This window comes from Cetorhinus maximus, chromosome 5, assembly GCF_964194155.1.
Source record: "Cetorhinus maximus chromosome 5, sCetMax3.hap1.1, whole genome shotgun sequence".
NCBI lineage: Eukaryota > Metazoa > Chordata > Chondrichthyes > Lamniformes > Cetorhinidae > Cetorhinus > Cetorhinus maximus.
The window spans coordinates 113,500,967-113,561,914 of NC_135883.1; the positions used below are offsets into that span (position 1 = coordinate 113,500,967).

The 60,948-nt window shown below is 44.7% G+C and overlaps 1 long non-coding RNA gene across 1 annotated transcript; it reads right to left on the reverse strand.

Moving 5' to 3' along the window:
* Positions 1 to 31,199: 31,199 nt before the first annotated feature.
* On the reverse strand, positions 31,200 to 58,205 carry LOC144680347 (uncharacterized). The gene is made up of 3 exons (XR_013576543.1): positions 58,096 to 58,205; positions 57,914 to 58,006; positions 31,200 to 31,306 (listed from the first exon to the last, which is right to left on the reverse strand). It is a non-coding gene; the product is annotated as an uncharacterized LOC144680347 (long non-coding RNA).
* Positions 58,206 to 60,948: the final 2,743 nt, after the last annotated feature.

Here is a 60,948-nt window from a genome sequence, read left to right on the forward strand (position 1 = left end):
ACAATTGCTTTGCAGTTCTAGCTGTTTATTCCCCTGTTAAAAACAATCCAAGGCATTACACCAGCTGATGAAACTAACACTTAATATTCCACAGAGATAAAAACAAAAAACTACTACGGATGCTGGAAATCCAAAACAAAAACAGAATTACCTGGAAAAACTCAGCAGGTCTGGCAGCATCGGTGGAGAAGAAAAGAGTTGACGTTTCGGGTCCACATGACCCTTCAACAGAACTGAAGTATAGTTAGGAGAGGGGTGAAATATAAGCTGGTTTAAGGTGGGGGGCGAGGGGAGAGAAGTTGAGGGTGGGGTGGTTGTAGGGACAAGCAAGCAGTGATAGGAGCAGATAATCAAAAGATGTCACAGACAAAAGGATCAAAGAGGTGTTGAAGGTGGTGATATTATCTAAGAAAAGTGCTAATTAAGAATGGATGGCAGGACACTCAAGGTACAGCTCTAGTGGGGGGTGGGGTGGAAAGACTGACAAGGTATTAGTTGTAGATTTAAAAATAATGGAAATAGGTGGGAAAAGAAAAATCTGTATAAATTATTGAAAAAAAAAACAAAAGGGAGGGGGAGGAAACGGGGTGGGGATGGGGGGAGGGGGAGTTTAAGATCTAAAGTTGTTGAATTCAATATTCAGCCCAGAAGGCTGTAAAGTGCCTAGTCGGAAGATGAGGTGCTGTTCCTCCAGTTTGCGTTGGGCTTCACTGGAACAATGCAGCAAGCCAAGGACAGACATGTGGGCAAGAGAGCAGGGTGGTGTGTTAAAATGGCAAGCGACAGGGAGGTTTGGGTCTTTCTTGTGGACAGACCGAAGGTGTTCTGCAAAGCGGTCGCCCAGTTTGCGTTTGGTCTCTCCAATGTAGAGGAGACCGCATTGGGAGCAACGAATGCAGTAGACTAAGTTAGGGGAAATGCAAGTGAAATGCTGCTTCATATTCCACTTTGCACATGACACATTGTTATGACATGCCATTTGTAACCATGTTTCATGGTGTCCATCATTTTGGCAATGTTACATCATTCATATCTAGTACAACAAGCTGAATATTTTATCACAAATTGGAATACAGCAAATGAGTATGTTGGCTGGGTGACCAAGCCTTTCTCTGGAGCTACTGGAGCATGTGTCCCATTTATCCTTCTGGTGTCCTTTCCTCACTCTTTTGTTTATCTAAGTGGCGTGCAATTTGGTGCCATTCTCATCCTCTCACAGGTATCATCCTTCATAGCCTTTTCTGTTGTGATCCACGCTGTTTTCTACTCATCTCTGCTTTCGATAAGCAGCCATTTTGTGCTTTCCTTCCTTCAGTGTGTGCATTGAAGAAACAGGGATATCTATTTCAGACTTTCAAAATTTTCAATTTCTGTTTCTCCCCCTTCAGCTTCCATTGTCGTATTTATGCTTGGTAACTCTCTGCTCACCAGGATGAATTGCCCACTGACCATCATTATTATTGTCATTGTTCTGACAGCCCATTGCCTCCATACCCTTTCATTTGTCATTATGGCTTTTCCTAAAATCAAGAGAATACAGCTACCTATCAGTTGTGTCTCTGGTACTGTGCACTGTCTCAAACCAATCAATATGATGCTACTTTTTAACTTTTCTGTTACTCTCTCCTGAATGCTTGACTAGGTATACTGTACATTTGCTTCACCCACGATGGAAAATGATCCTTTCCATAATCCAATACCTTTATCTTCTCTCCAGTTTGATATTTAAATTGTCTGACCTTTTTTGTTAAAATATTTCTTAATCTGAATATTTCATTCTTTTGCATTAAATTCTTTCAAATTTCTTTCACGTTAAATTATTTTTGTCAATCACACTTTTCCAGCTATTCCCCGTGTGATGGCTGTCCTCAATGCTTGTGGCAAGAATCTATGGCAGAGGGGAGAACAGAGAAGGCACATTTAGAAGGAATTGTATGTCTAATACAGTTGAAAGGACAGGGTGAGAGCTGGGATTGTGCATTGGGCCATTCTACAGCTATATTTTAGATTTGCCAGAGCCAACCAGACTGTTTGACAAGGTTTATTAAAGAAATCAGTTAAAGGAGTCTCTGGAGAATCTGTGCCATCAAGACTGTGTCTGGCCAATCTCTGGCACAACTGCCCTCACACATTTTTCTCCCTCCCAGAACCATAATAGGGTCCCCCTTGTCCTCACTTATCACCCCACCAGCCTCCGCATTCAAAGGATCATCCTCCGCCATTTCCACCAACTCCATCATGATGCCACCACCAAACACATCTTTCCTTCACCACCCTGCCCCCCCCCCCCCGGTGGCATTCCGCAGGGATCGTTCCCTCCGGGTCACCCTGGTCCACTCCTCCATCATCCCCAATACCTCAACCCCCTCCCACAGCACCTTCCCATGCAACCGCAGAAGGTGCAATACCTGCCCCTTTACTTCCCCCCTTCTCCCCCCTTCTCACTGTCCAAGAGCCCAAACACTCCTTTCAAGTGAAGCGGCATTTCGCTTGCACTTTCCTCAATTTAGTCTACTGCATTCGCTGCTCCCAATGCGGTTTCCTCTACATTGGAGCGACCAAACGCAGACTGGGTGACCGCTTTGCAGAACACTTTTGGTCTGTCCGCAAACATGACCCAGACCTCCCTGTCGCTTGCCATTTCAACACTCCACCCTGCTCTCATGCCCACATGTCCGTCCTTGGCCCGCTGCAATATTTCAGTGAAACCCAACGCAAACTGGAGGAACAGCACCTCATCTTCCGACTAGGCACTTTACAGCCTTCCGGACTAAATATTGAGTTCAACAATTTCAGATCATGAACTCTCTCCTCCATCCCCACCCCCTTTCCAATCCCCCTTTTTCCAATAATTTATATAGATTTTTCTTTTCCCGCCTATTTCCATTATTTTTAAATGTATTTCCATCGATTGTTTCATCTCTACCTTTTAGCCTATTTCGATCCCCCCCTCACCCCACCCCCACTAGGGTTATCTGTACCTTGCTCATCCTGCTTTCTACCCTTAATGTCCCCATTAGCACATTTCTTAGCTAATATCACCACCCATCAACACCTCTTTGTCCTTTTGTCTATGACATCTTTTGGCTATCTCCACCTATCGCTGGCCCTCTATCCAGCTCTAACTGTCCCACCCCTGTTTAAACCAGCTTATATTTCACCTCTTTTCTATTTTTCCTTAGTTCTGATGAAGAGTCGAAACATTAACTGTGTTCCTCTCCGCAGATGCTATCAGACCTGCAGAGTTTTTCCAGGTAAGACTGTCATGAACCTAGCTAAGGAGGTTCTGCAGGAGTGTGTCATTCAGATGACAATTGTTTCCGGGCATTTCAGAGAATGAAGAAGCCAACAGCTGGTTGGGCCAACTGTGTACAGGGCAAAGTCCCTCCAGCAGATTGGTTTAGGTCACGGCTGTGGCCTTTCATCCTGGCAGCTCCTTCACTGATGGATGGGGTGTCTGGCTATGATGGGTCTCCCAGCCTGCCACCAGGAGAGCTGGACTCTGTAATCAGTAGGAGGCTGCTGCGATGGGGAGAAATTGCCCTGACCTTTATAAAATGGCCCCTAAGTAGGGGCTTGATAATCTTGATTGGCTGCCAGCCTCCATGGTGCACACTGCCCACCTTGTTCCCAACCTGCCCTTGGAAATTGATCTGGAGTTGGAGAAGCATCGGGAAGCCATCCCACTAGTCCCCTGCCGCCCCGAAACCTGTCTCCACGGGGCTGGGAAAATTCAGCCGGATAACTCTGTTACTCTCTCCACAGTTGTTCCATGACCTGCTGAGTATTTCCAGCATTTTATGTTGTAATTTCAGATTTCCAGCATTTACAGTATTTTGCTTTAGTTTTCAGATAAAACTAACTGATCTGATTCTCTTTGGTAGACAGCACCATCGTGAAAAGAATATCCAAGTTAAATTTCCATAGGAATAAGATTTTGCTTTTTCTGGAAAAATGATAAAATGCAATAGTAACGCTACATTCCCACAGCCTCATCCCTCAGGTTCAATACATTCTTACAATCTGGATGTTGACTTGAGAGTATTATTGATGCATTTGTATCTGCAGATAGAGATCATTTGATAGCAAGGATTAGTCCATGGCACATCAGAATAGCTGAAAGTTCCATAATTCTGCTTGTTAGACAGGGCCACAAATTTCTTGGTAATACCTCCCTCAGTCCTGAGAGATTTTGCTTTTCCCATTAGTGGTGGTGGATCTTACCAGAATCTTTAAGGATGAGAAGAATCAAGTGTGCAGTACAGAGCTGCACTGTCTAATCACATTACAAAGAGTTGAATTTCTATACATTTTGTGTATTCATGCACATATACAGAGATAAAGATAATGCATGAAACACTGAAAATCCCCAAGCAGTGACCCTGGCACTGAGGCTGAGATTGCGGACTTCAGTGATCTCAAGCACTGACCCCTGATGTGGTATGTAGAGTCAGTGGGAGTTGACCTAATTTAAGAGCTCCTGGCAGACACCTGATTCTGAGGCTCCTGCTTCCCTCGTGAGGCCTCAAACTGGTGAAAGGTGCTGGTTTAGAGGAGGGTTGCCATGTTGAAGTATGTACCCATAAAGCACCCTTTATCGCAGGAACGTATTACCAATCTTATGGCGGGAATTCAGAACAATTCTTCTTTCAGTGTTATGCTGCTGCCAAAGATATAAATGGAAATTTTATGATTCAACCCTCCTTTCACAGTAGTGTGAGTTCATAACAAGAATTCAAGTGCAAATGTCATTCCTAAAAGGTACATAAGTCTACAAAATTAGCATTGCACAACAACGTAGATTGACAGGCCGGGTGCCCTTCCCACTGCCCTCCCACCTGCCCCTAAAATGTTTGCAATTTTGTGGGAACAAGTAAGGCTGAGGGCAGCTCATCCTCCCTCGCCCCATTTGAGCCCCTTAAGTGGCCAGGGCCACTGCCTGCCCAGTCATCGTTTTGAGTCCGGTGAGAGGAGTACAGGGGCTTAAGGAAAGTCCGGCAGATCACCCTGCTCAGTTCGCGAGCAGGGGGGGGGTGGGAGCGCCTCCCTTAAGGGACCCCTTTCCACATTGGGTGGCCCCAACGATCTACTCCCCTTGAGTGCTCCCTGACCATCAAGACACCCAAACCCCTCCCCACCTCCTTTGGGCCTCTCTTCCCTTCTCCATCATGAGACCCTTGGTGCTTATGCGGTCTTGGACTCAGGGGATTTAGAATCTGAGGACTGCTTGTAGCCCCAGTCCTGGCTACTGCTGCCACTGGTGCTGCAGGGACTACATGGCTACTGACCAATCAGATTGGCTGCAAGCTCTCTGAGGAGGTACTTGTGACCAGGTGAGGGGCACAAGTCCCGTCTTGAGCCAATTAACATTCCATGGAGCGTTAAATGGTTGCGGGGCTACTGTATTCGGTGGGGTGCATTCCCTGCTGATTCTTCGGGTGGCAGTGAGTGAAACCCCACCATCTGAAAAATCCTGCCTTAAGCCCTGGAGCACTGACCAGATAAGTGCAAGGGATTTCATGGCGGGAAGGGGAGCTAAGGCCCAAGGTGTATGGAGAAGGGATGGGGTCATGATGGTGAGGCCAAGGGAGAGGGATCACCCTTGGGGACGGACCTCAGGGAGTGCACCTGATGTAGAAAAGGGGCCCTTGAGGGAAGTGCCCCACACCCCTTCCCACCCGAGGTCCAACAGGGTGACCTGTTAAGCTTCCCCCTGCCTCTCAACACTTCCCACCAGCCTTGAGGCTGGGTGCGACGCAGCTCTGAATTGGCCACTTCCAGTCTGTGTTCCTTCTGTGATCTACATTCTCCATATTTCTATCACTAAAAAAAACAGATCACCTGGTCATTTTAATATCGCTGTTTACTTGCTGTGTGAAAATTGGTTGCTGAGTTCACTACATTACAACAGTAACTGCACTTCAGAGATACATAGACGACTGTAAAACTGAGGTCAAGAAGGGTGCTATATAAATGCAAGTCTTTTTGCTGTAAGACAATGCAACATGAAGTATTTTTGTATCAGCAGAACCATAATTATCTACCACAAAGGAGACATTGTCACTAATTGACAATGGAAATTGGTCAGTGTAAAACCACAACCAATCCAGGTCCCGCCCACTACTACATCCCCCACCCCCTCTCCCCCTCCTCCCACCCAGACCACACCAACTCCAACACCAACCCTGCATAACAGAGCATCACAGAGTTAGGTTTCAGTTTTCAATCTATTTTGATTAACTAATCATTTCCCAGCAAGTGCAGATAAGGCCATCATTTTCCCATGTTAGAAATGGAATATTCTTGAGAACAAATGATTCTTATTGCTCTCCTGAATTCAAAGCTCTGATTCCTGTGGTCTCCTAATGCAAGGCTAAATGCCAGGGGTGCATGGATTTAATGCAGCTTGTCGTGGCGGGAAACATGGTGGCCGGGCCCACTTAATCATGGGGGTAGCCCCGTGTCAGCCTCCTGGCAGCAGCAAAACCTTCCCTGATTAAAGTGAAGGGCAGAAGGGGCTGGCACGGGATTCCAGTCACTGGCAGCTGGCTAGCAATTGACACCCATTATCCCTGAGCCCACCGCAATTTAGTGGTGGCCCAGGGATTAACTGGAGGCAGCATAGCTTCCCCATGCCCTCAGAAGGCTACCCAGCAAAACCTTATCACGTTTGCCATGGCCTCCCGTAGGGGTCCTTGGTTATCAAGCACTCTGTGCCCAATCAAGGGACGTGGCTTCAAGCAGGGTGGTGGCTGCTGAAAGCCTCCCCCCTGCCCTTGTCTCTGACCATCCCCCCATGCCCTTCCCCTCTCTTGATCGCCAACTCCCCAATTCCCAGCCGGCCAGCACTCACCATTGGTCCAGGATCCCACGATAATCTTGTGCCTCCGGTGAGTGCACTGCTGTCAGCAGGCACAAAATTAAAATTTTAAAATCTGCAAGGAAGATGGTTTGAATGAATTGTTTTGACGTGATCAAAATATTTCAACATTTGATCTTTATAGCTAAATATCGATAATTTGCATACTATTTAAATACCTCACCCAAGAGGAACTAAAATTCTGCTTATATTTTAACAAAGTGCTTTGATATATTTCATATCTTAAGGCATATTTTGGGGTGTTTAAGCCATAAATTTGATCTAAAAGAACAAGTAGGACAAGATATGGTACTGCTTTTAGATGCAAATGGGTATTTAAGGCCTGAATTTTTTGCTCGATGGATGCGCACGATGGGCGGGCCCGGGAGCACATGGGAAACGGGCCCCCAACCGCAATCAGCCCCTGACCGCGATTTCACGCTGGTTGGCCAATTGACGGCCAGGCAGCATGAAACACGCCCTGAGAAAGGCTCAGCACTGCCGGTGGGGGTGAGAAGAAGGCGGGCGCCAACCTTACCGCGGGTGCTGGTCAGCGCTTCCAGTGAGCTCCCTGAGGTAGCTGCCTCATGGAACTGCAGACCCCAACAGAATAAACAAAACAACAAAAATGCTGCAAAACATGTCCAAGCAGCACAATCAAGTACCTGAAAGCATACCTCATAAAAAACACAGCCCCCAGATATCTCTTTTTATCTTATTTCCCCACAGAGGTTTCATCCCGCCCTGGATCGAGGTTTGAGCAAATAGGTGAAGGCCGCCTGGCCGATTGACCCATCCACCAACCATAAAAGTTGGTCAACCATAAAAACAGGCCACGAGAAATCACTTTCAATTGCCTCCTTAATGGGCTTAATTGCCCACTTAATCGTCGGCGGGCACGTGCGGTAGTCAGGAGCGTGCCCGCCGAGCGAGATATCACGCAAGTGTGCAATGACATTGGGACGCTCGCCCGACATCTTCTCATGGCATTTCGTGGCTGGACGGGTTGGGCTTGCACCTACCTGTGGGACGTAAAATTCGGGCCTGAGACTCCAATTTGGCAGAGGAGGTTTGCACACCCACCATGCACTGGAAATGCACCACCCAGCCAAAAGGCAGAAGACAAGGCATCCAGGGCCTGCACCTGAAAAAGTCAGTAGACCCTTTATGTTTATGCAAGGAGATGAATTTGAGGCCTGTTTGAGTTGCCCTCATAAATTTGGGCTGACTTGAATGCAGCTGGAAAGGATGTGCATCAGACATGTGGCCTCACCAGTTGTGGCACAAAACTTACCTGAGACCATTTCAGAGAACAGTAAGAGTCAATTGGATTAGTTGTTGGACTGGTATCACATGTAGATCAGACTGGGTCCAAGCTCTGGATTACTAGCCCTGTATTATAACCAAGGCATTATCATTTCCAGTATGAGCCTGAATTTTGTATTCCGAGATTGGGTGCGCGTCTGACCTGAACACATGTAAAATTGCATGCAAAGACACTGGGCATGTGTCCCAACGTCATTGCGCACGCGTGTAATATTGAGGTTGGCGGGCTTGTGCAGGAGTTGGAGCAGCGCCTGCCGACAATTAAAGGGCCAATTAAGGTCATTAAAAAGCCTATTGACCACAAGTTTACGCTGGCTGTGCGATATTTAGCCTATCGCATGGGCAAAACGGGTGGTGGAATTCACGCTTTTATCATTTCCTCATCCACGGGCAGGATAAAAGGCCCCTGGAGCAGCAGCACTTTCTCTATCATTGTCTGTCCTTTGCTGTGTGTGTGTGTGTGTACAAAGTTGTCCCAGAGTTCCTTTACATCTTATTTGATTGTCAAGTCTGCCTTTCAGCATCTCAGGTCCTCATCTTCCCTGGAAAGTTCCCCTGAGTATTGCAGCCCAGTACTCCTTCATTTTCAAGGCACTGATCCTCTGCAACCCATCTAATGGGGATAGTGTATTCCACTGGTGGAACCTCCTCTGAAGAGGAAGAGAGGGGCAGGAGGGAGAGAAGGCCAGGTGGGCGCGAGCAGCGTCCTTTAAGAGGCAAGGAATGGGCTCAGTTGGTGCAGGGCCAGCAGGAAGGCCAAGGCAAGAGGGCATGCCGAAGACACCATTACCCAGTGTTTAGAGTATTCAGGCAGCGCTCCAACTACCTCCAGATGTCTGAGGTCCAGTGCTGCAGATGATTCCGCCTCTCCAGGGACACAGTGACAGCAATATGTCACATGCTAGGTCCGGAAATCGCCTCCAACTGCGTGGGCAGACACCCCATGCCAGTGGCTTCGAAGATCACAGTGGTCCTCAACCTCTCTGCCTCCAGTTCCTTTCAGGGCTCAGTGTGGGATCTGTGCAGTGTTCCTTAATCAGCTGCACACAGTTGCGTCAAGCTCGTGACTGACACTTTCTTTAAACACATCTGCACGTTCATCCACTTCCAGACAGACGAAGAGAGCCAGGCGGAGAGAGCACAAGGCTTTGCTGCGATGGTGTAATAGATTGCACTCACATGGCCATCAGGGCACCAGCAGGTGAGCCAGGGGCTTTCATAAACAGAAAGGGGCTCCACTCAATGAATGTTCAGATCATCTGTGACCATAGGATGCAGATTCTCCACGATTAATCTGGGAGCTCACACGATCCTTACATCTTGTGGCACTCACAGTTACTAAGGCTGTTTGTGGCTCCTGCACAATTGGATGGATGGCTCCTGGGTGACAAGGGCTATCCCTTGAAGGGGTGGCTGGTGACCCCACTCAGTCACCCAAGAACTGAGGCCAAGGAGAGATACAACAGGAGTCATGCTTCCACGAGGGGAGTGGTAGAGAGGACAATCGGGCTGCTGAAGATGCGCTTTAGATGCCTGGGCCAATCGGGGGGAGCATTGCAGTATCCTCCAGAGCATGTCTCCCTCATAGTTATTGCATGCTGCGCCCTGCACAACCTAGCTCTGGCAAGGGGTTACCCACTGGAGGTTGAGGAAAGCGAGGCAGCTCCACAGGCCATAGAGGATGACTCAAGTGATGGCTCTGAGGAAGAACCTGGGGAAGCGCAGGGTGAGGAGCTCGAGGCAGAGGACAGGAACCTTCATGGAGGCAGGGACACCAGGGATGCTTTGATGCAGTGAACCTTCTGCTAGGCATCCAAGGCATCGATGCATTGTCAAGCCAATGGCACCGTCCCCTTTGCTAACAATCAATAAATGAGAACCCAACCCATTATGCCAGCACCACACAACACCCATACTTTTACAAGCATGTGCTGCATCTGGCACCTATTCAAACCATCCACCCAACTCAGCTCATTTAAATCAAATAAATGTTTATGTTACTTCACATGAGCAAACAAAATATCCATCCCTAACACAGGAGTCAAAATAATTAATGCAAAAAATATCACCCATGACATGCCCCTGCTGTGCTTAAGGAGCCTTCCACTTATGTCTGTGGGTGCTGCGTCTTGGTGCCCCCTCCCCCTCGTTGGCAGTGGTGCTGGAGGCAGTCTGCTGACTTTGCTGTCCTAGTGGCCCTGATAACCTTGGCGGTCATCCTCCGGCTGCCGGACCTGAGCAAGCTCCGCCTGGGAGGGTGCATCCAGCAGCATAGCTGGGCACTCCTCAGTCATCGCAGCATCATCAGATGCAGCGGCCACTGGCAGAGGGGAGGAGGAGACAGTGCCCTTGTCCAGAGAACCCTGAGAGAAGCCCATAGAGATGACAGGCAGTTCGTCTGCCAGTGTGAGGTGCGTTTGTACCACCCTGCTGACTGTTGATGGATGGGGACCTAGCAGGGAGATTTGGTGCCTCATCCATCTCTCACACTGCCAATGACCTCCTGAGGTCATTGCCTGTGTGATGGCTTGTAGGTCTGGCTGCAACCCCAGGCACCCCTGAGTCTGCTCCTGAAGCTGCCTCTCCATGAGAGTCACCACTCACTCCATGGAGGAGGCAGTGCGCTTGGTGTTAAGGGTCAATGCAGAACCCATGCTCCACATGGACTCCTCCATGACAGAGACCATGGTACACAGACCCTCATGGATCTCCGTCAGTTCTCCCCACGCATCCCGCTGGACATCCAGCCTCTGCCGCCTCCAGAGGCTCGTCATCTGCCTCGGATGCAGCATGGTCCTGGTCTCCAGCTGTGCTCCCACTGTCGGCTCCCTGGGGCCTCTCTGCCGTTGCCAGCCCCTCAATGCACCACTGTGCATTACCCATGGAGCAGAATACCTAATGCCCACCAATGTGTGAGTATCTGCATTCAGAGAGATGGTGTGCCACTGGTGCAGGTGTGATGTCTTCCTTGGAGCTCAGTGAGGGTCCTCGGGGTCACCATTGGCTCCTGTGGATGGTGCATTTGTGGGAGGAAGGCAAAAGGTCAGTACATTCAATCATCAAAGTCACTATGCATGCTAGGTGAGCTGAGGAGACAGTGGAAATCTGCTGCATGGTGCCATCTGCATTGGAGCTTCAATGGGCTCTCTGGCTATGACAGTTCAGTTTCTGATGAGTGGAATCTGTTATGTTTTCAGTACCCACCGCACACCTATCTCTCACCTGCACTGTTACCTTCATCCGAGATCCCCGCCTCACCGTGACCCAGTGGAGTGAGCAGGCCGCTGGCATTCCAGCTCCAGCGCGTCGCTCTTGTGCTCCATGAGGATGCACAGATTTGGCACTCCTCCACCCGTTTTGCGGTACTCCACGGCATTATGACTCCTCTTCTCCTGACAGGGAAAAGTAGCCTCATTTTTGCTCTGTCTCCCTGAAAGTCCTTCCCTAGTTCCCAGCTGCCCTCCCACCCGGACATTAGGCAGGCCGTGTCACTGTGGCACATCTCACCCAGTAATGCACTGAGGCCAGTCATGCTGACACCCCACCCTTGGCAGGGCAAGCTTCAGTGCCAGTTGGCATACTGCACTCTCAGACCCCTGAATCTTCCTAGGAAAAAGCACCCGACTGAAGTTCTCTGCACAGGTCCATGCCATTTCTGCACTTACCCTTGCTGACCACAGCAGATCATTGAATCTTTTGCGGTACCAAATCCATGTGCAGCACACCACGTTGTGCCCACTGACCTGGACCTCTGTCCAGGCCTTCTTGGTCAAGTGGGGCAGCCTTCTCTTGCCATCCTTGGGCATCATGATGTGTCGCCTGACACTGAACTCCTCGACCAGCACTCCCAGGCGCTCACCTGAGAAACGGGGGCAGAGTGTCCATCCAACTTGCCCTCGTGCCTTCCATGACCACCCAGTGCTGAGGTTATGAGTACATACCAGGACACTTCTTGACTCGCTTCAAAACAGCTCCCTCAGCGTCCCCCACAATTTCTGGCAGCCTTCAGGGAGCTGCCTCTTCCGTTTTTTAAACACCCCACCGGGTCGCCATTGGACCCGGCACCTGATGCATTCCCACCCCCACACATTGAAAACGTATCCAGTGGTTGTATTTCACGCTGGGCGGGCATTAATTGGACACCCAGCGTAAGATTGTGTTCACAGCGCGAACTTGGCTGGGAGCAGGTTTTACATCCGTTTCTGGCTGCGCCGACTTTGCGGTAAAATTCAGGCCATGGTCTCCAAGAGACACCGACAAACAGAACTTGCACTGTATATCTGGTTGCATATGTATCTATATGGGAGTGAATGACAAAGCATAAGCATTGCAAAGTACTGGCTTTGGCTGCTTTTAATACTTCAAAGAGAGGTGGTGGTGTAGTGGTGTTGTCACTGGCGACCCAGGGTAATCCTCTGGTGGAACCTGGGTTCAAATCCCACCATAGCAGATGGTGAAATTTGAATTCAATAAAAAACCAGGAGTTGAAAGTCTAATGATGATCTGATTCACTAATGTCCTTTAGGGAAGGAAATTTGCTGTCTGGCCTACATGTGACTCCAGACCTGCAGCAATGTGGTTGTTTCTTAAAATGTTCTCTGAACAAAGGTTCCAGTCAGCAATGCCCACATCCCAAAAAAAAATGTATTATATGGTTATCCAGGTGATTGTCACAGTATGAATCAAAGGCTTGTCATTTTTGAGCCCTTCTCCAAGTTAAAAATGTTCCAAACCAGTCTTGACATTTTGCAAGTCATAAAGAGCATGTGCACAGTGGCAGTCAGTTGGTGAAACTGTAGCTCAGTGTAGGTGTTATAGAGTGACCATCCATCATGCAAATAGATTTGGTTACAATGCTTTTACACCTGACTCTCTTTGAGGTGGGAGTATTCTAAGGCTTTCAACTACAATTTACACCTGAGTATACACGACCAAAATTGGAAGAGCTTGAAGATTGAGTGAGAGATTGGCATGCATCAGCAGTAGAGGCATAACCATTTGGCTAGCAACAGTATGTATAGGCTTTACCTGCCAGTCTCCTTAAATGTGTGATCTTATTGAGGGATTGAACATGGTTACCACTCCATGCTTGATATGCTGCCCTGTTCCCTGCAGTGTCAAGCAGATGAACCATACTTACATCCACTACATGCAGCAATATCTTTGCTTTACCAACCATCCAACAGGGAGTTTGAGTGCTCTGCTGTTCCAAACTAGCCCTCACTCTCCAACTGTTACCTTCACCTTCACAAAGATTTTACAATAAATAATCAACCTATTTGCCCCAACAGGTTCATAGCAGTATTTTTGCTCTACATGAGTCTCCTGCCACTTTGCTTAATCTAACCCCATCAACATTTACTTCCATTCCTTTCTCTTTCTTGTATTTAGCTCCCTTTAAATGGATCAATGTTTTTCACCTCAAACATTCCAGGTGGTAATAAATTCCCCTCCAAGCCACTCATCATCCTGACTTGGAAATATATCAACGTTCCTTCACTGTCACTGGGTCAAAATCCTGAAACTCCCTTCCTAACAGCACTGTGGGTGTACTTACACCACATGGACTGTAGCGGTTCAAGAAGGCTGCTCACCACCACCTTCTCAAGGGCAACTAGGGATGGGCAATAAATGCTGGCCCAGCCAGCGAAGCCCACATCCCGTAAATGAATACAAATAAAATTAGGCAACTCACTGTGTCAATCAAGGTATTTCCAAATCTGAAGGAAGTTTAAAGTGTCATCTTATAAGAAAAATCATCAAAATTTGAATAAACTCCAAAACTGAATTGGTTAGCCAAGTGGCATAACTCTAAACTGAGGAGAAGGGAGATTATTAGTTATTGAAATTCAACTGCCCTTAGCCTCTCATCTGAAACACCATACCTTATATTGCCTCAAATATGGTAAATAACAAGAACTTCAAATTAATGGCTTATCTATTCATTTTGACTGAACTCATTAATTCCAAAAATAAAATCTATGTTTGCTAAGTAGGCTAAAAAAAAAATCATGGAAAGCTGGTCACAGCCAAATGCAAATGTCAAAGCCTATTTTGTCTTCAGAGAACCTTGAAACGTTTCACAAACCATCAGCAGGCTAATCTGCGCTTAGTCAGGCTTTTGGGAGTGTTGTTTGGTATTTGCTGGGCCCAAGCTGTGTGCCCTGAAGGTGCGACCTTCTAATCATTATCTGTCTGTGTTATTACCCAACCGAACGGGTTCCACTTTTAAATAAAATATGCAAAGGTTTCTTAAATTATCACCTGAGGCAAAGCAGATTGCCTTTCTTGCTGTTACATGTTGTTAATCTGTGAAATGCAAATTCCTATCATCTTATAGTTTGGCTTTATTAACTTTTCTGAATTTAAAATTCCGGGAACAATGAGTTCTGTCATTTTTGAAATTATATTTTCTTATTTCTCTCTCTCTCTTCCTGTGAAAGTCAGTTTAAAGCATGAAATTGTCAAGGGAAATAAGAGGGGGATTCATCTCCTTTCCATGCAGTTTTAATTGGCTGCCTAGCAATTATTAGCTTCTTTTTTGCCGACCAAAGTCTTTATTATTCAAGCTCTTTTATTTATTTATTTATTGGACTGAAAACACGGCAGAAATCGGGTGGTAGAGAATTTGCATCGATAGTCTCTTGATCGCCTTTCGGACCAACACTGATCCCCACTTCAGCGGCAAACCTTGTGTTCTATTGGTTGTCAACCTGAAGATTGGAGCTCTTTTCGTTTTTGTACCCAGCAACGAAGCCATCATCCTCTGGGAATTTGTGATGTGGATTACATACAACTCAGAACTTTGCACCAACAATTTGTATTTCAACTTTTAAAATGAAAAGCAGCCTCTACAAGTGAAAACAAACTTTGGCTCGACTGTATCTACATTAAAGAAGAACATGCTGCTGGTCGAATTGAGGTACGTCATGCCTTACAATGTGAGCTGAGGAAATGCAGTACTGAATAACAACATCAAGCCAGTAACTGTCACTTAGTTGAAGCTTGTCTGGTGAACTGGACACAAAGGGGGCACCTTCCTCTGTTTATGAAGCTTTACCTAAAATACTAATATGTAAAAAGTGCTGCAATGTGGGGAGAAAGCGGGAATACATTAATCACCTGTGCTCTGGGTGTTCTTTCCCTCTGCAAGCAGTTGCTTGAAAAAATTAGAAGCTGTTTGGGGGGGGTGGGGGGGCTGAGGAGATATGTGCAGGCGGGAAAGGCCAATAAACGTGTTACAGCCTTGTTAAAAGTCATAAATTAGCAACCAGTGAGTGCAGCATTCCACAGATGCAGGGACACACCATGAGCTAAGTACTTTATGGAAGTTCAGACCTGGTGTAAATTTATGAGTACAAAGATTTGTGAGTAGCAGAAGAACAGTGATTTGTTTCGAAGCATGGATGTAGCAGCCATTACTGGTCATTCACAGTGGAAGAAGAGAAGGAATGGAAAGTGTAATAACACAGGATGCATGGGAGGTTCAAATGTCACAGCAGGCACAATCATATATAGAGAACCTATTAAAAATTTCAAATACCCAGCACCAAGAGGGATCTCAACCCCCAACATCCACAGTACAAAGTGGAGTGTCCTGACGTTGCACTAGCTGTAGCATCAGAAAAGATAGTGAGGAAACTTAAGGGGGCAGAAGCCTCAAATATTGGAATGATGCTTCTAACTACAGGCCTCAGCCCACACCATGGCCTTCAGTAGGTAGGTCTTTGGGGCCAGTTGGACAGTGGGGAGGCAATTTGGGAGATGGTGGTGTAGTGGTAACATCCCTGAACTAATAATCCAGTAATGCTCTGGGAGCATGGGCTCAAATCCCACTATGGCAGCTAGTGGAATTTAAATTCAATTAATAAAAAAATGAAGCTAGCCTCAGCAAAATGACCATGAAACTATCACTGATTGTTGAAAAGACCCATCTGGTTCACTAATATCTTTTAGGGAAGATAATCTGCCATCCTTAGCACAGCAACGTGATTGACTCTTAAGTGCTCTCTCAAACATTTAGTTCAAGGGTAATTGGGGATGGGCAAAAAAATCTGGCCTTACCAGTGACACCCACAGAATAAAAAAAATTACAAAGCTCTCTCCTATTATGGGAACTCAGGCCCACTATTACCAGCCTTGGGGCCTACAGCCAGTTCCCACATGCCAGTGCAGAGGAAGTGGCAGTAAATGGGCCAGAAAGAAGGAAGATCCGCCATGAAAGCAGGCTTTGCTTCAGACAGCATTTTTGTGCAGTGGACAGGAAAGGAGTAGCCGCTGCCACTTGGGGTTCAAATGAGGGATGGAAATCCAGTGGAGGCAGTGAGGTGGAAATGGGCCTTATTGGGTGTATTATCTGACATTCTGGGTCATGATCCCACCCACTTTATTTTCTGCACAGTGAAAGGAGAACAAACTGCAAAGCTTAGTAAAATTTAATATGTTTTATAATATTGAGTAATGCACATAATGCAATTATTTAATCTGGTTGGACTGCTCTGTTTGGCCTTTATGTTTGAATTCTCATTTCCCCAGTAAGTGACAATATAAGGGACTCCTTCCTCATTACTACTCAGTACCTTATTCTGTGTTTCTTTCCATCATCTGTATCAATATCATGCTAGTGTCTGCTTCAAGTAGCAAAGTGAGAGTGGTGATGATGAGTCAGAACTGTTGTGTAACTAAAATACATCCGGTATTTAACAAGGCTTTGCTTGAAATATGAAGGCAATAGGTTATTTATTATCAGTTCTTAAGCACAGTTATCTATTTTGGTTCTGCATTGTTATTATGCATGCTATTATCTGCAGTTGACAACTAGTCTATATTGACATAATATCAAAGGCATAGATCAGCACTGCAGCTTTTGAATGTATATGTTAAAGATTAGTGACCTGCAGATGTAAAGGGTCATTTTCTGATTGCACCCTTAGCAGGGAGTCCCACCTGTTGGGAGTACTTATTAGAAATATTAACATATGCTGTGCGTGATTTTTGGCCATAAGTTAACTGGTTGTAAAATCATGCGTGATGCATATCCAAAATTCCAATCTTCACCCTCAGAGACTGAGGTTCCCTATAAAGAGCTCAAAGTCAGAAAATTCCTCCTCTAAGTCATGTCTTATAGTTCATTGCACCACTGTGTTTGAGAGTACCAGTAAAACCAGTGGAAGTACACAAGGAACTGAGTAGTCAAGGTAAAACACACTAAGAGTATTGTTATAGTCAAAACAAAGGAAAAAGTAATGTAAATTTAACTAACACTATTAGAAATTCCATGTATGAAGTGAATTCTCAAGATCCTCTTCTCTGTCATAAGGTGCATTAAATTGTTATTTTTTTAAAAAGCATTGGAGACATATGTGGTAAATTTCTGATCTTCAACTTCTGGTGGAACTGATCACCTACCCGTTGTGGAATCCGCCAAACTTTTATCCATTTATTTCAGTGAAGTTAATAATCTAATCCATAATAGACATTTTGGTCTAACACTGAAAATGTTCAAGAATGAGTTTTTAATGTAAATCTGTGAATATGCTATCAAGATTTTTGAGACCATGCTGAAAGTCCTCAGATAATTTCCCTTAGTTGTAAAAAAAAGGGCAGAATTGTCTGTTTTTATTTGCCATTTTAACTTCTTGATACAGTTATGGGAATGCTTACCCTTACCAAAATGTGCTAGGTTCATTATACTTTTGATTCCTGACAACGTAATTTAATAAGCAGGAATGAAAAGGTAGCTGTCACTAACAGCACAGATGCATGAACAATCTTATGTTGGCTCAGCTATTAACTTAGCACAGTGGCAGCACACGTCTTTCTGAGTTGGAAGGTGCTGGTTCAAAGTTCACTGCAGGATTTGAGCACATAATCCAGGTTGCCACTTGACTATAATTTTAAGGGAGTGCTGCAGTTTGAGTTCTGTCATCTTTCAGATGAGATGTTAAAGCAAGTTGAACCAAGACCTTCTCTGGTGTTCAGGTGCATGCAAAAGATTCCATGGCATCATTCAAAGTTTTCTGTCCAATATCTTTCCCTCAACCAACTGCATTAAAACAGAACAAAGGATCATTTAACTTGATGTTGTATTTGAGACATTGCTGTGTTTATCTACAGAACAGCAGTAACTACACTTCAAAATAGTTAATTGGCTCTAAGTTCTTTGGAATATCTTGAGGATGTGACAAGTGTTTTACACATGTAAGTTCTTTAATGGAATCCATTCAGGTCACAAATGACTTAAGCATAAAAAAATGTCAGAAATGTTTTCATTTCAAAAATAGGATGAGCAATATTTGGTGAGAATGACAAAACAAAATCTGAGAAAAGCCTAGTTTTCAGACAAGGTGCTACTAGCAACTAATAGAGAAGCATAACTAGGGGCAAGATGCAAATGTTCAAGCGTGATAGTAAATGAAACAGTTAAACAGTAAATGCCATGTGATCTGGAAGAATTGGCATGACATAAGAGGAAGGCTTGAACATTACTGTCAAGTAACACAGGACAAAAAATATACATTAAAAACTAGTAGTAGTAGGTGGCACTCAAAAAGTGACGTCTGTATGAATAAACCTGTCTGAGACACGCTAAGTGTTAAGCCAAATGAATGGCACTTGGCAACTCTGATATACAAATAAAGGAAGCATAAAGAAATTTGATGGTTTATTGGAAAGAAAGCCATTAAATAATTTTGGATACATCACACACAAATAGAAGAGGATTATATCAACCCAAGTTAGTCTTAGAACCTCAGAATGCAATTTCCAAGTATTCAAGTGTAATATTTCTATTGTCTTTAACATGGATTCTCTGAATGAGACCATCAAACAGTGTGGAATTGGAGAAAGACTTTGTGAGTTAAGCTCACACACGAAGATGAATTGAGTTAAGAATTTCCTCACTCATATTTTAACATGTTACACCCATTCGACAAAAGAAACCCCTGAACTTAACATCCTTAGCAAGGTTGGTAGTTAAACCCATGGTACAGTGGCAGGCTCTCCAACATCCAAAATGGAGGAATTTAATGATATGCTTGTGATAATCACTTGTACCAAATTCTTTAAAAAGGGATGAAACTATATAGAGAAATTAGAAATGACAAAAGTTCACAGACTAAAGTACTCAAATCCATTAAAAGAAAGAAGGCCAACAGGAGAATATGACATAGAAATTTGTTTGTGCAGGCCTGGTGGTGTGAACTCAACGGAGGGAATGATCTCTGCACTGGAATTAGTAAATCTGAGGCACATCGGATGTTGGGCCTGCAGACACCTGCTGACCATCCCGAGAGAGTGCACCAGTGAAGAGGCTTCAGATCGAGTAGGTTGACAGGAGGAAGGGGGAGTAATCGAGAAGACGAGAACAGCCAGAAAAGGGAGGACAATGGGAGGATATAGAGCTACTAACTGGGGTGGAAGGGCAATCAGGGAACCAAGACTGGGGTTGATTATTACATCGAACTGAAGTGAATTGGTAGGTGGGATTGTGGGGCGAGAGATAAGAGGGTGGTCAGCAGCCGCCTGCTGTTTTAATATGGAGCTCCTGCTCATTCCAGCTCCACATTCAAGAAAATATTTTTAAAAGAATTACTTGTAATGTGGTAGCTTCCAACAATCCTATTAAGGTCCATTACTTAGGCTGCATGTTTATTATTCTTTCTTGGGATGTGAGTATTGCTGGCTAATTGCTCATCCCTAATTGCCTTGAGAAGGTGGTGGCTAGCCACCTTCTTGAACTGCTGCAGTCCATGTGGTGTAAGTTCTCCAACAGTGCTGTTAAGTGGGAGTTCCAGGATTCTGATCCAGTCACAGTGAAGAAAAGGTGATATATTTTCAAGTCAGGATGGTGTGCGACTTGGAGGGGGCCTTGCAGCTGGTGGTGTTCCCTTGCGCCCGCTGCCTTTGGCCCCCTAGGTGGCAGAGGTTGCAGGTTTGGAAGGTGCTGTCTCAGTTAGTTGCTGCAGTGCACCTGTAGACCTGGTTTTGGTGAACCCATTGTTGCACAAGGGGCCTCAAACAGGCATTACACTCCTTGTTTTCATAAACAAAGGGCCTAAAGCCTATTTCAAACAATGGTCCTGAATTACTATTTTTATGCTTACATCAATCAATATGACACACTTTCAACTCACAATATGTGCACTACTTGCCCACCATATTGCTTAGGTGTCCATTTGGCACCCAAAAATCAGGCATTTCACCATCAAATCTTTGGCCTCTCTTTGTGAGAAAGGTCCATTGTTAATGTGGAAGGCAGTGCTTATTAAGCTACGCTGAGCATATGTGTACCAGATATAACAATGGGTAAGGTCAAGAGAATGAAGATAGTCCAAAGGAGTCCTCCAAAGATAATTAAAAGAAAAGTTAGAACAAGGGTGCTAATGTTTTCCAGATTTATAAATTGGATAAAAAACAGATGAATCACCCTGAGCTTTTTTTTATTTTTAGAAATAAATTCAGACCATAAATTTCATTTGGCTTTGGTGAACAATGAGACAAAGCTGCATGGTTTGAGGAACATTGCAATAGTGGCAATGTGTGTGCTTCGATCAAGTGAATTCAGTTTTGCACGATCGGTCTGCCGGAACAGTCCTGTTCCTGCCCCACGGAACTCATTTCTTGCTATCTTGACTCCATTCTCTCTCCCATTGTCCAGTCCCTTCCCACCTACATCCGTGATTCCTCTGACACCCTACATCATATCAACAATTTCTAGTTCCCTGGCCCCAACCGCCTCCTCTTCACCATGGACATCCAATCCCTCTACACCTCCACCCCCCACCGGGATGGTCTGAGGGCTCTCCGCTTCTTCCTCGAATGGAGGCCCAAACAATCCCCATCTACCACTACTCTCCTCCGTCTGGCTGAACTTGTTCTCTCACTGAACAACTTCTCCTTAAACTCCTTTCACTTCCTCCAAATAAAAGGTGTGGCTATGGGTACCCGCATGGGCCCCAGTTATGCCTGTCTCTTTATGGGGTATGTGGAACATTCCTTGTTCCAGTCCTACTCCGGCCCCTTCCCACAATTCTTTCTCCGGTACATCGATGATTGCTTTGGTGCTGCTTCATGCTCTCGTCTGGAACTGGAAAAATGTATTAATTTGCTTCCAATTTCCACCCCTCCATCATTTCACATGGTCCATCTCTGACACTTCCCTTCCCTTCCTTGACCTCTCTGTCTCAATTTCTGGTGATAGGCTGTCCACCAATATTCATTACAAGCCTACCGACTCCCACAGCTACCACAACTACAGCTCCTCACACCCCGCTTCCTGTAAGGACTCCATCCCATTCTCTCAGTTCCTTCGCCTCCGTCGCATCTGTTCTGATGATGCCACTTTCAAAAACAGTTCCTCTGACATGTCCTCCTTCTTCCTTAACCGAGGTTTTCCACCCACGGTGGTTGACAGGGCCCTCAACCGTGTCCGGCCCATCTCCCGTTCATCTGCCCTCACATCTTCCTCTCCCTCCCAGAACCATGATAGGGTCCCCCTTGTCCTCACTTATCACCCCACCAGCCTCCGCATTCAAAGGATCATCCTCCGCCATTTCCGCCAACTCCAGCATGATGCCACCACCAAACACATCTTCCCTACACACCCCCTGGGCAACATTCCGCAGGGATCGTTCCCTCTGGGACACCCTGTCCACTCCTCCATCACCCCCCTACACCTCAACCCCCTCCCATGGCACCTTCCCATACAACCGCAGTAGGTGCAACACCTACCTCTTTACTTCCCCTCTCCTCACCATCCAAGGGCTCAAACACTCCTTTCAAGTGAAGCAGCATTTCACTTGCACTTCCCTCAATTTAGTTTACTGCATTCGCTGCTCCCAATGCGGTTTCCTCTACATTGGAGAGACCAAACGCAGACTAGGTGACCGCTTTGCGGAACACCTTCAGTCTGTCCGCAAGCATGACCCAGACCTCCCAGTCGCTTGCCATTTCAACACATCACCCTGCTCTCATGCCCACATGTCCATCCTTGGCCTGCTGCAATGTTCCAGTGAAGCTCAACGCAAACTGGAGGAACAGCACCTCATCTTCCGTTTAGGCACTTTACAGCCTTCTGGACTGAATATTGAGTTCAACAATTTTAGATCATGAACTCTCTCCTCCATCCCCACCCCCTTTCCGATCCCCCTTTTTTCCAATAATTTATATAGATTTTTCTTTTCCCACCTACTTCCATTATTTTTAAATGTATTTCCATCCATTGTTTTATCTCTACCTTTTAGCCGATTTCGATCCCTTCCCCCCACCCCACCCCCACTAGGGTTATCTGTACCTTACTCATCCTGCTTTCTACCCTTAATTTCACCTATTAGCACATCCTTAGATAATATTAGCACCTTCAACACCTCTTTGTCCTTTTGCCTATGACATCTTTTGGCTACCTCCACCTATCACTGGCCCTCTATCCAGCTCTACTTGTCCCACCCCCCATTAAACCAGCTTATATTTCGCCTCTTTTCTATTTTTCCTTAGTTCTGTTGAAGAGTCATACGGACTCAAAATGTTAACTGTGTTCGTCGCCACAGATGCTGTCAGACCTGCTGAGTTTTTCCAGGTATTTTTATTTTTGTTCAGGTGAATTACTGTTTAAGCAGTAACACTTCCTTATGTTTCTCAGTGCCAAAGTTAGTTTAATGTAAAGTGCCGTGGGGTGTTTATTATCTTAAAAGCACTATATAAATGCAAGTTGATGTTTTTGGTGTCATTAACTATGAAAGATGTTGTTTTCAGGCCATAAGGACCATTATCTTTAATTCTAAATAGCAGCAACCTGAAAAATGTTGAGTATTCAGCAAAATTGTGACTTGCATTGCTTTCAGTGGAGGTGGGGGGTTGGTGCGTAACTATGAATATTGACTGGCAATTATTTTTTTGTAGGATGTTGGTTACAGTTAGGTAGACCTGAAGAACCTTCGTGGTCATAGGTATATTAACCCTAAGATAAAAGCAAAAAACTGCGGATTCTGAAAATCCAAAACAAAAACAAAAATAAAAATACCTGGAAAAACTCAGCAGGTCTGACAGTATCTGCAGAGAGGAATACAGTTAACATTGTATTAACTTTGTCCCCCACCAGGATGATCTGAGGGCCCTTAGCTTCTTCCTTGAACAGAGGCCCCAACAATCCCCATCCACCACTACTCTCCTCCGTCTGGTTGAACTTGTTCTCACACTGAACAATTTCTCCTTTAACTCCTCTCACTTCCTCCAAATAAAAGGTGTGGCTATGGGTACCCGCATGGGCCCCAGCTATGCCTGTCTCTTTATGGGGTATGTGGAACATTCCTTGTTCCAGTACTACTCCGGCCCCATCCCACAACTCTTTCTCCGGTACATCGATGATTACTTCGGTGCTGCTTCATGCTCTCGTCGGGACCTGGAAAAATTTATTAATTTTGCTTCCAATCTCCACCCCTCCATCATTTTCACATGGTCCATCTCTGACACTTCTCTTCCCTTCCTTGACCTCTCTGTCTCAATTTCTGATGATAGACTGTCCCCCAATATCCATTACAAGCCTACCGACTCCCACAGCTACCTCGACTACAGCTCCTCACACCCCGCTTCCTGTAAAGACTCCATCCCATTCTCTCAGTTCCTTCGCCTCCGTCGCATCTGTTCTGATGACGCTACCTTCAAAAAAAGCTCCTCTGACATGTCCTCCTTCTTCCTTAACCGAGGTTTTCCATCCACGGTCGTTGACAGGGCCCTCAACCGTGTCCGGCCCATATCCCGCGCATCCTCCCTCACGCCTTCTCCTCCTTCCCAGAAACATGATAGGGTCCCCCTTGTCCTCACTTATCACCCCACCAGCCTCCGCATTCAAAGGCTCATCCTCCGCCATTTCCGCCAACTCCAGCATGATGCCACCACCAAACACATCTTCCCTTCACCCCCCCTGACGGCATTCCGTAGGGATCGTTCCCTCCGGGACACCCTGGTCCACTCCTCCATCACCCCCTACTCCTCAACCCCCACCTATGGCACCTCCCCATGCCCACGCAGAAGATGCAACACCTGCCCCTTCACTTCCTCTCTCCTCACCGTCCAAGGGCCCAAACACTCCTTTCAAGTGAAGCAGCATTTCACTTGCATTTCCCCAAACTTAGTCTACTGCATTCGTTGCTCCCAATGCGGTCTCCTCTACATTGGAGAGACCATACGCAAACTGGGCGACCGTTTTGCAGAACACCTGCAGTCTGTCCGCAAGAAAGACCCAGACCTCCCTGTCGCTTGCCATTTTAACACTCCGCCCTGTTCTCTTGCCCACATGTCTGTCCTTGGCTTGCTGCATTGTTCCAGTGAAGCCCAACGCAAACTGGAGGAACAGCACCTCATCTTCCGACTAGGCACTTTACAGCCTTCCGGGCTGAATATTGAATTCAACAACTTTAGATCTTAAACTCCCCCTCCCCCCATCCCCACCCCGTTTCTCCCCCCCCCCTTTTTTTTTTAATAATTTATATAGATTCTTCTTTCCCCACCTATTTCCATTATTTTTAAATCTAAAACTAAAACCTTGTTAGTCTTTCCACCCCACCCCCACTAGAGCTGTACTTTGAGTGTCCTGTCTTCCATTCTTAATTAGCACTTTTCTTAGACAAATATCACCACCTTCAACACCTCTTTGATCCTTTTGTCTGTGACATCTTTTGATTATCTGCTCCTATCACTGCTTGCTTATCTCCACAATCACCACACCCTCAACTTCTCTCTCACCCCCGCCCCCCCCCCCACCACCTTAAACCAGCTTATATTTCACCCCTCTCCTAACTATGCTTCAGTTCTGCCGAAGGGCCGTGAAGGCTCGAAACGTTAACTGATTTCTTCTCCACCGATGCTGCCAGACCTGCTGAGTTTTTCCAGGTAATTCTGTTTTTGTTTTGGATTTCCAGCATCTGCAGTAGCTTTTAGCTTTTTGTTTTTAACATTGTATTAATCCTAAGTCTTTATTGACTTGTGGAATGACTTACAAATATACAGTGAAGGATACAAGCTAGGAGCTGTCTCCATGCTTGCTGGTACATATGGCTCTGGCCAACACTCAACTGAACCTGGGTGCAGGTCATATGCTCTCCCTCCTCACGGTGTGGGCGGTACTGTACTCAGTCCCACATTAACCCTATATGTGCCAGACTTTTATACTACACTTCCCTCCAAGTCTTTACCCAATGTATTTAAGTGATTATAGCTTACCTTATGTTGTACATTGTTATTGCAATCCTAAATTTACATTGTCATTACTATTATCATTATCCCATTTCCCCCGTTCAAGTCTTTGAATTCAAAGGTTCAAGCGGTCTGGAGGCCTTATATACCCTTTCCATATCTTGTTTGCACTACTGTCAGAGGAGGGTTGGCTCTGTCGCTGCTGGTTCCTTCTGTAGGTTTGGAGGTTGTTCTGATGTATGTTTTCATCCCTTTCTTCCATTCCTTCATGTTGAACTACGCTTGGTCGGTTCAGTGGTTGCTACCCTAACTTGTTTCTTGTTGGGTAGATGAACATTGTATTCATCTCCTTGTCATTTCTTTCATTTATTCCACCATCGTGTGGGTCATGGTGATGTCCTCTGTGGCAGAGGATGAGCATTCCAGTGACCAGAATGAGGTTTTGTGGTATGCTCAATTCGGCGATTTGTCGTTGGCAATGGACGGCTGCTACCAGGTTCCAGCATCTTTTGTGGCTTTGGCATACTGGCTGGGAGTTGCAGCATATGTCTGATGGTTGCAGTGTTGACCTGCAGTGCCGTTGTCAGAGCCGGAGGTTGAAGCTCATCGGACTGCTGGTCACTCTCTTTTACATCCTCCAGTGGAGGCATCATGGTTACCCCCTGGGTGGTTGGCTGGTCTGACCATTGAAGGTTTTTTGGCACTTGTAATGAGAATGGACAAACCTGTTCCGCAAAGAGAGAAGATGGTTCAGAGCCTGAAGTCCCAGTCAGGATACCCTTTTTTGTTTGAGTACTCGGGAACTTGCAGTTCTGTATGATTAACGGTGGTGGTTGTCTTCAAATCTTCTGCCATTTTGAGGAGATCTAGGGCTACACAGGCATCTGCGCTCAAGAGAGAGAAAGGCTAGTTATAAATGACGTACATCAGCTCGTAGATTTGTTTGCTGCCATACCTTAGTGGTTCCAGAATCATGCCTATGACTGGAAATTGGATTCCATTGGGCCCATAGAGTTGTCTGTCTGCTGTTCAAAGCCAGAGGTCTTTTAGCTACGGTTCTTTGCCTGGCAGGACTGTTACGCCTCCCTGTGTCTAATTTAAAATTTGCTAAATGGCCATTGACTGAAATGTCCACATTTCAAAAAAAGAAACCAAGATCTTTGACCTCACCGAAGAAGCACGGTTGTGTATCTTCCGGGCTTACAGTCTCGATCTCATGGAAAATCTTTGGGCCTCTTTGTATTTCAGAGTTTTTGCCCTCCACAGTTTGCCATAGTGCCCAATCCTGTTGCACTGAATGCATTGGGTTGAAATTGCAGGATATTGATCTCGCTTTGCTCCACAGCATTGGCATGGTCACTCTGCTGGCCAGTTCGGGTATTGCTTTCCCTGACCTGCAGTGTCCTTGTGTCTTTATTGCTTAACTAGCTAAACTATGCATTGACCTCTGCACCATAGTTTATGTTTTCCCCTTAGAATGGTTCTGTGCTGCTCACAGAGTTCTGACTGCCTAACTATCTGGATTGCCTTTTCCAGGGTTATATCTCCCCACAGATAAAAGCAAAATACTGTGGATGCTGGAAATCTGAAATAAAAACAGAAAATGCTGGAAAAACTCAACAAGTCTGACAGCATCTGTGGAGAGAGAAACAGAGTTAGTGTTTTGAGACCGTATGGGCTCTGAAGAAGAGTTATACGGACTCAAAATGTTCACCCTGTTTCTCTCTCCACAGATGCTGTCAGACCTGCTGAGTTTTTCTAACATTTTCTGTTTTTATATCTTCCCATGCTTGCATGATCAAAGAGTGCATCATCTGCTACTCCTACCACTATTCTGTCTCTGATGAGTTCAGATTCTAAATCTCCTTATCCGCAGCCTTCTGTCATCCTGTACAGATCATTGATCGACAGGATCTGCCATCCTGTGTAGATCATTAATCAACAGGTTCTACTGGCTGCTGGAATCGCTTGTTAAATTTAGCTCTTTCAAATATTTTATTGTTTTTAGATTAAAATAAACATTGAAAGATTTTAGTGTTTCTTCAAATGTAACAGATGATTCATTGATTCCCTGTCCTGCAATAATGTTGTCCACAATTGGGCCTACCAAGTAAAGCAGTGTATTAACCTGCTCTGCTTCTGATGTTTTTCTAAAACTGAAGTTATGATGTATCTTGGGAATCTTTTTATCAAACGTCGCCAATTATGTGGTTGATCTGGGCCTTAGATGAATCCAAATTGATTTGGAAGTGTGGAGTTCCGATCTGTGGTTAAATTTTCAAAAGTGTAGGCTCTGCTTTAAGAGCTTTCTAAATTTCAAGATGGCTTTGCCGTTCATTTGGAGGCAAAGGGATTTCCTGTGCTTGCCAGTTTTGGTGGGCTCTGCTACAATTGCGATTGTATTTAACTTGAAAATTTTTTTTCTCAACAATGGCCACCCGGAACAGCTGCCTGCAGAGTTACCTTGCTCAGTGTTTACATTTAAAATCTTGAATTTGTTGATTCTTGGCTTTTGCTTGCCTTTAGCTGGGTTTAGAAAGTCGCGACTCTCCTGGCGTTTTCAATTAATTATTTATTATTTTCTTGATGCGTTAAAGTGACAACTTGGGGATTGGGTTATTTCAAATTGTACTTCTGACTCTGAAATTTTTAAAGATTTTTCAGGACTTGCTGTAGCCTGGAATTTAAAAAAAAAAGTTCATCCTTGCTAGACCTGCTGATCCTGTTCTCTGGGATGTGAAGCTGACCTTCCAAAGAAGATGCAATGGAATCTCCTGCCGCAATAAGGAATTTTAAATCTCTGCCTTCAGCTTCCAGGCCTTTCTATGGAGCTTTCTCCTGGCAATTTTTCCTCTGCGCCTCTTCTTCTAGAGTTTCTTTTCAGGTCAGAATGCTTGGTTAAATCTTTTCTCAGTCTTCCAGCATTTTAGTTTTTCTCTGCATTGTGATTTGGTAGCCATCACAGAGACCTGGCTGAGGGAGGGGCAGGATTGGCAGCTCAACATTCTGGGATATAGAAGCTTCAGGCAGTGTAAGGTGTTGGTTACAGTTTGGTAGATCTGAAGAAGTCTTTATAGTCACATGTAGTTTAACTGTATTAACTTTATTGACTCTTGGAACCATTTACAAGTATATAGTAAAAGGTACAAGCTAGGGGCTGTCTCCATGCTTGCTGGTACACATGGCGCTATCCAACACTCAACTAACCCTGGGTTCAGGTCATGTGCTCTCTTAAATCACTGTGTGGGCAGTACTGCACTCAGTCCCACATGAACACTATATGTGCCAGACCCTGATGCTATAGTTCTCAAAGCAAGAAAAAGTGCAAAAATCACAGGAAAATATGAACTGCCGTACCTGATGGTGTAAATGATGGTGTAAATTTAATAATTTTCCCACTTCATTTTGTGTTGTTCCAGTATTCAGCCAACAAACCTGCACTGTATTGGTGCAGGTTCCCAGGAAAATCTGGTTCAATGAAAGGAAAATGTGCCTATTATGAGTTTTTCACTGTAATTTCAACTGGTTTATTGTCCCTAAAACAAAAGTTTCCCCCTTAAATTGAATCAAATAGTATCTACATTTCAGAGGATTAGATAAGTATACAAGTCAAAGCTTTGGGTTTGATTTCAAAGATGCATTGAATACTGAACAAATGAATCTGATAGTGTGAAGTACAAGCCTTGCATTCAGTTGTCGGTTTTTCAAGAGGATGTATCTTGTGAAGAAATTTGGCTGGATCTCTGAAGTAGTCAAAAAATAAACCCAAAAAATAAATTCAAACAAAAATAGCACATAGTTGTGATGAAACAAATTCTTAACTGTCACCAAAGCAGTTACACAGCCAAAGGCATATTGTATGTAACATCATGTGACGTACCTTTCAGAGTCCAAAGCATTCCATCGTTAGTTATCCTCTTATTTTTTATTATTACATTTTCCATAAACTATAGGAATACAGGTAGTATACCTTCGCTGTTGCTATAAGTTTCATTTTATGGGAAGTTCTACTGCCAGATCAGAAGTTTTATTCTGAACAAATCAAAATTGTTTCTTTTTTAATAGAAAAAATGGTGATTGTGGACTAATTTGGATTCAGTGCAACAGGGAATTCAGGTAAAACATTGGCGCCCATGCAAACATTGTGCTGTTTATGTAGAGGAAAAAATTCATCCAATTTTTGGTTCCGCACAAATATGTTCATGGAGCATAGATAGGTGAAGTGGGTCAGCAAAAATTTGGCAGATGGAGTTTAATGTGGGAAAATGTGAACTTGTCCACTTTGGTGGGAAGAATGGAAAAGCAGTATGCTATTTAAATAGAGAGAGATTGTAGAACACAGTGTTACAGAGGGATCTGGGTGTCCTGGTACATAACTTACAAAAGGCTAGTAAGCAGGTACAGCATGTGATTAGGAAGTCAAATGGAATGTAGGAATTTATTGCAAGGGGAACAAAATATAAACATTGAACAGGTTGGGCCGTTACCCATTGGACTTTAGAAGAATGAGAGGTGATCTTATTAAAACATATAAGATCCTGAGGGGGATTCTTTTTTATTCTTTCACAGGATGTGAGCATCACTGGCTAGGCAGTATTTATTGCCCATTCCTAATTGCCCTTAAGAAGCCGCCTTCTTGAACTGCTGTAGTCCATGTGGTGTAGGTACAACCACAATGCTGTTAGGGAGGGCGTTCCAGGATTTTAACCCAGTGACAGTGAAGAAACGGCGATATATTTCCAAGTCAGGGTGGTGTGTGGCTTGGAGGGGAACTTGCAGGCGGTGGTGTTCCCATGCATCTGCTGCCCTTTTCCTTCTAGGTGACAGAGGTCACCGGTTCAAGAGGTGCTATTGAAGGAGCCTTGGTGAATTACTGCAGTGCATCTTGTAGATGGTACACACTGCTGCCACTGTGTGTCGGTGGGTGGACTGAATGAACGTTGAAGCTGGTGGATGTGGTGCCAATTAAGCGGGCTTGCTTCGTCCTGGACAGTGTCGAGCCTCTTGATTGTTGTTGGAGGTGCACTCATCCAGGAAAGTGGAGATTATTCCCTCACACTCCTGATTTGTGTCTTGTAGATTGTGGACAGGCTTTGGGGAGTGAGGAGGTGAGTTACTCGCTGCAGAGTTCCCAGCCTCTGACCTGTGCTTGCAGCCACAGTATTTATATGGCTGTTTCAATTCAGTTTGTGGTCAATGGTAATCCCAGGATCAATTGGGTTTATAGCAGAAACACTTGAATATAAAACTAGCAGTGCTGCACTAGAGCAATCAAAATAGAGTAAAACCAATTGCATATTGATCTTCATAGTGTGAGATTGGCCACTGTCTGCAATGGAGTTCAATAAGATAAGATCAGTATCTTTTCAGTAATCCTAACATATGTTTATTTGTTAGGTGTTATAATCATGTCCATTCATGCTTGTTGCTCACAATGTTTTTGTGATTACTTCAAAAGTTCTAAAACAAGTGAAATTTGTATTATTTTATAGTGTGCTTTAGTTTAATAGCAGTAGCAAGTACAGACAATATATAATGGTCTCTTCTGGGAAAGAAAGTAAAGAAGATAATCCTTTAGAGTGCAGGCAAGCTAAGAGAGAAAAATCTCTTGGAGACAAGTTTGAAACGCCAGCGGTGCCTCAGGGAAATAAGGCTACATGTATGGATTTTTTAAATGTTCTGGTAGATGACACTGGAAAAATAACAGCTATGCAGACTCTCATGCTTCTATCTAGAATATTCATACAACCATCCTCTTGCAAAAAAGTGAAGTTTAAGAATAAGAAGAAAATTCTGAAGATTTTTTGTAAATGTAAGTAAACTGACCAGGAATTAAAGAACAACAATACACGATTTACTGATCCAGATGAGACAGCTGTTACATGAGAGAGGCAAAAAGTGGTCTGAGGTGCAATCCTGGGTTAGTTGGCGCTGGAGAAATAGGAAAGGAACAAACTCAACAAAACTTGTAAATAATCCAGTCATACCCCATCAAATTCATCTTGAGGAACCTAAAAGTATTAGAGCTTCAACCATTTTGAGAAATTATATATCAAAACACTAGGGCCCAGGGATTGTATTTTCTCATGTTTTGAGATTGAATGACATATATAGATGGCAATAAGGAAATGGTCAGTTATGAGGCAAGAGGAGAAAATTACATAGAATAGCATGACAAACTACAATCATTCTAGTCGTAATGAACAAAAGACATTCAGAAAAGAGCTGTAACAAATAATGGGCTATACTCCTATTGGATTGTTTTAGCTCGTTTCCTGAGCTGGTCTTTCAAACAGCACTATCTTTCAAGTATTGATCATTTTTGCACTAATTTGCTGTATATCTTTCATTCTCTCATAACCCTCTCTGTTATGCGGTCAGTTAATAATGGAGGTACACAGAACTGAAGGAGAGCATTTGACTTGCAGCTCTTGGCTAGGCCAATCTAAAACTAATTTCACTGTCTTGCTTTCATACCTGACTTGCTTTCTCACCATATAACCCTGTAAGCTTCAAATGTTTATCCAATTTTCCCTTCAAAAATGCAATGGTGCCCACATTCCTGTGTCAATGCCTTGCATTCTCCAGCAGCCATCTACGTTCAAGAAATTTCAACTAACATTCTTCATACTATCATAGGCCCAGATTTTCACCACAACGAAAATGGTGGAATTATAAGTACCGCCCATGAACATGGCACCTCCCATTTTCACGGGGGTGGAAAAGGGGGCGGTTCATGTTTTGTGCATGCATGGCTTATGGAGATAGCTAAGAGCACTTAAATCATCAGCTGCCTCCACCAATTTTGGTACCCAGGAGTGTGAAACCCAAAGTGTGCCGATTAGAGCAGGCTTGGAATTTGTGGATTCATTTGGATAGTCAGGGTGCCCATTTGGATCGTGTCCCGAGACATAGAAATATAGTCAGAAACATAGAAAATAGGAGCAGGAGTGGGCCATTTGGCCCCTCAAGCCTGTTCTGCCATTCAGTGGGCAGAATTTTACGAGTCGGCGAGCGGGGGCGGGGCCTGCTCGCCGACACGTAAAATGATGCGCGGTGATGTCGGGGGGAACTCCCAACGTCACCGCGCCTCATTTAAATTCTCAGGAAGGCGGGGGCTCAGCAAAATCAGCTGCGCGCCCGCCGACCTGTCAATAGTCAATTGAGGCCATTGACAGGGTCAATTAAGTAATTAGAAGACCTGCCCGTCCAACCTTAAGGTTGGTGAGCAGGCCAGGAGCCCCGGCAGGGATTAGAAAAAGCATGAAACCCCATCCACGGGCGGGATGAGGTTTCATGTGGGGCTTACAAAAGTTAAATCAAGGTTTTGTGAAAATTATGGACATGTTCCAACTCACGTGACATTGTCACATGAGGGGACATGTAAGGGAATTTTTATTTTTCTATTTTTGTCTTTTTCACATTTAGAGCCGATCTCCCTGAGGCAGCACTTAGCCTCAGGGAGATGAGTTTGCTCTTTCGTGTGCATGTGCGAAAGAGCGCACTCACGATTTTAGGATTCCCCCCGCGCCCGCACAGGGAGCGCATAGCGCTTCTGTGCGGACGTCACGCTGGGCGGGCCTTAATTGGCCCACCCACGTAAAATGGCAGCGGACCTCCGATTGGGAGCGCCGATCGGAAGCGCGCCCGTATGCGCTCGCCCATCAACCTCCCCACCGACAGGGGGATAATTCAACCCTGTAGGATCATGGCTGATCCTCTATCCCAGCGCCATACTCCTGCTCTCTCCCCATACCCCTTGACACCTTTAGAGTCTAGAAATCTATCTATTTCCTTCTTAAATATATTCAGTGACTTGGCCTCCACAGCCTTCTGTGGTAGAGAATTCCATAGGGTCACCATCCTCTGAGTGAAGAAGTTTCTCCTCATCTCGATCCTAAATGGCCTAATCCGTATCCTGAGACTGTGACCCCTTGTTCTAGAATACCAGCCAGAGGAAACATCATCCCTGCATCCAGTTTGTCCAGCCCTGTCAGAATTTTATAAGTTTCAATGAGATCACCTCTCATCCTTCTAAACTCCAGTGAATACAGGCCTAGCTGACCCAGTCTCCCCTCATGTGACAATCCTGCCATCCCAGGAATCAGTCTGGTAAACCTTCGCTACACTCCCTCTACAGCAATTTGTAAGGAGGTAAGGAGGCCACAACTGCATTCAACACTCCAGATGTGGTCTCATCAAGGCCCTGTACAGCTGCATTAAGATACCCTTGCTGCTGTACTGAAGTCCTCTCACAATGAAGGCCAACAAAAATTCATCCCTAGGAAGAAGAAGCATACTAAAGGGAAGACGAGGCAACCATGGCTGACAAGGGAAATCAGGGACAGCATAAAAGCTAGAGAAAGCATACAATGCAGCGAAAAGCAGTGGGAAACCAGGGGATTGGGAAGCCTACAAAGACCAATAGAGGACAACTAAAAAAGAAATAAGGAGGGAGAAGATTAAATATGAGGGTAAACTAGCCAGTGGTACTTTTAGGCTTTTAATATATCTGTTAGTAGATGTTGATAAAATATTTCCCCTACAATTATTTCTAGATATTTTAGAAGATTGCAAGAGTTTTTTTTTTAGATATATAAAGGGCAAGAGAGAGGCAAAAGTGGACATTGGGCCGCTGGAAAATGACGCTGGAGAAGTCGTAGAGGGGAACAAAGAAATGGCAGAGGAATTGAATAGATACTTTCTGTCAGTCTTCACGGTGGAAGACACGAGTAACATCCCCAAAGTTCAAGAGAGTCGGGGGGCAGAGGTGAGTATGATGGCCATTACCAAGGAGAAGGTGCTAGGAAAACTGAAAGGTCTGAAGGTGGATAAATCACCTGGACCAGATGGATTACACCCCAGAGTTCTGAAGGAGATAGCTGAAGAGATTGTGGAGACGTTTGTGGTGATCTTTCAGGAATCACTGGAGTCAGGGAGGGTCCCAGAGGACTGGAAAATCACTAATGTAACCCCCCTGTTTAAGAAGGGAGGCAAAAGATGGGAAATTACAGGCCGATTAGCCTGACCTCGGTCGTGGGTAAGATTTTAGAGTCCATTATTAAGGATGAGATTTCAGAATACTTGGAAGTGCATGGTAAAATCGGGCAAAGTCAGCAAGGTTTCATCAAGGGGAGGTCATGCCTAACAAATCTGTTAGAATTCTTTGAGTAGGTTAGACAAAGGAGAGCCAATAGATGTTATCTACTTGGATTTCCAGAAGGCCTTTGACAAGGTGCCGCACAGGAGGCTGCTCAGTAAGATAAGAGCCCATGGTATTAGAGGCAAGGTACTAGCATGGATAGAAGATTGGCTGTCTGGCAGGAGGCAGAGAGTGGGGATAAGGGGGTCCTTCTCAGGAGGGCGGCCGGTGACTAGTGGACCACAGGGGTCGATGTTGGGACCACAACTTTTCACTTTATACATTAATGATCTAGATGAAGGAACTGAGGGCATCCTGGCTAAGTTTGCAGATGATACAAAGATAGGTGGAGGGACAGGTAGTATTGAGGAGATGGGGAGGCTGCAGAAGGATTTAGACAGATTAGGAGAATGGGCAAAGAAGTGGCAGATGGAATACAATGTGGGGGATTGTGAGGTCATACACTTTGGTAGGAAGAATAGAGGCATAGACTATTTTCTAAATGGGGAGAGAATTCAGAAATCTGGAGTGCAAAGGGACTTGGGGGTCTTAGTCCAGGATTCTCTTAAGGTTAACTTGCAGGCTGAGACGGTAGTTAGGAAGGCAAATGCAATGTTGGCATTTATTTCGAGAGGACTAGAATATAAAAGCAGGGATGTGCTGCTGAGGCATTATAAGGCTCTGGTCAGACCACATTTAGAATATTGTGAGCAATCTTGGGCCCCGTATCTCAGGAAGGATGTGCTGGCCCTGGAGTGGGTCCAGAGGAGGTTCACGAGAACGATCCCAGGAATGAAAGTCTTAACATATGAGGAACGTTTGAGGACTCTGGGTCTATACACAATAGAGTTTAGAAGGATGAGGGGGTCTGATTGAAACTTACAGAATACTGAAAGGCCTGGATAGAGTGGACATGGGGAAGATGTTTCCATTAGTAGGAGAGACTAGGACCCGAGGGCACAGCCTCAGAGTAAAGGGAAGATCTTTTAGAACAGAGATGAGGAGAAACTTCTTTAGCCAAGGAGTGGTGAACCTATGGAATTCATTGCCACAGAAGGCTGTGGAGGCCAGGTCATTGAATGTATTTAAGACCGAGATAGATAGGTTCTTGATTGGTAAGGGGATCAAAGGTTACGGTGAGAAGGAGGGAGAATGGGTTTGAGAAACTTATCAGCCATGATTGAATGGCGGAGCAGACTCGATGGGCCAAATGGCCTAATTTCTGCTCCTATGTCTTATGGTCTTATGGTCTAACATGCCATTTGCCTTCTTAACTACTTGCTGCACCTGCATGCTTGCTTTCAGTGATTAGTGTGCAAGGGCACCCGGGTCCCTTTGTAAATCAACATTTCCCAATCTATTACCATTTAAATAATACTCCTCTATTCTGTTTTTTTCTACCAAAATGGATAAGTTCACATCTATCCACGTTTCAATGCATCTGCCACCTATTTGCCTACTCACTCAACTAGTCTAAATCACTTTGAAGTCTCTTAACATCCTCCTCACTATTCATTCCCAACAAGTTTCGTGTCATGAGCAAACTTGGAAATATTACATTTGGTTCCCTCATCCAAATCATTGATATATATTGTGAATAGCTGGGGCCCAAGCACTGATCTCTGTGGTACCCCACTAGTCAACGCCTGCCACTGTGGTGGATAAATGGACCCATTTATTCCTCCTCTGTTTCCTGTCTGCTAAACAATTCTCAATCCATACCAATATATTACCCTCAATCTCATGTGCTTTAATTTTGCACACCAACCTTTTATGTGGGACTTTATCAAAAGCTTTCTGAAAATCCAAATACACCACAGCCACTGGTTCTCCCCTATCTATTCTGCTAGTTATGTCTTCAAAATACTCTGGTAGGTTTGTCAAACATGATTTCCCTTTCATAAATCCACGTTGACTTTGTCTAATCACATTGATATTTTCTAAGCGTCTTGTTATCACATCCTTTACAATAGACTCTAGCATTTTCCTTACTACTGATGATATGCTAACAGGTCTGTAATTCCTTTTTTCTCCCTCCCTCTTGTCTTAAATAGTGGGGTTACATTTGCCACCCTTCAATCTGCCAGGACTGTTCCAGAATCTACAGAATTTTGGAAGATGATAACCAATGCATCCACTATTTCCATGGCCACCTCCATTAGTACCCTGGGATGTAGATTATCAAGCCTTGGGGATTTATTGGCTTTCAGTCCCATTAATTTCTCCAGCGCTTTTTTTTAGCACTGTTAATTTCCTTCAATTCCTCCTTCTCACGAGATCCTTGGTTCCCTAGTATTTCTTGGAAGTTATCTGTGCCTTCCTCTGTGAAGGCAGAACTAAAGCAATTGTTTAATTCCTCTACCATTTCCTTGTTCTCTATTAAAAATTCTCCCATTTCAGACTGTAAGGGTGCTACATTTATCTTCACTAATCTTTTTCTTTTTACATACTTATAGGAGCTTTTACATTCCGCTTTTATGTTTCTTGCAAGTTCAATCTCAATTTTTCCCATTTATTCATGAGATGCTGGTATCGCTGGCTAGGCCAGCATTTATTGCCCCTTGTTCAGAGGACAGTTAAGAGTCAACCACAACCTGGAGTCACATGTAGGCCAGACCAGGTAAGGATGGCAGATTTCCTTCCCTAAAAGACATTAGTGAATCAGATGGGTTTTTACGACAATCGCAATAGTTTCATGGTCATTCCAGATTTCACCACCTCCATGTTGAGATTCGCACCCAGATGCCCAGAGCATTACCCTGGGTCTCTGGAATACTAGTCCAGTGACAATACCACTATGCCACTGCCTCCCCGTATGAATTGGGATTAATCTCTTGATCCTCCTTTGCCGAATTCTAAACTGCTCCCAATCCTCAGGCTTGCTAGTTTTCCTAGCAACTTTATATGACACTTCTTTGGATCTAATACTATCCTTAATTTTTTTGTTAGCCATGGTTGGGCTGTTTTTCCTGTTGTGTTTTAACACATGCATAACATGGAATGTATAACTGTTGATATGCATATATTCGTTCCTTAAATATTAGCCATTGCCTATCCACCATCATGCCTTTTAATGAACTTCCCCAATCTATCTTAACCAATTCACGACTCATGACTTCATAGTTTCCTTTTTTTAGATTTAGGACCCTAGTTTCAGATCAGACTACTTCACTTTCCATCCCAATGAAGAATTCTATCATGCATGGCCACTGTTCCCCGAACGACCCCGCAAAACAAGATTATTTATTAAACCTTTCTCATTGCACAATACCAAATCTAAGATAACCTGTTCCCTAATTGGTTCCTTGATGTACTGGTCTAAAACAAATCTCGTACACACTCCAGGAATTCATCCACCACAGTATTATCACTAATATGGTTTGCCCAACCTATATGTAGATTAAAGTCACCCATGATTACTGTAGCACCCTTGTTACACGCATCTCTAATTTCCTGTTTAATTCCGTCCCCTACCTTATCACTACTGTTTGGCGGCCAATAGACAACTCCCACTAATGTTTTCCACCCCTTGTTGCTTCTTAGTTCCACCCAAACTGATTCCACATCTGGGTTTTCTGAGCCAATGTCCTCTCTCACTATTGCACTGATTTCATCCTTAACTAGCAATGCCATCCCACCTCCTTTTCCTTTTTGCCTGTCCTTCCTAAATATTGAGTACCCTTGGATATTCAGTTCCCAGCCTTGATCACCCTGCAGCCATGTCTTTGTAATTGCAATCATATTGTACCCATTTCCATCTATTTATGCTGTTAATTTATCTATCTTTTTATGAATGCTCCATGCATTCAGATACAGTGCCTTTAGACTTGTATTTTTAACATTTTTACACATCTATTTGCTGCTAGCCCTTGTTTCCTCTGTCTTCCACTTTTGCTTTCTACTTTTCTGTCTTTCATTCCTAGTTTTGTTTCCCTCTCTTGTGTCTCCCCGCTCAGGTTCCCATCCTCCTGACAGTCTAGTTTAAACCCACTGCCACATTACTAGCGACTACCGCTGCAAGGATATTGTACCCAGTCCTGCTAGGGTGCAACCCGTCCAACTTCTTCCCTAGAATCGGTCCCAATGCCTTAGGAATCTAAATCCTTCCCTCCTACACCACCTCCTTAGCCACGCATTAATCTGGTCTATTCTCCTATTCCTGATCTTGCTTGCACATGGCACTGGGAGTAATCCTGAGATTACTACTTTGAGGTCCTGTTTTTTAATTTATTTCCTAGCTCCCTTCATTCTGCTTTCAAGACTTCATCCCTCTTTTTACCTATGTCGTTGGTATCAGTATGGACCACGACCTCTGGCTGTTCATCATCTCACTTCAGAGTGTCCTGCAGCCGCTCAGTTACATCCTTGACTCTGGCACCAGGAAGGCAACACACCAGTCTGGTGTCATGTCTGCAGTCGCAGAAATGTCTATCTGTTCCCCTTACGATAGAATCCCCTATCACTATTGCACTCCCACTCTTTTTTTATTTCTCCCCAACCCCATGCAGCTGAGCCACTCATGCCAAGGACTTTGCACTTCTCTTGTTGCATTCCCCTGAGAAACCACCTCCCCCAATAGTATCCAAAATGGAAAATCTGTTAGAAGTAGAGAAGGATCCAGAGGACTCCTGCATTATCTGCCTAGTGCTTTCACTCTGTCTGACCCATTCCCTTTCTGCCTGTGCACTCTTTACCTGCAGTATGACCACCTCACTGTATGTGCTATCCACGAAGATCTCATCCTTTCAGATGCTCCACAGTGATTCCATCTGCAGTTCCAGCTCTGAAACGCAGATTTCGAGTAGCCACAGCTCAAGACACGTGCTGCAGAAATGGTCTCCACGGACACTGGATATCTCCCTGACTTCTCACATTACACAGGACGAGCATTCCATGTGGCCAAACTGCCCTGCCATGACTTACCGTTAAATTACTCCCTTTACTTTTATATCATCTAGTTTAGAGAACATTAGTGACTGTAGAAATACTCACCAGGTTCTACTTACCAAGGTCACCACTCTTCTTTCTGAGGAAAGGTAGAAAATTAAAGGATCACCTCCTTCCCTCTTCAGTGAACTCCCTCACTCACCAAACTCCAACTTAAACACTCTAATGCAGCCTTAAGCAGCACGTCAGTGCAGACCTTTGGGGAGGTAAGGGACACCTTGGGGTCCCCAAAGATACCCTTTGGTGGAGGTCAGGTGCCCTTTGGGTAAGTTAAGGTGCCCTTTGGGATTGATAAAAAAAAGGCATAATTGTGCATACAAATGCAACATATTACTGTCAAGCTCATTGGAACTGTCAACAGATCAGTCAAAATCAATTGTTAAAAGTGTCAAAAGCACTGGTCAAGAGGACGCATCAAAGGGAGCTGTCAAAAGTGTCAAGAGGACCTGTCAAAGTGGGCTGTCAAAGGTGTTGAGAGGAACTGTAAAAAACACCTATCATAGGGAGCTGTCAAGCTGTCAAGGCATTTGAAAGTCCTGCCCTTTAAATCTCTGAAATAATGACTGGGATGTTAAAGAAAAAAAAATCATTTCTTGCTATTTCACTCTGCTTGCTTACATAAGCCTGAGGATTTCCATTACTGGTTTACTGTTGCATGACTGAATTCACAACCATTCATTATTACTGTAGGGTGCCTGCCATTTACAAACATAGAAACATATGAAAAATGAGCAGAAGTAGGCCATTCGACCCCTTGAGCTTGCTCCGCCTTTCAATAAGATCGTGGCTGACCTGTTTGTGTTTTGAACTCCACATTCTCATCTACCCCTGATGACCTTTGATTCTCTTGCCTAACAAGAATCTATCTACCTCTGCCTTAAAAAATATTGAGTGACACGACCTCCACCGCTTTATGAGGCAGAGAGTTCCAAAGTCACGCAACCCTCTGAGAAAAAGAAATTCTCCTCATCTCTGTTCCATAGGGGTGACCCCTAATTTTAAAACAATGCCCCCTAGCCCTGGACTCACCCACAAGAGTAAACATCCTTTCCACGGTCATGAGGACTCGAAACGTCAACTCTTTTCTTCTCCGCTGATGCTGCCAGACCTGCTGAGTTTTTCCAGGTAATTCTGTTTTTGTTTTGGATTTCCAGCATCCGCAGTTTTTTGTTTTTATCAGGGTCTTATATATTTCAATCAAGTCACCCCTCACTCATCTAAACTCCAATGGAAACAAGCCCAGCCTGTCCAACCTGTCCTCATAAGACTCATTCCAGGTATGAATCTAATAAACCTCTTCTGAACTGTGTCCAACGCATTTACATCCTTCCTTACATAAGGAGACCAAAAACTGCACACAGTTCAATTCTTCTCGTAATAAAGAACAGCATTCCATTAGCCTTCTTGATTACACACTGTACCTGCATACTAACATTTTGTGACTCATACACAAAAAGACCTAGATCCTTATGCACCTCGGAAATCTGCAATCGTCCTCCGTCTAAGTAATACTCTGCTTTTTCATTCTTCCTGCCAAAGTGAACAACTTCACATTCTCCAACATTATACTCCATCTGCCTGATTTTTTCCCACTCACTCAACTTATCTATATCCGTTTGCAAACTCCTTATGTCTTCTTCACAACATATTTTCCTGCCTATCTTTGTGTCATCTACAAATTTAGCTACCACGTCTTTGCTCCCCTCATCTAAGTCATTGACGCAAATTATAAAAAGTTTAGGCCCCAGCACAGGACTCCACTCATCACATGCTGCCAATCAATTGATGCATACTCTGTTTTCTGCCAGCCAGCCAGCCAATCAATCATAGTTTGATTGACAGCTACATGTGGTTATAGACTTTTTGAAGTGGGATGATGAACTCCAATGCTTCTGATTATAAGGGATTGTACGTTTGAATGAAATTTGTTTTTTTTATTCGTTCACGGGATGTGAGCATTGCTGGCTGGACCAGCATTAATTGCCCATCCCTAATTGCCCTTGAGAAGGTGGTGGTGAGCTGCCTGCTTGAACCGCTGCAGTCCATGTGGTGTAGGTACACCCACAGTGCTGTTAGGGAGAGAGTTCCAGGAGAGTCCCAGCAAAAGGGAAGGATCAGCAATATATTTCCAAGTCAGGATGGTGAGTGGCTTGGAGGGAAACTTCCAGGTGGTGGTGATCCCATCAGTCTGTTGTCTTGTCCTTCTAGATGGTAGTGGTCATTGGTTTGGAAGGTGCTGTCTAAGTAGGCTTGGTGAGTTCCTGCAGTGCATCTTGTAGATGGTATACGCTGATGCCAATCAAGCGGGTTTTTTTATCCTGAATGGTTCGAGCTTCTTGAGTGTTGTTAGAGCTGCACTCATCCAGGTAAGTGAGAGTATTCCATTGCACTACTGACTTGTGCCTTCTAGATGGTGGACAGGCTTTTGGGAGTCAGGAGGTGAGTTAGTCACCGCAAGATTGCTAGCCTCTGGCTGCTCTTGTAGCTACAGTATTTATATGGCTAGTCCAGTTCAGTTTCTGGTTAATGGTAACTCCCCCCCAAGGATGTTGATAATGGGGGATTCAGTGATGGAATGCCATTGAATGTCAAGGGCCAATGGTTAGATTCTCTCTTGTTGGAGATGGTTATTGCCTAGCACTTGTGTGGCGTGAATGTTACTTGTCACTTGTCAGCCCAAGCCTGGATATTGTCTAGGTCTTGCTGCATTTGGACATGACCTGCTTCAGTATCTAAACAGCTGCGAATGGTGCTGAACATTGTGCAACCATCAGCGAACATCCCCACTTTTGACCTTATGATGGAAGGAAGGTCATTGATGTAGCAGCTGAAGATGGTTGGGCCTAGGGCACTACCCTAACAAACTTCTGCAGTGATGTCCTGGAAATGAGATGATTGGCTTGCAACAACCACAACCATCTTCCTTTGTGCTAAGTCTGACTCCAACCAGTAGAGATTTTACCCCCTGATTCCCATTGACTCCAGTTTTGCCAGGGCTCCCTCAGTCACACTCAGTCCAATGCTGCTTTGATGTCAAGGGCATTCACTTCTCACCTCACCCCTGGAGTTCAGCTCTACTGTCCATGTTTGAACCAAGGCTATAAAAAGATCAGGAGCTGAGTGACCCTGGCGGAACACAAGCTGAGCGTCAGTGGGCAGGCTATTACTAAGCAAGTGCCACTTGATAGCACTTGATGGTTCCTTCCATCACTTTACAGGTCACTTTGTTATAAGGGTTTATGTAATTGAAGGAATGTAAATGTGGTAAATGGGCTTTTATGAATGCATCTTTTTTTCAATATAGTGAAGGCTGCAACAGACATTTGGAACTTTATTTTGTTCCCAACTCTGCACACCTGACTCGCAGATGGAAATTTGGCCTTAGTGTCATTTTTATATTGTTGATCCCTTGTCACTAACTCTCCAACCCGAGGAAATGTTTTTTTTTTTCAAGGCACCCTTTCAAAAACCTTTCATAATTGTAGAAACTTCTATTAAATCTGCTTTTACCATTCTCTCATAGAAATAGTGCCAGAACTTGCTATAGAGGGAGTGCAGCGAAAGTTTACCCGACTGATTCCTGGGGTGGCGAGACTGACATATGAGGAGAGATTGAGTCGATTAGGATTATATTCGCTGGAGTTCAGAAGGATGAGAAGAATCACATAGAAACCTATAAAATTCTAACAGGACTAGACAGGGTAGATGCAGGAAGGATGTTCCCTATGGTGGGGGAGTCCAGAACCAGGGGTCACAGTCTGAGCATATGGGGTCAACCATTTAGGACTGAGATGAGGAGAAATTTCTTCACCCAGAGAGTGGTGAGCCTGTGGAATTCACTACCACAGAAAGTAGTTGAGACCAAAACATTGTAAGCTTTCAAGAAGGAGTTAGATATAGCTCTTGGGGCAAAAGGGATCAAAGGATATGGGGAGAAAGTGGGAGCAGGCTATTGAGTTGGATGATCAGCCATGATCATAATGAATGGCGGAGCAGGCTCGAAGGGCCGAATGGCCTACTCCTGCTCTTAGTTTCTATGTTTCTATGTAATTGTCAAGTTTCTTTCATATGTTGTTATGACAGAAAACTAGCAGAACCTGTGAATTGCGTTGATAACAACAATGACTTGCATTTATTTTGTGCTCCCATTGAAGTTGTAAGTGATCCGATCTTGCAAAATTTGAAGGCTCGGCTGTTTAAATTACTCTAGCAAGTTGCTTGTGGGGGCACCTTATTGAATGCCTTCTGAAAATCCATTTACACACTGCATCTACTATATTCTGTTCATCTATTCAGTTGGTAATTTCTTCAAAAGGGGCAATTAAATTAGTCATAAATGAATTTTCTTTTAACAAACTGTCACAGCTTCTCCTAAATTAACTTTTATTTAAAAATGCTCACTGATTTTATCATAGGTTACCAATGTAACTGGGAGTAGTGGTCACTGCTGGGACTACACTGAATCCCCAGATTTTAAGTGCCAGGACCAGGATGAAAGTAAATGTGGAGTCTTACGGCAGGGATGGGAAGGGAGGTCTCAGGAGGGTGGGCCCTTCTTGAATAATGGTACCACATTCTCTATCCTCCAGTCCTCTGGCACCTCTCCTGTGGCCAGAGAGGATTTGAAAATTAGAGTCAGAGCCCCTGCAATCTCCTCCCTTGCCTCACATAGCAGCCTGGGATATACCTTATCTGGCCCTGGGTACGAATCGACTTTTAAGCCCACTAAAAACGCTAATACCTCCTCCGTTTCAATGCTAATTTGTTCAAGTATATCACAGTCACCTCCCTGATTCCTACACCTATATTGTCCTTCTCCATAGTGAACACAGAGGAAAAGTAATCATTCAAAACCTCACCTACGTCCTCCGGCTCCAAGCACAGATTGCAACTTTCATCCCTAATTGGCCCTACTCTTTCCCTGGTTAACCTCTTGCCCTTAATATAGTTATAAAATGCCTTGGGATTTTCCTTTATTCTTGCCTGTCAATGTTTTTTCATGTCCCCTCTTCGTTCTCCTAATTACTTTTTTAACTACCCCCCTACACTTTCTGTACTCCTCTAAGGCTTCTGCTGTTTTCAGCCCTCTGTATCTGCCATAAGCTTCCTTTTTTCCCTTATCCAATCCTCTATATCCCTTGACATCCAGGGTGCCCTGGACTTGTTAGTCCTACCGTTCACTATTACGGGAATACGTTGGCCCTGAACTCCCACTATTTCCTTTTTGAATGACTCCCACTGGTCTGATGTTCACTTTCCTACAAATAGCTGCTCCCAGTCCACTTTGTCCAGATCCTCTCTTATCATACTGAAACTGGCTTTCCCCCAATTCAGGACTCTTATTTCTGGTCCATATTTGTCCTTTTCCATAACTACCTTAAATCTTATATCATTATCCCTGAAATGCTCCCCCACTGACACTTCTACCACTTGCTCGGCTTCATTCCCTAAGATTAGGTCCAGCACTGCCCCTTTTGTAAGACTTTCTATGTACTGGCTCAAAAAGCTCTCCTGGATGCACTTTAACAATTCCACCCCCTCTAAGCCTTTCACACTAAGACTATCCCAGTTAGTATTGTGGAAGTTGAAAACCCCTACTATTATTACCTTATTATTTTTACCCTTCTCTGAGATTTGCCAACATATTTCCTCCTCTATCTCCCCCTGGCTGTTTGAAGGCTTATAATACACTCCCAGCAAAGTGATTGCATCCTTTTTGTTTTTAGGTTCTACCCATATGGCCTAATTTGAGGAACCTTCTAAGATACCATCCCACCTTAATGCAATAATTGACTCCTTGATGAACAGTGCAATGCCACCTCCTCTTTTACACCCCCACCACCCCCACCCCCACCCCCTGCCATGCCTGAAGATTCTATAACCTGGAATATTAAGCTGCCAGTCCTGCCCTTCCCTCAACCATGTCTCTGTGATAGCAACAATATCATATTCCAATGTGTTAATCAACGCCCTCAATTCATCTGCCTTACTTGTAAGATTCCTTGCATTAAAATAGATGCAATCCAGCCATGCATTATTCCCTTGTGCCTTAACAGGTCTATATTTGCTCTGCCTTCCAGACTGACTTAGTTTCTCTTCTATGTTGCACTGTGCTTCACCCCCGACTGTACCTCCACCCTGTGTCCCTGCCAAATTATTTTAAACTAGGGAAAGGTGTAAGGTGGGAGGAAGGTTTAAGGGCTGAGGAAGATGTACAGAGGCATAATAGTGTAAGGGGGCTGGAATGTCCAGGTGAACGTACAAGGGAGGTGCCTGTGGGGCCAATAACTGCCTCCTGGGGCACGAACTCAGGGTGGGCGTAGTAGGAGGGAATGGTGAGTATGAGAGGGGGCAGAGTGAGCCAGTAGGGCGAGGGTGGGAGGGTGAGGGTGTGACAGTAGTGGTAGAAGGGCAGCAAGGCTGGTTGGTGGGGTCATGGAGGCAAACTCAGACTCTGGGGGTGGGAAGGAGAAATTTGGGGAGACCAATGTGGATGGGGGCAGAATTTTCAGGAAGGTAGGGAATGTGCATGTTCACCTGGACATTCTGGAAGGAGAAGGTTTCGGGCTGTAGGGTAACGGTGGGGAGGTGGAAGGTAATGCCAGGGGGGTCCACTATGATGGGGAAAGGACATGGGTGACTGGAGGAGGGGAAAGATTGGGGGAGCTTATCAGAAACTTACTGACTACCATATTGCATAAATCAAAAGTGGGCTGAGCCTCGTTTTGGGCGGGCACAGGTGCTGCATGGGAGTGTGATCAGTGGGTGGGCGGAGATGCAGGTCAGCTCAGATGGACAACTGAATGAGAACCCCAGCAGGCAGCATTGAAAATGCTTGGGACAGTGAGATGAGTGTGTGGGTGAAGGTTCCACATACGTGGGAGAGTATTTGCATGAGGCTCGGGAAGGCCCTGCCACACACACACACAATTCTCCCTCCAGATTCGCTCCTGGTCTGGCTGTGTGCAGTTGAACTGCTAGAGGGGGGGAGATGCAGGGGGAATACTTGTGAAGCCTGCCAATGAAGCTGAAAGACAAACATTACACATTATTCAGTGAAAGTGAATATATTTTCAAATTATAAAGTGACAAAATGCTTTCACTCATGCAACCACTTATGATCAAAATGTCTTGATGTTTCTAAGCCTACCACTTCTTCTAGGTGCTGTCCTGACATCTGCAGCAGGGGTAGAGACAGCCTCTGCAATGGTTGTCCCTGTTGGTGACAGGCATGCGTCCTCCGGAGAGGTGAAGCCTGGAAGGCTCTGGCTTGCTTTGCCTGTCCTCCTGTGGGCCAGCTGCTCCTTCTGCAGTGGCAGAGGGGCTCACAAGCAAAGGGGACTCGGAGGGAGTGAACAGCCTCTAAGATTCCTGAGTGGATGACCCAGAGATGTCCAGCTGTCACTCCTCCTCCCTTCGGGTGCCCGAGGGCCATGGCCTAACTCCTTGAGGGGAAGGAGCACCTGAAGGGATGTCGAGGTGCCCCGTTTCCCTCTCGTGTTGCCACTGCAGGAACTCACCCATGGCTACCCTGATGGAATGCAGGTCTGCGCGTGTTTCTGCGCTTTGCTGGATCAGGGTTTTCATGGCGTCCGCCATCCTTCCCATGGAGACCTCCATAAGTGCACATGTGGGCACCACTTCACGAGAGAGCAGACAGACACACTCCTCCGACTCACGTGCCATTCTGATGAGGACATCCAACAGCTCTGCGTGATGTTCCCCTGCCTTCTGCTGACTCTCCACGATGAGTTGGAAGGCTGGATCCAGAGGCCCGTCATCTAACTCAGACCTCACAGATGCCTCTTCCCCAGCAGTTCTCTGAGTGCCGGGGAGCTCAGCTGAACCTGCCTCATCCTGCTACGGATACGTATCCATCCGGTGGCCACCAGATTGTGACCCCGCGCTTGCTCTAGGTCTAAGTTCCACTGAGGTGTGTGTCTCTACGCTGCTGGAAGGTGTGGGTAAGCGCTGTGATGGGTTTTTCAGCTCCTCAATGGAAGAGATGTCCTCTTAGGCTGGAGATGAGGAGTTGGATGGAGCCGAGGGACTGGATGGCTGAGGGTGTTGGTCACTTGGCAGAGCCCCTGTGAACCAAAGTAGAGATAATTAGTGCATGGCAGCAGAGTCAAAAACAGGAGAGAGAGCACTCACAGTTGTGTTGAGAGAGGATCCTCATGTGGGCGTTCGCAGCCGACCTCACTTCTGGCGCAGGAACAGTGTACATCACCAGCCAGTGTGATGGAACGCTCCTGAAAGTGAGTGAGGGGCCTAATTTTGGGCACTCCACCCTGGTCTGGGGCCTCTCCCTCCTGTTGTGAGCCAGCTTCTCCTGCATGAAAGCAGATGGAGAGAGTGTGAGCAGGACATGCCAGGGTAGATGATAAGTATGTGTGGAATGTTTCTGTAGTGAGTGGAGCCATGGACGGGATGAGGATGTGAGCTGCAGAGGATAAGAGCCTGACGGAGATTTGAGGGTGTGTGTGAGAGTTAATGGTGTTGCCCCTTGAGGTGTGAGATCCCTGTGGCTGTGCGATGGGTTTGTGAGTGTGTGAGTTGAGAGTGATGAGGTAGTTGACTTATCCTGGCGGAAAGAATGAGATCATTCATCCTCTTCCTGCACTAGATGGCTGACCTCTTGTGTGCTCCGTTGGCGCTGACTGCTGCTGCCATCGCCTCCCAGACCAGATTAGTGACTCTGGTGGACCTCCTGCGGCCAGAGTGGGGGCAGAGGACATCACAGCAGGCCTCAGTGGTGTCCAAAAGACGCTCCAGTGAGGCGTTACTACATTTGAAGGCTGCTATCTTCTTTGGCTTCGGGGTCATCTGTCGCCTGGAACGATCCTGCTCTGGAGGCATGAAGTAGGCTGCGCTCTGGCACACTTTAAATATGGCACTTAGGTGACAGCGTGTCCGGCAAATGCGAGGCCCCCCCACCAGCAATCCAGCGTGTTTCCTGTGAATGCATTATTAGTGAGGTGGGACACACAGGGAAGGGGTCAATATGGTGCAAAAGCCATTGGGCGCCACTGCACTTCATGCAATTCAGGGAAAATTCCACCTTTCATTGACTGTTTAACAGGTGCCGTGACTTAACGGCATCTTAAACCAGCAATTACAAAAAACTTTTATCCTCTCGATATGAATTCTTGTTAAGACAAATGTGTGAATGTTCCACAAAGGATGTAATGATTAATTGAGGAGTTTCAGTGATATAGTTCCCTTCAAGAAAATTATTAATGTATACCCTGGTCCACGCAAATGATTAAGCATTTGAAAATGATCTAAATAATCTTTAAAATAATGAACACTTATTTTTTTCATTCAGTTTTCATCACAAATTCCCCTATTTTCAATAATTTCCTTACTTCAGAGCTGTGTTGTAATGATTTAGAAAAAATAATTTGCATTTGCCTACATATAGCCTTTCCCAATCTCAAGAGGGCCCAATTTATAGCCAATTAATTACTTTTTGAGGTGTAGTCACTGTTGTACTATAGGAAAGACTCATCCAATTTACATATACCAAGCTCTGACAAACAGCAGTGTGAGCATGATCGGATGATGGGCCAAATCTTCTGAAGAGTGGCAATCGCCATCAGATTGTCACTTCATTCCTATTGACTTACCTTGCACTGGAGCTCCACATTTCCCACCTGGACTTCCAAACCAGGCATCCTGAAAAATGTGGAGCGTACCTGCTTCTGGAGTCCTTCCTTTATAGTGTAGGAGCATTGGGGAAAACCAAGCCTCGCACCCCCTCCACCCCACTTTGTTACCGCACTAGCTGCCGTATTTTAGTGAGTTTAAATGTCCCAAATCACTTTGACAAACTTCGGAGAGAAAGGCATTGTGTAAAGTAAGTAGGTGAGGGAGTAGGGTGGCAGCTAAATAGGTGAGGGGGTAGGGTAGGGGTTTGGAGGGTAATGAGGGAGTGGGTAGTTTAGTCAGGGGAGTCTTTGGGTGTTGGGAGCAGCAGTCAGGGATAGAGATGATATTTGGGGGTTAGTCATAGGGTCTGGAGGGTAGTCAGCGGTTGGGGGGTAATCAGGGAGTTGGGAGGGTAGTAGGGGGGTGGGGACCAGTTGGTAGAGTAGTCAGAGATGGGGGGTAGACAGGGGTTGGGAGGCTAGTTGGGGGTGAGGGGATAGTCAGGAGTCAGGGATGAGTCGGGTGATCGGGCGGGTGGTAGGCTGGGTGGCCAGTGGAAAGTGGGAGGGTTGGTTGGGAGGGTATAGTTACGCAGTAGTTAGAACTGGTTTTAATCCTTCTAACATTTCCTGGTCAACTATTCTGTTAAGTGAGTCCGAACCATCCAAAGCCTTCGTCTCTAAGTCAGAGTTTCGGAGGGTTCCAGATGCAGGGTAATTGCCCAATGGAACTTGAAACTTCCCGGGCAATTCCCGTGTAATTAGTGCATGGGGACTTCCGAGGGGACCCCAGCATATCTTCCAGGGTACCTCCAGGATACAACCATCTGGGATCCAGACCATTTAAGATGCTTTCGTAATGTTGACTGAGGCTAAGTATTGGCTAGAACAGCTGGGATAACTCCCCTGCTTTTCTTTGCAATTGTGCCATGGGTTTTTTATGTGCCCCCACGAGAGCTGAAGGGGGTCAATTTAACATCTCATCTGAAAGGTGGCACTTTCAATAGGGTAGCACTCCCACCAGTCTCTAGATTGTCTGACCCACAATCTACTGGCTCAAAGCTGAGAGTGCTGCCTGGTGGTGTTGATTTGGACCTGTTTGTATGCCTCCAATCTGAATTGTATATTCTACTAGAAACCATATATACTTGCAAGCTTGATAAAGGTTGCAAAATTGCTTTACTTTTGACAGCGAAGTGATTCGTCCTATAATGTTTAACAAGGGAACTTCCTGGTTTCTCACACCATAGCCTCAAAGCATCCTAAAACACTAAAGAACATCAAGCCAACAGATAAAGGAATGACAGATGTTTTAAACAAAGGGGCACAGGTCTCAACAACCTGCATAGCCTGAGAGCACATAACAACATTTTTGATGAAGAACAATGTTGCGATTAATGAAATACTTTGGAATCTCAGATGATAGCTAAATTACTTTGATAATAGATTGTAATTTAGCATTGCCAAGTCAAAGCTTAGTGATTGGTCTCTGTAATTGAGGGTTTATCTAGCCAACATTTTTTGACACTCTTGATGCTACTTAGATAACCTCAAAATATTTGCTTCTTGAAATGGATTGAGATTATGAAAATGGTTTTCTTAAAGCACAAGTCACATAAAATAGGAAATTCTTCAGCATTATGAAGGTTACAAAGCATAAGACAATTTATAAAATATTGTGGTCACCCCCTCCTTCCCAATTTTCCCCCAAGGCCACTTGAAAGCTATTATACTCAGGAAAACTTACAAACATGAGAGCTAGGTAAAGACCAGCTGGTCTAACTAGGCTACCCATACTCACCATACTCACCATATTCATGGTGGCCAAAGCATCAAAACATTTTTAAAAAGCAAGGGCCAATAAGGTAATAAAAAACTCAAGAAAATTCCTAATTCAAAAGCAAAATACTGCAGATGCTGTAAACCTGAAATACAGATTTGTAAAAAAGTGGCAGCATCTGTGGTCTGAGAAAGAGAGTTAATGTTTCAGGTCAATTACCTTTTCTCAGAAATGGAAAAATGTTAGATATGTAACGAGCTTTAAGCAAGTACAGAGGCAGGGGAGGGGGCAAAGAACAAAAGGGAAGGTCTGTGATAGCGTGAAAAACTGGAGAGATTAAATGAGAAAAGGGATGGAAGTGAGACATAGAAAGAAAGAAAAATGGCTCTAGAAGGGAAGTGTAAATGGGAAAACAGAATCATTACCAGCCCTTGCAATCTGACAACATGGAGGCAGAAGTAATGATCTGAAATTATTGACCTCAATGTTGAGTCTGGAAGGCTGTAAAATATGTACAGTAATCAATAGATGAGGTGCTATTCCGTGTGTTCATATTGAACTTAATTGGAACAGGGTAGGAAGCTGAGACCAGAAAGGTCAGAGTGACGGTCGGGTGGATATTAAAATTGCAGGCAGCTGGAAGCTTGGGACTATGTTTACGAATTGAAGAGAGTTCCACAGGGTGGACACCCACTCAGCTCTGAAGAAGGATCATACGGACACAAAACGTTAACTCTGTTTCTCTCTCCCACAGATGCTGTTAGACCAGTTGAGTTTTTCCAGCATTTTCTGTTTTTGTTGCACCCGATCTGTGTTTGGTCGCCCCAGAACAGGCGAGATTGCATTGTAAGCAGCAAATAATATATACTAAATTGAAAGAACTTCAAGAAAATTACTGTTTCACTAGGAAGGTGTGTTTGAAGCCTTGGACAGTGAGAGGGGAGGAGGTAAAAAGAGAGTGCTGCATCTCCTGCACTGAATCAGAATCAGAATCACAGAATCACAGTGCAGAAGAGGCCCTTTGGCCCATCGAGTCTGCACCGACACATGAGAAACACCTGACCTACCTACTTAATCCCATTTACCAGCACTTGGCCCATAGCCTTGAATGTTATGACGTGCCAAGTGCTCATCCAGGTACTTTTTAAAGGATGTGAGGCAATCTGCCTCCACCACCCTCCCAGGCAGTGCATTCTAGACCGTCACCACCCTCTGGGTAAAAAAGCCTATCCTCACTGCCATAAGAAGTTGCAGTAGGAAGGGTAGGGGGTATTAGGGATGACTGAGGAGTGGACCAGGTTGTCACAAAGGGATTGGTCTCTTCAGAATGATGAAAGGGGAGGGGAAATTGTGCTTGATGGTGGCAGTAATCTGGAGGTGGCAGAAAGTGATCCCTTAAAAAGGGCTGGTGGGGTGAAAGGCGAGGGCAAAGGGAACATAATCATGATTCTGGGAGGAAGGGGAAGGGCTAAGAGCAGGACTGCAGGAAGTGGGACAGACTCAATAGAAAGCCCTGACAACCCTGGTGGAGGCCAATTCTTGGCTGAGGAAAAAGGAAGACATATCGGAAGCATTGATATGGAAAGTGATAAAGTCATAACAGATGGGATGGAGATGGAGAAACTGCGAGAATGGAATAGAGTCCTTATAGGAAGTGAGATAGGAGAAAGTGCAGCCAAGGTTCCATTCACAGAATCACAGAATCACACAGTGCAGAAGAGGCCCTTCGGCCCATCGAGTTTGCACCGACATGTGCAGTGGGCTAACAGTGGGTATTGGTTAATGGCCATCCCCAGAAATGGAGAAGTCACTGAAGGTCACGGAAGAATCAGAGGTGGACCATGTGAAGGTGAGGGAAGGGTGGAAATTGGGAGCAAGGTTGGGAATTTTTTGTCTATTTGGGTGAGAGCAGGAAATGGCACTGATACAGTGATCAATGTATGGAAAAAGAGGTGAGGGAGGGGACCTGATTGAGACTGGAACAAAGAACTGAAAGAAGTTAAAGATGTAACAGATTTTAAGCAAGAAGAGGGACATGGAAAGGGCAGTAGGGAGCATGGGGGCAAGAACAAAAGATACATCTTTGATCTATCTGTTCTTGACCAGGAGAACTGATTTTTTCCTAGTTCAGCACTAGGGACTTGCAGGCCTTCCACTTCTTCCTTGAACAGAGGGCCATGTTCCCATTCATCCCTCCGCCTGGCTGAAGTCCTGATGAAAGATCATCAAACTGAAACATCGGCCGGGATTTTCCTGCCCCCTCGCGGGTGGGACCCACCGCAGGTGAGGCGGAGCCCCAGCCAGAAGTCCATTGACTTGCAGCGGGACCGGATGATCCCAGTGGCAGGCGGGTGTCTAAAATCCTGCCCATTAACTCTGTTTCCCTCTGCACAGATGCTGCCTGTCCTACTGAGTAGTTGCAACATTTTCTGGTCTTACTGCTGACAAATTCCGTCCTGACTCCCTCAGGTGATCAAAATCAGTGCAGCAGTGTGTTTCCGCTGTGGTTCAGTTGGCCTCTTGCCTCTGTGTTAAAAGGTTGTGGGTTTAAGTCCCACTCCAGGATCTAAGGACGAAAATCAAGGCTAACATTCCAGTGCAGTACTGAGCAAGTACTGCTGCACTGTTGGAGGTGCCACCTTTCAGAAGAGACATTAAACCAAGGCCCAACCAGTTCTCAAGTGGACGTAAAAGATCCCATGGCACTATTTCAAAGAAGAGCCAGGGAGTTATCCCTGGTGTCCTGGCCAATATTTATCCTCAATCAACATCACAAAGCATACTACCTGGTCATTATCACATTGTTGTTTGTGGGAGCTTGCTTTTTGCAAATTAGCTGCTGCATGTCCTACATTACAGCTGTGGCTATTCTTCAAGAAGTACTTCATTGGCTGTAAAATGCTTTGGAACGTCAGAAAGACACTTCCCTTTCTTCTTTAACACTTTGAGCACAAGTTGCATAAATGTGTTAATATGGGCAGTTATTCAACAATATAAGGGTTACTGTGTATAGGACAACCACATCTGTTGGCACCACCAACCTTCTGATACTTCATCTGAAAGGCTGTTATTAAAATGTGTGTTGAGGCAATGAATTTTATCTGAATGTTATACCAAATACAATATCACCGAGCCTAAACCTGTCCTCTCCCGCTATCTAAATTTTTAAGCATGAGCTAGCAACCAGGAGCAGGAACCTTGGCTGATTTCTCCTCTCCATAGCTCAGGCTAGTACTGAGGCTTAAATTGCTTTAGTTGAAACTAGCTAGCAAAGCACGGAACAGAAATTAAATGTGGACCTTTCTTAATCTGTATGATTTAGCATGATACTGGACAATATGTTATTTGTTCTTGTTGTTGGACAGTTTATTTACCCATTCAAGGTTTATGCTTTGTCTGCCATAGCATTTTCTTAAAATTCTATTGGCATGGTAGGGGCCCGGATGACTGGTCCGAAACCACAGCAGGTGGCGATGGGATTGGAGGGGCGGCGGGCAACCCTGGTCCGTCACTTGTGGGTCCCTTGGCCACATTTTTCAGGCATTCAGTAACCCGGTAGCTTATTAATTGCTATTGAGGCTCCAGTCCCTTTAAAGGATGGGTGCCCACCCCTAAGATCTGCTGCTCAATTGGAGGTCAGCAGCTCAGCTGTCTCACCAGCACGACCAGGAGTGGAGGCCACTGCTGAGACTGTGCCTGAAAGTCAAATATGCCATGGATGGACAGCGTCCTCACAACCAGGTAAGTAGGGTCTGGGGGACACTGGGGCCAGTCAGGCAAGCCCTGGCGAGGGTGATGGTAATTAGTGAGGGCAGTGACGGTTGCCTTGGGTTGGCTACTTCTGCTGGGGTGCTCCCTCCATGGGTCACAGAGTGCCCAAATAGGAGCAACACTCACCTGAGCCTACTGGGAGTCTGACAGGATGGTAAAATGCCAGTGGTCAGGAGGGCTGTCACTTTGTGTCACTGGTCAAATGCCATGGTGAAAGGAAGATAATGAGCACTCCACCCTTGCTTTGCCTCGACATTTTACACCACCCTCATCCCAATCGCCTCTCAGCCCACTCCTAGAGGACTGGTAAAATCCACCTGAGGGTCAATGTTGGGATTAATGTCATTGGGCCAAAACCCTGGAACTCCCTCCCTAGCAGCACTGTGGATGTACCTACACCAGATGAAGATCAGCAGTTCAAGAAGGCAGCTCACCACCACCTTCTCAAGGGTAATTAGAGGTGGGTAATAAATACTGGCCTAGTCAGCGATGCCCACGTCCCGTCAACAAATTATTAAAAGTGTGCCATTTTCTTGCCAGAGACAAGAAGATACAGATTTCCTGTCTTGTTGTTTTGGTATGTTTCTTAAAATTTTATTTGAGGAACAGTGTTTGTACTTCTCATGGTGTTGTGAATCTCCTGATAAATTATTAGATAGAATACTATACAAAATAAACAAGATTTTTCATTTAACAGTCTTTAAAACAGGCTTGCTATCTCATCAAAAAGTCATGTTATTTCTCATGCAGTTACAATGATCTTGCCATCATGTTGCTAAGTGGATCTGAAGTCCTCGGACTCCGCCTCAAGACCAAATCGCAAATAATTCTGGCCTAGATTTTCGCACATGGGTTGGGTTCATAGAGATAGGAGAATTCCCTGCTGTGAACCCGACCTATAAAATAGCCACCTGCAGGTCGGATTTTCTTTCCGGTGGGGCAGGCTGGATTGGAAATCAGGACTGCTGCCCCCGGAACAAGTGCGGAAGTTGCCGGGTGTGGAGATGGGCCAGGTGGAACGCCTACCTCTATGCTCTGGCACTGTGTTGAAATAAACAACAAAAGCATCCCTTCAGCCCTTAGACCTCACCTCATCTCCCCACACACTCCCCATGCCCCGTTAATGCCAAACTATGCCACCTCATGGCCCCCCATCCACACCCTATGGCCCCTCATAGCCCCTATGCCAATTCATGCCCCCTCTACCCAACCTCATGGTCCCCATATCACCTTGCCTCCCTGAATACCCATGGCCCTTTATAGCCTCTCTTCCAACTTAGTGCCAATCATGCCAACCCTTGCCTCCACACATTACCCTTTGCCCTTACTCCTTCCAAGCCCAACTCACCTTGTATCCTTTGACAAGCTCATTCACTGCTTTGAAAGCTCCTTGACAGCTTTGACAGCTCCTTGACAGCTTTGACAGCTCCTTGACAGCTTTGACTGTTCCTTCTCCATTTTGAATGTTTCTTGATATTTTGACAATTCTTTGACAGCTGGACAATTCTTTAATAGCTGGACAGTTCTTTAGCAGCTTGACAGTTCTTTCACAGCTGGACAGTTCTTTAGCAACTGGACAGTTCTTTAGCAGCTGGACAGGTCTTTGACAGCTGGACAGTTCTTTAGCAGCTGGACAGGTCTTTGACAGCTGGACAGTTCTTTAGCAGCTGGACAGTTCTTTGGCAGTTCTTTGATAGCTGGACAGTTATTTGACGGCTGGACAGTTCTTTAGCAGCTGGGCAGTTCTTTTTGGCAGTTGACAGCTGGGCAGTTCTTTGACTGTTGGACAGTTCTTTAACAGTTTGACAGTTTCAATGAGTTTGTACATAAAACGTTCATAATCATATCCACTTTTAATAATCCCAAAAGGTGCCTTATCTCTCCCAAAGGTGTCCCGGGACCATATCCAAAGGGTACCTTAACCCTCCAAAGGGGTACCCTGGCTATCCAAATTCAGACCTCTTCTTACCTAGTCTAATCTGCACACTCCAAGTTTCACACTCCAGGCTTTCCAAAGTCCCACTTCATTGGAAGCAGCTGGTGGTTTAAATGCCAGCACAAGCCTGGGCCAATTCCACTCCCACAAAAAATAGAACTTACCATTCAGGACTTAGAATTTTCAGCCATTTCAGGGAAAATATGGGCCTCTATTTTATTTTGTTAGTTCTCTTTTAAAACAGAGAAACAAATTGATTCCTGCAGCAGAAAAAGGCTTCTTGTCCATCACTAGTGCCACTGACTTTCTTTTTTAGCAGGAACACAGGCTTCTCCTAATGTAAGTGTAGTTGCAAAATTCAGTTTTTATTTTCTGTAATCAGAGGAATCTATCTGTCACTATATTGTTTCTATTTAGTTTCTACCTCTTTTCATAAATTGTATCATCTTCAAGAAAGTGTTTTTGGTCGCATATTTATACCATAAGTAATGTTTACAGCTGGAAATATTCTGTTGTGCCTTTGGTTTCCTCTTTTTCACGTCTTTTATTGTGCTTTTCTGTTCAATGTTCACCTCTGGAGTTAACTTTACATATTGGCCTGATTTATCCGTAAGTTATAACTGGTGAATAAAAACGAAATAGCGAAATGAACAGGAAGCAGCATGGGTACGAGATGTTGCCTTATCCCAATGTGTTGCAATACCTTTTTTGGTATATGTGTTAATTGCTGGTGCTGATTCACCTCCCCTTATCCAAGTGCATCGAATTTTGGGGTGTAAAGTTGCATCAAGATGGCTCAAGAACCATTTGCATTTCATGTGGACTTCTGGTTGAGGGGCAGTTTCCAGTTCATTGTAGATCATTGAGATATTAGTATGTGAGTAAGAACAGCTGATATCATACTGGGTTGCAATCATGTTTCACTTATTTTTTCTTGTCACAGGTCAGATGGAGGTAATCTCACCCTTCAGCCAGCAGCTTCCCACTGCTAGACCACTTATGCCTACTCCTATTCACTTGTGCACCACAATCCAATGTGCTACACTCAGACTGGCTTTCTAAATCCATAATGTACATAGATCTATGTTGCAGGTTGCCACAGAGTGGCAGGTGGGGATTGGCCCTTCTGTGAGGCCTCTGTCACAGTTCTTCTGCCATGTTGACTGAGGTAGCACAAAGAAACATATCAGAATATGTCCTCAAAATAGTTAACTAAACAGCAGCCTTTGCTGAACAGTTGGCATGTATGCAAACTGGCAGTTTTGTAAGTAAATAGTATAAAGTACAAAGGAATTTTAAGTGTTGTACTAACCTTAAGCCTGGGCTATGCAGTTTTCTTATGCTTTTCTGGCTTCTTCCTTTGAGTTCCTCATGCAGATGAATATGGTGCTGGGCAGGGGAGATGCTGAAAAGTGTACAAGCTTGTGACTGGCATCAATAGGAAAATGAATAGAAAGTGATGGAATGCATGGAAAATCCAAATATGCTAATTACTAGAACTCAGAAATACAGCAAGTTCAGGTGTCTCCAGGTGGAATGGAGAGAAGAAGCTCAGCTCCACTCAGTTCCGTACCCCTTTTCTTGCCAACAGAAATATCTAATGGGGAGGAATAAATAATTTCTTATGAGTATTGCTGAAAAAAGATAAGTTGTTGAAGCTTTTTGTCTTGCACTCAACAGGACAATTTGCATGAGTACCAAATGTAAAGGGAACAACAATTTATGCTTCATGAGAAGAGTACTGATTGGTTGGCAAGTGTGTTGTGATCGGTAGAGGCATTGCAATGGAGAATACACCAGTTGTCCAATCGTGGAATCACTGTTGGACATTGTGTTTTGAGTTTTGCAAGCACGGGCTGGTTGGGTACATCTTTTTTGAACTTTTGAGCAACAGGTGAAGTTAGCTGTTTCACACTGCTACTATGCAGTAGCAACACAAGTGATGTTCAACACTAACAGGATGCTGCCATCAAGCCAAATAGAGGTTCCGCCTATCACACAAATGAGTAACTTAGTATACAAATTTCAGTGCCGGGATGATGCTATGTATGTAGGCCGTACACCCCAAATACTGGTGGATCGTATCAAATAGCATGTCCCTTAGGCTGTTCACAACAGGCAAGGTACCAACCATACCCAACCAGCCTGTGCTTGCAAAATTCAAAACACAATGTCCAACAATAGATGTAATTCTGAGATTGGACAACATTTGCTAAATAATCCTGAGTGTGCTAAGAATTACACCGACAACCAATTTAAGATTATCAGTTGAGTTTGCAGTGTGGCGTACTTACATGTGCTAGAAGCCACATATATTAACACACAGACCCTTATTCTATCCAGACAGAAAGAGCATGTATACACATTGCATCTGTTTTAGATAAACACAATAGGTGACAGCCATTCTCTGGTTCATTCCCCAGTTCATTCCCCAGGGCAATGCCTTGACCATCAGAATCAACCTGCCCAGTTTGAATTTAAACAAAGCTTGGCAGTTAACTGTCAGTCATCAGTTAACTGGTGCTTTCTCCATTGCAATGCCCCTACCAGAGTCCACTTGCCAACTAATCAGCACCCTCCTCTCGTGAAGTATAAGTGGTTGTTCGCTTTACATTTGGTATTCATGTGAATTGTCCTAATGGGTGCTAGATGAAAAGCTTCGACTACATGTGTCTTTTTTCAGTAATACTCAAGTTCCATACTACCAAATCTCTTCTGAGTTGGGTCAAAATTGCCAGCAGCTTTACAAAGTACAATCTTAGGCTACTCACAACCTGTATGTTGGGTTTGATTCTATTCAGTGTTTAGTTGTTTATCATATTTCATTCAATTCTAATGGTGAAGACAAATAGAATTCTCATGTTTTACAGCCGATAGCCACACACAGACACACTTTCCAATTGAGCCACTGTATCACAATCAGGACAGAAGCCTGAACTGATTTGTTTCTCCTCCTTTCTAGCCCAGGGATTCTAAGACCAAAGGTAGCACATCTACTGCTAGTCTAGCTGACTCAATACAGAGCAGAAATTGAGTTTGGGGTGATTCTGTTATTTATGTTTAACTTAGTTCTATATGAGGAAATACACTTACATTCTGAAGAATTGGGGTATCCATAGATCAATTTGCAACATTTACACACTCGTTAAATTTGTGCCACAACTAGTAGTTAAATATTTACTTCACAGTTCTGCATTTTTAAGTTAAGGGCTCAAGCTGTCTGATCCTTGAATCTGCTATTGGCGAAACAGTGTGTAAAATTATTTTCCATTTAACTTCAGCTTCAGAAACTAAATGTGGAATTCATCAGCAATCAGAATTCAAATAATAACTCAGACATTTCATTAGGCCCTAAGCCTAACCATAATCAGAGTTTTAAACAGTGGTGATGACCATGTTTAACAGTAGTTGTTTAATAGAGGTACAAATGCTAGTTACTTACATTAAGAAGCAATCATTCTTAAGCCCTCAATTACATTTAATTATTTCATTATTTCAATGTGGTGGCAAGTCAGTTGCGTTCTGCATTATCAGCAGAGGGACACGTACGGTGAAATTTAGTCCAGGAGATGGGGATCCTGCCGGTAGACCCAGAAGTTGGTGGGATGCTCAAGTGGGTGGAAAGGGCCAACCACGATCACCAAGGCCAATTAGGGAAAGTGGTGTGTGGTGCCCATCTAGTTACATGTCAGAGATGGGCCCTTTTGCTGCTCTTGCTGTTAATGATGCCTCTGGTGCCTGCGGATGCCTTCCTTGGCCTTGCTCCGCTCATGTGTCAAACAGTGTGATCTCCATTAAAAAATTAGGAAGACTGAGTTATATTGTTCAAAGAAAGAACAGCATTAATCTTGTTCCATATCAGGGTGCTATATGACTGCTCATAATTAGAAAACAAAAGGTGATTATGCTCTATAGTGCAAAGTTGTGCTGCTCTTGGATTTTTTAAATATATTCCTCACAACCAAGGTTCCATTGTCAAAGAAAGACATGCTGAAGTGAAGTTGACAAAAAAGATCTCCCTGAATTTGAAGTTCTGTTCTCTGCCTCTCTGACTTTCCATCAGGCCCTCCTCCTTTGATCTGCCCTGTCAAACTGCAACTTTGTGAACTCTTCCTGTGGAAGGTAGCAGTTTAATGACTGGCATTCCACCTCCCTACTTCTGCACCACAAGCTGTCACTTGTAGGGAATCTGACAGCCCGTGATCTCTGCTCACCACTCGTTCAATCCCAAAAGGTATGTGTAATACCATACAACAGCATGAATGAATGTTAACAGCCTTCTTAACTATCTAAATTGGCTTCCCACTCTGTTGATGCGAGTTCACTGCCTCACTGCTTTGCCACCGG